Below are 72,089 nucleotides of genomic sequence, written 5' to 3' on the forward strand. Positions count from 1 at the left end.
AGAAGTTGGAAGAATTTAAGGAGCCAATAACAGCACCAGAGTGGCAGCAGGGATTTTGCATGGTGCTTATTTGCAGTACGGCAGTTGTTAGTCATTGCTTACCCATGGAGCTGCAAAGTGTTCCCATCAGGTTCGTTCACCTTACTGAGATGAAAGTTTCAGACCTGAGAGAAATTCTGCCAAATCCAGAATTTGTGTGAGAGACAGAAATACGAATATCAGAGGAAATTATTTTAATCAGCTCTATGTGTCAAAACTAGCTGATTCTCAGAGCCAAATTCTCAGAACAGTCTGGAGCCCTTTCTAGCCAGCCTGGATACTCCAGTACTGCTGAGATGGTGATGGTCTGACTTGCTTCAATACGTCCCAGCGTCAGTGGGAAGAGCAGAATATAAGTGACAACTCATTTACATCCAGCATGTCACAAGATCTTTTTCAAGCACTGATTAAATAAAGATCCTCTCTATCCTCTCTGTTCTGAAAGGCTCTTATAGATGCAAAAGCTCCTGAATAGATCTAGATATCATAGGAGTTAGAAACCCCAAAAACTCTTTAAAACAAAAAACCCCACACAACCATCTGTAAAAGGCAGTATGTGATGGAAGTACATGAGCAACTGGATTTGCTTGTAAATAAAATACCAATCCAAAAGTTCAGTTCTCTCAGTAGGTGTTGTATATTTGTGTAAGGGTGCCTTGCAGAATGTTTGGACAGCTGCTGCTATTAAAATTTTTGCCAAGTAAATTTTAAAAAGCCTCCTTCTAACCGCCATTTTCACAAATACATAAGGAAGTTTACAAGCACTTCAGTACCAAATTGAAACCTTCTTGGAGTTATTCTCAAAATACTTAAAACCTTTGAGTAGCATGTTTCTTTTTACCCTGTATATATGCCTCAAAGTAATACAGATGGTAAATATATTAGTAATATTTGGATTATGGTTGTGTATGTATATATATATATACACATATATATATATCCAAGAATGTTTTCTATCTTTGAGATTATATCCAAAAAATTTCACTTATTAGGGTTTTGTGGTTTGTTTTTTTTTTTTAGAATTTATGACAAAATTATAAATCTCAGAATTGCAAAGATAGATTAAGAACATTTGCTGCAAAATTTGGCACAGTGTGAGCTTAACTCTCTATGTTGAGCAGCACCAGCTGATTTGGGACATATTCATGGCTCAGAAAGATCTCTTCAAGATGTGTACTGCTTGTGCAACATGAAATGTAGACTTAATTCCATTGGAAGCCCAGGGGCCTTCGCACTGGGTGTGGAGGCAGATGGTGCAGGAAGACATGCCCCTGGGGCTTTTTTCCATTGTGTCACTCAAGTGATTTCCCAAGGGAACAACATTTATTCTTACAATTCCCAAATGTGAATAATATTGCCCTTCCTTTTTTCCTTTTGAATCTTCGTCACCAGTTACAGTTCCAGAATATAGGGCAGGGACCAGGAGTGGGAGGAGGTGAGCCTGAAGCTAGGCACATTTGAAAGTATATTGCTTTAACTCTTTGCATGCTGAAAAAGAGAAGGGATATCATCCTGTGTTTGTCTCTAGATTACAATGGACAAGGTTGCCCATCTTTGTGTTGGAAGGATTTTTCTGACTCTAACTTGAATATTTTTTTGCAACAAACATTTTTTTTTTCCTAGGTCCAACTGTGGTCCAACAATTCCCTCCCACAGGAAAGTAATTCAGCAGCTCAGAATAAGCCCAACCCCAAGCACTGTTTGAGACATTTTAACCCTGGAAAGACTCAGAGGTGGGATGGTTGCTACACACCATCCTGTACCAAACATCCAGCACTGAGGTGCTGTTCCAAGGCAGGAACATTGCAAGACCCTTGTTGATCATGTTCAAGCTGCTTTGGAGACCACCACTACGTTTGCTGAAGGGTTGTGTTCAAGCAATCCAAACATGGGAGCAGGCACCATGCAGTCCATGGACAGGCCCTTTCCAGCTTCTGGCACTCATCTCCTACTTACACTCTATCAAGTTATTTGCACAGTTTCTCCCCAGTTTCATCAGATGTAGAATTGCAATTGTGGTATGTGCTGACAACTGTAAGTTCTCTGTGGAGGGGCTGAGGTGTTTTGTTCAACCTCCTATGTGAAAAATGCCATGATCTGGAGGATAAAGAGCTGAAACATGTTTCTGAAATCAAACAATTAAGTTGACTTAGATCTGAATCTGAGGAGAAGCTTCTTCTGGCAGTAAATATTCTGCTTAGTCTATAAATAGTTCTTTAAATTACCAGATACTCTTCATAAGTTATACCCCTGATTTGGCCTGAGTAAGAAACGTAATATAGTCCTTAGAATGGAAAAGAATAAAATAAAATGTTCCCTCAATGGAACTGACATGACCTTGGACCCAGATGGTGATTTGTGCTTTATGACCCACCAAACAAGTTTACCATGTGGTCAAGATTGCATTAAACATTTCTGCAGTCTTGATGTGCACAGTGAGATGCTCTTCTTCCAAGGGAAGTAGCTCATCCTTTGGAGATGTTTGTGTTGCCATCACCACGGCAACCAGAAAAGGTGAAAGTCAGAATAGGAAGACAAAATCAAAACCGCTGGTTGAAGCATGGATGAGCAGTAAGATTGTAAAACCAGGCATGGGCTTTTAAAAGAAATGACTGTTCTGTATCACAGAAACCTGGCAGAATTACTCATGCCATAGTCTAAAAATAGCACTCGCAGCTTCATTAAGTGCTACGGTTCTCATAAACCCTGTTAGAGCAGATGTCAGGAATGGGGGATTCTCCCTCTGACTGGAGCTCCATCCTGCTTCACCTGGGAATGTGTCCTGCAGCCTACACTGCTCCCAAGCAAAACCTCTTGTGGTCCCACTTTTGACATGGATTTTATGAAGCAGAGCTGTGAGCAGCTGTGGCCCTCACTCTGCCTGAGCCATGAAGACTTTGACAAACTCTGAAATCTGGGCCCTTACACTGGATCCTACTCCCATAGACTTGGCTGAGAGCCATTGTTTAATTCTGTTTGAAAGCAACTCCTTGGTCAGCCACATCAGGATTTTGGTGTCATTCCCTATTGAAAGAACCTTTGCCCTAATGCCTAAATTGGGACAATGAACCCACAGAATTCCACAAGGATTATTTTCAGGGATAAACCTATATTTTCCACAGGATAGATGTCTGATTATTGAAAAGTTGCTAGAAAACCTACACATTTCCCACAGCTATATTCCATTTAGGCATGGTTTGGCCTTAGATTTAAACTATGAGAGCCTGTCTAAAATTAAACTAATTCTGGCTCAGAACAGTGCCTCCTCACTTGCTCCTGAGTTCTACCGCAGATGAGTCTGGCAGAAATGGTAATTTGAAGACAGCTCTCAAATCCATTTACAAACCCCAGGACAGACAAACATTACGTCTTTCACCATCATGTTAGAGGGAATAAGATTTGCTTAAATCAGTCTAAAATATTGCTTCATCTCATAAAGGGAAGGCTGTGCGGAATAGGCTGCTTTACTATGACACAGAAAATTCAGCAAGATCCTTCCAGGTCCTCCACTTATTTGTCATAGGCTAATAAAGAGAGTTTTTTTCTCTGGGAGAATTTAGGGATTAGATAAACAAAGCTCAACACCACTGAGTCAGATGAGGACGTGCTTGTTAAACATTAACAAGCACCCAGCCTTTTCAAGTGTCTGCTTACCAATACCTCTGCCACAGGCTCCAGGGTGGGTTTTTGCAAGGTTTTTGCACGCTACATTAAGCAAGCCTGGCTGTGAGCAATCACCAGGATTAGACTCCTTTGGCTCTCTCCTTCTGGTGCCTAATGGAAGGTAAGGCATCCAATTCATAAGAATAAGAAATGGCTTCTTCTATTTTGTTTTTCCTGAATGCATCCACCACAATGGGCAGGAAGAGTCACCCAGACTGCCACTTATCTTTACTGCCAGTTTATGTTACATGGGCCAGCAACACTTGCTGTGTAACCTGCTGGTGCCAGTGCTGCCTGCTGTGCCCAGCAGACAGGACACACAAACCTCTTGTGCCTCCGAGGTGGGGTGACCTGGTTTCAAATGCCAGGTGTTGACCAAGGGCCGCTCCAAACTCCCAGAGCCTTCCTAACACTGAGGCCAGCCCCACAGACCCGGTAACTGGTCCCAGACAAGAGGGTTTGTTTGAAATCCACCCAGAGGCACTGTTTGCACTGCTCCCCAAGGGGCTTTTCACGTGCGCGTCCTCCTGCCGTGTGGAAGCTTTGGGCTCCATGCACAGCCCGTAAAAACAGAGACGGTAAAAGAGAAACAAATTATGTCAGAGTAGCTGAAGGCTTAATGGGAGCGCAGCGAGGCAAAAGTCACTATGTTTGCATTTATTTTCATTAGTTCTGAGATTTACAGGAGATCCAGAGAAATGTAATTCGATAGTAAACCCAGTTAGTTACTGTATCCAAGCAGAGTGAAAATCCCCTCAAACTGGATGAAACTTGGTGCTGTCAGCATACCCCTGAATCCCCTCCAGTGTATTTCCAATCACATTTCTCCTTTACTCTGCTGAGTGACGCCCAAAGGATCAACACTAAATCAACTAAACTGCAATATACTTCTTTGTCTATAATGCATCTATAAATTTCATGGAACTATGGATTTCTTCTTATGAAATTTAATTTGAGTGATTTTGGGAAACATTTCCATATTGAAAGGAACTCTGGGCTTTCACTGTACTTATACTTTATACTTGCTCTCACTGAACTACAAATGCTTTGATTTAAAGGAACATAGCCAAGGTAAAGCTTGCCTGCATGAAAGTGATTGGGTCCATTTCCACTTGGCAGGAAAAACCAGGCAGCTGCTGAGCCAAGCAATCTCATCTCTGCCAGCCACTTGAGGATGGGCACAGAGAACGTGGGCTTGTGAATGATGCTGACTTCTCCTCCAAGATTGCCTCTGAGATTGCTGTGTCATGGGAAGGACAAAGCAAGAGCCTGGCTGTCATTTCCAGCAGGCTGAGTCATGGACAGAGCTGCTGCTGACTCTCTCCATCCCAAGGAGCACCGTGCTGACCTCTGCATTCCCATCCCTAGGTTTCTGTGAATGGGGCTTTTTGAAAATATGTGGGCCTGAGTGAAATGTGGGTGCACAGCATGAACTGGGGAACACCTTCACAGCACCAAAATTGATCAGAAAGAGCTTTTTTCCCTTCTTGTTTTTTTAAAAAAAAGACTGTTCTATATGATTACCAGGCTCCCTGGGCAACTTCTGACAACCTCTGCTCCCATAGTGTTTTGTTAGACACACAATCTCAGGTGCAAAAGCATTAAATTTTGCTGTTACTGGAACAGAGAGAAGACGGTACAGCAGCAGTTTCCAGCTTCTGGCTCATAAATTAGTGCTACACAGTCTGCAAAAGGTAGTGGACTGCAGTTCAGTATGCATAAATGCAACTCAGAATGTTAAGAGGGGAAAAAAATAGGAATTACTGAAAACATCAGAGTTGGAGATTGAAAAGGGAATACAAGGGAGGAAGTGGGACTGAGGTTTATATTTAGAAGTCAGTAAAAGAAAATAGATTCAGGAAAACCCCTCAGTTAGGCTTGGATATCAATCCAGTTTTCTATAAAGGAAGAAAAATGCACTATTAAGTGCTTAAACTAAATATGGACATAGATGTTTACTAAAACAACAGAAGAGGAAATTAGAAGTTTGTAATCGAAAGAACAGAATGAGGAAGACATAGTGGTTAGAAAACAGGTGTATCTCATTTGACTGACCAATGTGACCTCTTGCTGTGTCTGTCCTTACAGTGATCCATACTGTCCCTTCACATGGACATGTATCACCTCTCACAGGTGACATGCCAGGAGTTGTTTGAAGCACCCACTGATGTTGCTGCTGCTGTGGCACACCTATGACAAAGACTTCATGGAGCTTGTCACTGGTCTGGTCCCTGTTCCACAGGCAGAACCCCTGCACAGGACAGCAGGACATGATCATGATGTGAGCAGGACAGGAGACTTGAGTGTCTGTCCCTGCACAGAGGCCAAACCACCTGCACTCAGTGGCTCACAGATGCATGAGCACAGCCAGGAAATTGATGAAATCCAGGAAGAGTTGGTAGAGGAATCTTGATTTGAGTGCCCAGCCACACATTTTTATACAGCAAGTCCTGAGAAATAGGGCATCAGCAGGAAAGGCATTGGAAAGAAAAACACTAAAGCACTACACTGCTCACCTTCACTGGGTTTTCTAAGAACTGGTTAGAGACCAGTTCTTAGCAAAATCTCTCCCAGGAGATTTTTGGGTGAGTGTCATGAACAAGATAGTTACTGTGGTGTTTTATCCTCCTGTTATCACATAGACATTCCTGATTCACATCAAGGTGCCAGTGCCATTCTTTGTGGCTTCTCACCACCTTTCCTACACTCTTTCTATCTCTCATGTTGCCTATTTTTTCAGCATTGTCTTCAGCATGGCTTTTTTGCAACCATCTGTATGGATAGGTTTATCTCAAGAAATAGATGAGCTTCGTTCCTGAACATCCTAGACATGGTTTTATATATCCTCAGTGATACATGTCACACACACAGTTTAGGTGCACTCCAGCCAGAAAATTCTTGAGATCCCTCTCAGTGCTCCATATCCCCATTTCTGTGATATAATGGCATACATCCATATACCTGAAAGTATGTCCAGCTACTCATAAACTCCTTTTATTTTTCCAAGAAAGGCTTGAAAATTTTTATTTGTTCACATTTCCAATATTTTATTATTACTTTCTAAAAATCCAGTGTAAAAAGGAGAAATGTGGTTTCTGTGAAGCAGATACAGGATTGCCAGGGCAACCTTGGTTTGACACAGTTTTGGATATCTGGAATTATTTGCTAAGTAAAAAAGTTTTGTGTTATATGATACATTAAATATTCCCTTTAAGAATCAAAAGAAATTAAGAAACCCTTTAATCAAGGAAATGCATTGTCTCGGGGCAGAATTGGTTTATGGGCAAAATCATCATATATGTTAACTGGGATTTAAAGTGTCAAAGACTGAAACACAAAGAGCATCATTTAGAACTAGTAAAACTGGCTTACAGCTTTCTCTGGATCATAAATTATCCACCTACCTACCTACCTACCTACCTACCTACCTACCTACCTACCTACCATCTGCACATCTATGGCTTGCACACTGGTTAAATATTATTTGAAAGTATTTCAGCATAAATAAAATTAGCAATGGGTGAAATGGAATTACTTTAAATAGTCTTCTAAGTTTCAAATCTTAACAAGAGCTCCAAAGGATTTGAGAAATATGACTTGATAGAACCTCATTTCTCAGTCTTCTATAGAATGTTCTGTTTTCTCACAGGAGTGAGAACAATGGGTCATCCTCAAGTGAAGGGAAGCACTTAGCTAATTTGGGGCCCTCCCATTTCTGACTTAGTGTACATATCATCAGCAGAAGTGATGTTTGAAAAATGTCTCAAATGTGCCAAATGCAGTAATTAACATAATGCAAATTTGTGCACCTGGGTGATGGCAGAGGAGTCAGTCTTTTCTGCAACTCCCTCCTAAAGTTCCTGGGAACCTGGAGTTAGGAGCAGGTCAGGATCAAACCATAAACTCCCAGCAGTTTTTTTTATCTCACAGGAAGTCTGCTTCTAGACCATACGCAAGCAAGCCCTGGGGCTGTTTGTTTGTGTTCCTTTCCTTTCCACGGCATAAGTGGTTTCAGTGCACATGTTCCTGCCTGCTTTGGATGCAGGGGCATTGTGAGTGTGTTTACAAGTGGGTTTCTCTAGCACGCACGCTGCAGCACCCAGTACAACTCCCAGATTTTTGTAACGCAATAAAATCCCACACGTAGCTGGCTTCAGAGAAGTCCTGTCTGTCTTTCCACCTTGCAGCTCTGCCAGATGTGCAATGCAGACAGCTCTCACTGTGTGTGAAAAACAGACACACAAGATCAAGGGGCTGGGCAGCATTTCTCTCTGCCACTTCTGCCTTTCCACAGAGATTTTAGGCAGCTGTACCTCTGCCTGCACTTTCTGTGTGTGATGCTCCTATGTGCATTTTTGGTTAATGCTGGAGCACGATTGCGGACAATTGGGGAGGTGATCCCAGGGTCAGTGTCTCAGGGCTTGTCTCAGAGAACTTGGTTGGGAGGAGCCTCAGGAGACTGTCAAAGCAGGCTCAGCAGGGAATGCGAAGCAGAAATTAAACAACTTGATTCTTCTGACAATCATCACGAGAGCAGACCCGTCTCAGGCTTCCTGTCGTGGAAAGGAACGGCTGTACAAATGCTTGTGAGAAAGAGGTGGTGGGAAGGAGATATGGTCCATTTTAGGAAGAGAGATAAGAAAAATTTCAGGCAGCTGGGCCCAAAAGGCTGCAGGGAAGGAAGGAAGGGAACATAGAAATTAATCTTGAGATAAGAGTCATGGTTTCAGAAAACATAATTTCTTTCTATTTTTCAGAGCTTGAAGACTGAGAACAAAATGTGATCTATGGCTTAACTCTTCTCTAATTTTATGTTTAATTATGTTTAATTTCATTCAGTCATTTACACTTAGACCCAGCTGAATGAAGAAAAACTGTGCTGCTGCTTGAGTAATCTTGTACTTCTGCCCAGGATAGGTACAAATGGAAAGCACACCATGTACAAGAAATAAGAGGAGCCAGGGCACACTTACTCAGGTCTGTATAATACAAAATGGCCTTGAGGAAAATCACACACACAGATTAAACCTGGATAAGGATCAATTGCAATTTAGTCACCAGAAAAAAACCCACAAAACAAAAAAAACAAAAACACAAAAAACCCAAACAAAGAAAACAAAACAAAACTAAATAAACCCCCCAACCAACAAAACAGCAAAACAAACAAACAAACAAACAAAAACCACAAAAACAAACAAACAAAAACCCCAAACCCACAAAAAAACCCCCAAAACAGCACTCAACAAGAAAACCTCCAGATCCAGAAAAAGACATTCTGTCTTTCCTTGGGCTCCTTTCTTCAAACAAAAATTGCTGACTGCTTCTTTTGATCTCCAAAGTCACTAGATTTTATTCTACTCAGGCTTGATCATTCAGGATGCCAGCTGAGTTAATGTTCTCAGTAAAATCACTGAGAACAAAAAATTTCAAAAATATATTATTTTGAAAGGTCCGAAGCACTTGCAGAAGTACAAGTTGCCACTTGTACCTGCCCAGATCCAGCTTAGGGATATCATTAAAATAATTGCATCCCCTTTGATACAATTTTTATGCAAGTGTATGAGCATATAGTATCTCCAAAGATCAGGAACATTTTGTTGCCTGCTCCCTTTGAGTGATGCATCATTAGATCTGCCTGCCTTAGATTTGGCCTTCAGTGCTGATCTCACATAATGATTTACAATTGATAGTGCCCCAGTTTTATGTCCCCATACCTTTTTGAGTTAGACAGTGAAAATGAGGAACTGACTCTTCATCACCTCAGTAACCCCTGTTTAGTCTCATTTCAGTGAGAGTTATATGTGTCTACCAATGTGGGCCAAGGACCCTCAAGGTCAGGTCTTCAAAGCTCACTGGCACAGACAGGACTTGCTGGGATGCTCAAATGTTTCTGCATTGAGAAGGAACTTCAAGGGGATTTAAAGTGAGATTCAAGTGTCTTTGAGGATGCTCTCTGTTCCTTGCATGCCTGTAGAATCTGCTGTAGGGCAGTCTAAACAAACAAAGAACTTGAACTCTACCTACTCCCATTATTTCACTAATAAGAAGACCCTTTTCTTCCAGTTGTTCAAACCCCCATATGGTTTGCTGCAATAGCTCTCCCCTTTGGTTAAATGGGTGATTAGCAGTACATACAAATGAAGGTACATTTTGAAAATGCAGTGACATTTCTTTCAGTGTAATAAAAAATACACAGTTTCTGTTTCAATTTTTATCCCAAAAGTAAGTTGCTGGTGATTTTTTGCAATCTTTGTAACCAGTAGACAGAGTTCCATCAGCAAATAACTACCAGTTCTGCACAATTAAGTTTTTTACTTAATAGATACTGACAAAGAGTTCTGTGAACTGCCAGAAAAATAACTCCTGGGAGAATGGAAGTAGGAACATGGAAACACTCATACAGCATTTGAGAAGTCTCTAGCTGTGACTTACTTTTGGGTGGATGGATGGATAGATAAATCAATAGGCACATAAACAACAACAGACAGAGAAGATACACAGTTCACCGGAGTTTACAGTTCTCTGGAAATTTAAGTCTTGCATAACAGCTCTGGGTTTGCACACAGCAGCCCATGGCAGTGCTCTTTCCCATGCAGGTATACCAGTCCTGAGCACAGCAGAGCTTTGCAGCACATGAGCCACAAAATCAGAGGTCGCCATCCCAGCCAGCTCTTTCATCTGGTGGGGCAGCTGCTCAGCCGATTGCTGGCAACCATTCCCTGTTTGCCACAGCTAAAATGTTAACAATGACAGAGGCTTTCCAGGTGAATTTGGGAGTATTTTCTGTTTTCAGAGGTACAGAGTTTCCATGCAATGATTCCTCTGAGGCAGAGGCTTTTCAAGATAAAATAGAACTTCTGAAGCCTCAATAGCCCTATACCCTGGTCCTAGTGACCCTGTGCTAAAGGGATTATGCATTATCCCTGCTGCACAGAGAGATATTTTGCAATTTCGTTTTCTCTTTGGCAATTTCACTGCAAATGGACAGTGTCACAAGGAATGGTATGTTGGCTTGAAAGACCCTGAAGATTGCTCCTGTGGTCCTAGGTGCTTCCTTCTATTGGAATTCTACAGAATTACATCTGTAATTTCCAATGTTGCTTCAATTACAAATACTTTTCTAAATAGATAAAAATTCCCCACACTGATTTATGTAAGATAGTCCATCCATTAAAGAAGAAACAATTCTACAAGGTCACTCAGATTTTACTCAGTCAGAAAGAAAATCTAGTCTATGTTTAAATTGGCCAGTGGAATAGCATGGGGGATACTGTGGGATCACATTCCCTTGGAAGTGCAGATGAGAGACTTTTCAGACTGTCAGAGCTTTTGCCCAGCCCGCACACCCACTGGGGACACCAGAGCCTGGCGGGGGCGGGTGGCACACAGCCGTGCTTTATTTCAGCACAGAGTGGGAGCACACGCCTCAGGCATGCTCTCAGGTACCCCAGTATAAAAATACTGAATTCTTTACCAACATCATTCCTTGTCCTTCACACTCATTTCTGTCAGGAGTGACATCCCAGACTCAACAGAAATATATTTTGTTCTGGTTTGATTTTCTATTAAACAAAATATACGCTGTGGTGCTTGTCTGATTCCTACGGCTACAGCTCATGAGTTAATGTATAAGCAGCATATTCCTGAAGTATTTAAGTTGCTATTTCCCTTCACTTTGCCAAGGTAATGAGGTGTTTGATGAAGGGAATTCAGCTGCAGAACTGCAAATGTACACTCTGTAGGCTACAGAGAAACCACAACAGGCTCTGGCATTTAATATTCTGATAAATCTGGCATTTCTGCACCTGACATCAGACAGTGACACAATGCAGCCTTGTTAATCCACGTAGAAAGTGCTCCTTCAGTAATGAGTATAGGCCTGTTTTGGCAAAATTAGATTTGCATCACTAATTCAGAACACCAAAAAAATCCAAAGGATGCTCTGGAAATAGAGGTTTTCTGCTCATCTGTTCAGATAAGTGAAGCATAAAGCCTCGACAATGTGAGGAGGTAATGGAACAAGCTGCTGCCAGCATGCTGCAATGGTTAGTTAGATTAAAAGAGCATATCTATTGATGATTGTCTCCTGTTTTTGCTTTTTCTTGTTTTGTTTTGTTTTTTTCTAAGAAACTTATCAAGAAGTGTATTAAAACAGTTCAAAATCACTGATGGGTTTTGTTATCAGTTGCCTGGTGTTGAATTGCTGATAACTCCAAGACCTTCTTTCTTTTTCAAGACTTTGAACAATGTAATTAAGTTTTCTTGGAAATAAATCAATACTTGATATCACCTCTGAATAGCACGCTGGCCAGACAAGCTGCCTGCCTTACTGAGACATGGCTTAAAGTCTCTGGTGTCAGACTGTAAGCTCTCACCTTTTTCCTTGTGTGTTTTCTTTGTAGGGAAGGTTTTCTTGCTGCAGTTAAAGCTTCAAGCCTTCCCTCCACGAGGCACAGCTGCTGCATGGCAGAGCACAGGCACTCCAGAGGAGTGTTGTGATCCACTCTGATTTCATTAACCCTTGCTGTGGGTCTGCCTGGGAGGTGGGCTGTGCCAGACTGACTGCAGTTTTCCAGCCATCTTCAGGAGCAGTCCTTTGCACACTCTGCCTCTCCTTTGTCCTTTATTCCCCAGCAGCATACACAGAAAATGAGGATGCAGTAGACTTTCAAACAGGGTTAGTCACCTGGGAGGGGAATGGGCTCCATGGGGTGTCGAGGGACTACTACCCAAGGCTGTTATGGCTCTGCTTTTAGTTGGCCCCAGTAAACACCTCTCCAGGATGGGCAGTCATTTTAGTAGAGATTATTTACCTTTATCAAAGTCATTTTTTCAGAATTCTCTGGAGGCTTGAAACTGTTTAGCCTGAATTTTAAGGGAAACAAAATTGCTCTTCTGAGCAGTTAGGTCATAGGTAAACCCTAGGATTCTTACTCTGGCTTTGAAATGATGCTGAAGTAGGAGGATTTACTGAAGTCTGGTGGTTTAGTTCAAAAAACAAGAAAGCCCAGAGGCCTTGATACTGAGCTGCCTATGCTGCTTGGCTGTTTTCTGCAGCAAAGCACAAAAAAGGCCCAAACTGTCCATGCTTTCTATTTGAAGTTTCCTTGGGAGGAACCTCCAGTAAAGAAGCACCCAGCAGAGAGAAAAGATCATTGTGTGCTATGTGTGCAGACACAACCTGGCTACAAACCTCTCCAAGTTTAACTTCATCCTGCTCTACCATTTGGCCATCTCCATCTCCACATGCACCCAGGGATCTTCTCCTGGGAAGAGCAGGAAAGTCTCTGTCCCTCCATACTGCTTTTATGAAATCACACGGATATTTTCCCCACTATCAGCTGGTGATGTAGTTGAAGAGTTCTTTCTGGTAGAGGTAGAGGAAGATGGTACTTGGGAGGTTCCATTATGTTTGAAGACATAAAAAGAAAGAAAGGGTTCATTCAGATGCTCAGTGTCAAAATTAAACATTCAGTGTAATGAAATCTTCAGGCTCTTTTTTGCTAGATCAAGCTGAGCTGTTTCAGCTGGGACAGATTGGAACTGAAATGTGTCTTCAGGCAGAATGGGGGAAAAATAATTATCCTGATGACATAATTGAGGAAAATCAGGGTCACAAGCCTGGAGAGTGATCACTGCCAGACAGAGGTTACACATAATCTTTCTTGGCCAGATCCACTGGAGCGCTGCAGGAAATCAGTTTCCTCCCCTTGATGCACCCAGGGAACTATGCATTTAGGATTAAACATGTGTTTCATCCTGTGCTGTCCTACACATGGTCCTAAGAAGATACTCTTCAAAGAAGCAAGTCTGGTGAAATTCAGGTGTGATTTATGGAATCAGAATGCATCAGACTGCAACTGCTGTTCTTGTCCTTGGATGGTTTACCAATTTTATCGCCTGATCCAATGGCCTAAATTTGCCATGTCATTTAAAATCACAACGGCAGTGGAGAGTGAGAGACCTCCAGAAGGGCAACCTCCACTGAAATCTCCCACCAGTGACCACAGCAGGGACTGTGCTCCTTTGCCCACCTCTCATGTGCCACCACGCAGCAGCATTTGGACAGAAAAATCTGCACCTGGGTCTTTCCTCATCCTTGTCATTTTCTGTAGCACATTTGTAAGTAGAACCTGGCTAGTTTAAAGCCCTTATGGTGAAAAACACAATGTACTCTTGCTGCTATAGCACCTAACAGTGAATTTAACAGCTCAGCAGAAAGGTCTCAGCCTCCTGAAAAAAAGTGCACTTCTCCCCTTGTGGCAAAGGAGATTTGAAAAGCTGGTGAGCATAAACTGGAATTTTTCTGTTAAATGCAGCATCAAAGCCTTTCATTAGGAGCTAAATGGATAAAAACAGTGCATGAAATTGAAGTTGATAATTAGCTAGTCAGTCCCAGTGAGGAGCTCAAAACTGCTTTAACCTTCGAGCTTTGTGCAAGGGTCGAGAGGAGAAGCTCATCCCTCTAGCTGTGCAGCACAATGGAGCTCACATGGTTTTTACCTGAGGATATGGCAATGCAGTGAGCTAAGCCCCGGCAAGAGAAATAAAATTGCAGATCAAAGGTAATATATAGAAGAGATTGATCCTAAGCTTCCAGCCAGAAAATTAATGTGAAGAGCTAATTCCCTCAGAGATGCTCAGAGTCGTGTCAGCAGCGCCCCAGCATGCCACCCAGGATCTGTAAGGGTTGTTTGGGTGATGTGTCCTGAGTCTTTGTGGGTCAAAAACACAGCACTGATCTGTCTTTAAAAGTCTTAATTTCACTTTCCTGGAAACATAGACATTTCTTAGGCCACTACTGTTATTTGAGATTTCTCTAAAGAGAAGTATGTCGTTGCTGTGTTGTGGCCCTGGCCTACAACCCCTGAAACCAGTGGAAAGGCTTTCAGAGGACTTTTGGTCTATCATCTGGTGAGGGGTGGGAATCCTGAATGGGGAAAGGCCTTTGCTTCTTGATTCAAAGATTCACAGAATTTGGGATTTAGAAGAACCATTAGATTATGTAGTTGTGCCACCTGTGTACCATATATACCAGTTCATCCATATATGCTGGCAATGGGGTCAGGAATCTGTGCTTCTCTCAAATATCTCTTCCCATCTCATGTTGCAACTAGATAGAAGCATCTTTTACTGATCCCACATAATTGCCTACTCTAGTACAGTCACTTCCCAGCCCTTTCTTTGATAAAATTTCAACCTCACATTTGCAGGCATTTTTTCCCAGCCCATGAGTAATTTTTTATTGCCTTTCCTTATTGTCTCCTCCCTCATGAAACCGATGCTGAAGCTGTGACTACCAGCACCAGATATGCTTTCACAGGGGTGAACCATGTTCCTTACTTATCACCTGCCTGTTTATACAGGCAAGGCTTACTTTTTCAGCTCTCCTTATTTGCAGAGGTCATCACTGCTTCCAGAAGGCTCTGTTTCTCAGGTAGAGCCTGTGTTTTTGTAGGTAAATTTTGCTGAATTTTGCTCTTGACTTCTATTCTAATGCTTTTTGTTTTAAGAAGTCTGATGTACCAGAAAAGCCTGCAGATAAATCTGTCATTTGCACCAAAACTTGTGCCAGCCATTAATTTTTATCTGTAGTGATTTCATAGCTATTTCTGGTTTGATCTCAAGAGTCTCAATTTAAGGTTTAAAACCTGAAAACATCCTTTGTTTTTCTCTTCTGTGAAGTTACTCAGGAACAGCTAGCACAAATTCACACACTAACCTTGAGTAGCAAAGGTTTTAGGATGGTTTAATTACCCTGTATCATCAGGTCAAACAGTCTGCAAAGCCAGCCAAAGCAGATGTTTTTTCTTGCACTGCTGAATCAGGACATGGTGGGTGAGCAAGACAACAGTAGAAGGGCAAAAGCCTGAGTGGGAACCAGCCCAGCCCACTGCCATTACTGTGCCTCAGATGCACTGTAATCTGCACTCGCCCCCAAATGCCATGTGTAGGAGAGGCAGGGATGTTTTAAAAATAACTTTAATTGCAGTTACAGAGACGTGTGTCAGTCCAGAGTTCTGATTTACCATTTCCCAGAAAAGCCACGGTTGGTATCTGGGACATAAAATCATGTAGAAAGCAGAGGTGGTGGCACAAAGGTCACAGGCTTGTGCCAGGCAGTGCTGGCAGGACATGCTGGGATATGTGAAGGAGACACTCTGAGTCACATGAAGAAAACTGGAGTGAGAGAAACCGCCACTGGCTGAATAAACAAATCTAACATGCTCTAAAGCATCCTGGTCACCTGCTCTAACTAAGCTAAAAACACCACTACAAAAACCCTAACCAAATAAAACCTAGTTGTACCTAATTGGCATATTGCACCTAAAATTTCAAAATGTCTTCTAAAAGGGCATACTTGCTTTCCTGGGTTTGTTGGATATACTGATATGTTTAAGATTACATTTGTCTTTCTCATGGCTTGTTTGCTGCAGTTGCCTTCTAGTCAGCTGGCCTTTCAGTAATTTTCTTCAGAAAAGCTCTTTTGTTAATTGAACCTTGAATCACATCCTTTTTTATTCAGATGCTGATTTCTCTCTGCTTTAGCAAGAAATTCTTAAATCACCAGCCACATCAGAGAGAGAGCCTCCTTTATAATGCCTTGACTTTTAATGTTAAATTCATTTATGAACCAAGTTTTGCCAGTTCTCTGTAACATTTCTTCTGTTAATCCCCTTCTCCAACTCACCTAACAATTGCCTATGTATCCCCCTTTCATATGCTTCACTTAAGTGTAGACAGGCATGATTCACTTAATTTTCTTTGTCTCAGAAAATTAATTGTCCTACCAAGGAAAGGTCACTTAAGTCTAGTGTGCTGCATTTCTTCATTTGCCTGTAGTCCACATTCTTTTATTTCATTCTAAGGACTTCTGATTGGTTGAAATCAGATGAACAAGCCTGTGTTTTTCCATGTCACATTTTTCACATTTCTGAAACATGGATATTACCTTTGCTGTTCTCTATTTCTGTAATATCACCCCTAAACTATGAGTTTTATTTTAAAACTTTGCTACCAAACCTGGTGTTTGCTGGTTCTTTCAAAGCCAAGTGATGGAGGTTATCCATTCATGAATTCATGAACCCCTGAGCTCCATGTAGTTAACCTCATTTGCATTAACCACTGCCTTTCTCCCCAAGCACTTGAAAACAGAGGCAACACATTTACTTTGATTTTGGAAGCAAAGTGACAATATCTTTAATGTTCGCTCCATAATGCTCAACTTTCTTACTTCTCCATTTTTTGTATAACCAGTGAAGGTGTCATCCTTTCTCACAACCTTTGAAGTCTAAAGTTCACTTGGGGTTTGATTTTTCACTTCCTTTTACCTCTGTTAAGATAATGTAACTGTTAAGATAATTTCTTTGCTTTCATTTTCCTATTTTTCTCTCTCTGTTTCCTGGAAATTTGTTTCTAGGATTCTTCAGCTTGGATTATTCATCCAGTTAGGATAGTTGTCCTTCTCTGCTGGTTTTTTTCTCTTCTTTCTTGGAACAGAAGTTTAAGGTATTTTCTACAGTTGATTGAAACTCGCATGCACATTCAAATTGTGAGATTAGCTGTCTTTGATAATTAGCTCCTTCAGTCTGTCAAGGCTTCTTGCTTTTAAATAAATCATAAAAAAATCTTACTTAGCAGCTTTTCTTTGCTTATACTGCCTTTTAACAGAAAGGTCACTGACTCATAAGCCACCCCTCCACAAATATTTGCCATGGGCACCTGTTTTATAAGCCAAGATCCCATACAACTCCTTCATTCCTTTTTTTTTTACTGTCTTCCTCCTCTCCTCATTCACTCCTCCATAGAAATATGATCTCACTGGAAGCATCTGATTCCAGGAGGAGAAATTCCTTACCCAGTTAATGGATGCTCTGCACTGCCTCCTCAGAGCCCTGCAACCTGAGTTAAGCACAAACACTGACATCCAGCCAAGGGACAAGGTGTTTGGATGCATGCATGGGAACTGTGTGTCAGAGCTCCTGCCTCTGCCAGCAGCTCCTGTGGCTCATTAGCACCGGGCTCCACTGTCAGCAGAGTCTGCAGAGCTGCTTGGGAGTCAGGTGTGGGTGACTTGAGCAGCTCTGTGCTCCTTGCCCTGACTCTGCCAGCCAAGCACAGGCCCCCAGACGCCCCAGAAAGGTGTGGTGCTCTTGTGTTGTATCTCCAGGCTTAGTGAAGGTGTCTTAGATGACCTCTGGTGTCATAAATAGGATCAGACAGCTACACTTAAGCAATTGAATCAAGCTCTAACTTTCCAATAAATATATAGGGAGTTTTGTCACCTTTTGCTCATGAAGATAAATACATTCATACCCCTATATTTTTATGTCAGGAGTCTGGAGAAGACTGAAACAGGTTCAGGATGTCCTTAAAGTGTTTTCTGCATAAGAAAGTCTCTTTTGCTTGCCTTTGAATGTTGCTGCTGATAAGAAGAAATTTAAACTAAGAGGTGAAAGGGCAAGACTGAAAGTGTCTCTCCTATGCATCAATTTGTGCAGACTGCAAGAGGAGAGCAAAGCAGAGGAAGCTACAGTAATGGCATGTAAAGCAAGGCAAAGAAAGATGCAGCAATAGAGAAGGCAACGTCAGTGGTAGGACAAATTCCCAGATGAGATGAAAGGTACAAGTATTTATGAGAAAGTGGGTAAAGTACTTGGTGATATGAGTCTGCTGAGTCATGCTATAGACCTGAGTGCAATGAAAAGACTTTTCTGTAAAAAGGATCTAGGGGATTTATAGTGTGAAGTCTTGAAAGGGGATATAACTGATGTTCATGTATTTCAAACCAGGGAGGAGGAGGAAGGTCCAAGAACAAGAGAGAGAGAGAGAGAGAGAAAGGGACTGGAAATGAAAGAGATGTCCTTGTTTATTACTGGAAATGAAAGAGATGTCCTTGCTTATCTGTGAAGTTGAAAATGGTGGGTTCCAGAAAACCCTCCTGACTTTGCAAAACAGAACATGATCAGCTCAGGGAAGGTAATGTGGGATGTGATGGCAGAAGGCTTTCCTTTGGCAGCCATTAGGGTGCATTTATAAGCCCCCGCATCAGTCCCCACTCTAGGCAGCATGGAGGTAAAACAAAGCTTTTTGTCTTGCCTGCTCTGCACAGAGATGCAGCTCAGAGTCTGACCAAGCTGGCAAGCAATGGTGCTGCTGGCACCTCCCCTTTCATTGACAGAGGAAAAAAACTCATGTGAGCAGCATCACTGACGACACATCAGGCCACAGACTAATGTTTATTTGCCTTTTCCATTTACAGTACTCAATAAGGAACGTTAATGGAAAGTTGTTTAAGCTTAACAGGCAAAATTAAACTCCTATTCACAGGGTTTTGGAACACTTTGGTTTGAAACTTCCTTCTTGTTCCTCTCACCCCCTCCACCTCTCCCCTTCTTTCCTATTAAACTGAAGTCAATTTCCCTTAAAGTCCAAGGCTTTTAAACCCAGCCTAACGTTCATGATTGCTATCTTTCACTGAATAAACATAATACTTTATACCTTCTGTCAGAGGCACAGACTTCTTTTATTTGCAGGGGAAAGTGTAAGCAACATTTTAAACACTGCTTTGTGCACAACAGCTGATTAAAGCTGGAAACTGTGAGAACTGGGCTGCTCAATCCTCAGCCTTTATCAGGAACTGAGGACATAATGAAACCTGACATATCTGGCTTCTTTCCTTGATCAGCTCCTGATTTCAGAGCGGCACAAAGAGAAGCCAAACAAAGGCAAAATGGGACCTGTCCATAAACCCAGGGCCTGATCCTGCAAAACCTCAGGTAGCTCCCAGGTGCTTTATATAGAACCAGGTCCTAAGTGTCACTGGCAATAACCAAGAGATTACCCATTCAGATAGGGAGCCAGGAGCCCTGGGCAATGCACAAAACTTGTCCCATGAGTAGATATGGGAATGTGACTCTGACAGATAGAATATCCACAAAGCACTGCTGAGAAAGACAGACATTCCTCATTAGGTATTGCCCTGACATCAAATGCTCCCCTAGAGATGAACCCACTTTTCACAAGTCACTTGGAAATGTCCTAAAGGGAGGGGATGCTACCCGGGGCTGCCATTTGGGATGATTAACCAGAACAAAATAGTCCCTGTGAACCTATAAGCCCTGTGTTTGCTCTGACACTGATACACATTCCTGAAGCCCATTGAAGAAAACAGAGAAACACAAGGGAGCCAGAGCTCCTCATTGAAACGTCTCCTTTGTCCTGTTAAATCGAAATAAAACAGGGCAGAAAAAATGCACAGCAACTGAGATGCAGGAGTTTAGTATGCCCTTCTAGACACACATGTTTCCAATGTACTTTATAACAGCCGCAAGAAAATGCAATTACTCAGTGTGGGCAGGCAGGCCTCTGGATGGCTCAATAAAAGTCCAGACAGGCTGTGCAGAGCAGGGCTGGGGCAAGACCCTCTGTCTCCCTTACCACTTGCATGGGTGCTCCCTGCCCTTGTGTGTTGTTGCTGATACGGGGCTGGTGCAGGGAGGGGGTAAGAAGATGGAGAGACCTGGAGGTGATGGAGAGACCTGGAGGTGATGGAGAGCAGGTTATGCAGTTCCTTGCTTTCCCACCTGACACCTTCACCAGGTCACAGCTGGTGCTCTGCAGAGGCATGGCAAAGAGTAAAGAGCATTTGAGTTTTAGGGGTGAGGTGTGAGGGCTCAGCTGCATTATTGGGTCAGCCCAGTGAACAGTCTTCTCTCTCTTTCCCACATTAGGGAATGACCATTCACAGTGGAAACAAAGACCGCACTTAAATCTCTTGGGCATCAAGCAATTGGTCTGACAATCTCACCTTTATTTTTCAGTAAACTCAGCTTGTGAGTCCTGACCACTGCAGTAAAATCATGTTTTTGTCCAAAGGACTGGGAATGATGATGGGTTTGGAAAGGAATCTGAAGAAATCCTGTGAATTTCCATCTGTGGCTGAAGAAAGTAAATTATTTCCTTTCCTCTCTTCTGCATGTGATTCTTACTTCTAATCAAAGTGCAGATTAATTTAAATTAAGGGAGCACAGCATGCACCAGATTTTATTATATCTGCACACTATATTAGGGCGCACCTGCAATGTCAGACTCTGATATAGTACAGATCAGTACAGAATCCTATTTCCTAGAAAAATCAGATGCAATCCTAGGTCACGCTGACTTTCCAAGTGTTCACAAGTACAAAGATACAATGATGTGCAGTCCTGAATCATATTTTATGTACAGCTCTCATAAAAGGCAAACCCCTCAATGATCTTAAGATTAAAAACCCCTGCACCCCAGGATAAAAGCTCCATTCAGCCAGTATCTAATAAACTGATTTCCAAGGTCTGATTGTTGAAATTAGGCTTGTGGGACAGGACTTGAGTACGACACTGCTTTTCTTCTTGGCTTTACTTGAAGACTTGGGCACTGCCTTTTATTTCAATATTTAGGTGCTGCTTTTATAAATATGGCCTCCTGAGAAATTTTTTTAGTCAGTAAAATCTCTCGTATTTTTCTGCTAACTAGGCTCTGAAAATCCAGTTGCAGTCAGATGTTCACCTCTTAACAAGAGCTGTGTTTTTGAGTGATACTTGGTGTTGCACAGCCTCTGTGCACCTCTGCCTTTTTAAAAATTCATTTGGGTGCATTCTTCAGCATCTCAATTCCAGTCAGTTCTGGGTAATAATAATCATTCATTTCATCGATCTCTGCTGCATTTCCACTCAGGGTAAATAATAAGACAGCACTGTGTCATGGATTCAGACTGAGACTCCAGCTCTAACGATGATTGAAAGCCCCCACGGGGGTGTGGAGAAGTCAGAGACAACAGCACATCAATTATGAAGCCCTGCACTTTATCTACTGCTGGCAAAAGAAAAGGTTAATTATCTAAAAATAAAGCAACTGTATGCTGGTGTAGGAGGGTGAACTGGGAGGAGGGCTCTGGAACAAGCAAGATAAGGTTGTGATATACAGCATTAGAAAACTGAGGCTGAATAAGGAACTGTCCAGTATAACCTGTCACCCACAGGCAAATCAAATTGCATGGCTGAAAATCCTTGACTAAAATAAATGGACTACATCATGTCTGTTAATAAGCCTTTTCTGGTTCTGACAGTGAAACCAACAGGTGCCCAGGAGCCACAGACACTCTCACACCCACTTAGTCACTCCAAGGCTGTACATGTTACAATGGCTACTGCACCACAGCAAGGCAGACACCCGAGGAGTGAGTTCAGAGCTGAACTTCCTTAGTGTTTCTGCTGCCAGTTACTTTTTAGAGATATGAGTCTGAAACCATATCTCCAAAGCGCTGTTTAGTGTTTTTCTCTCCATGAGCACCCACAAATCACTAAAGCTCTAGGGAGTGCAAGAGGCACCAGAAAGTTTAGGGTGAATTTCACCACTGCAGATGCACAGGCAGAGGCAGCTGGCTGCTTTCAGTGCTTGCAAGGACTGCTGTACTGGAGAAAAAAATCAGGAACCACCAGTGGCTCTGCCATGGAAATACAAACAGGAAAGGCTACATAGGAAGGGTGAGAAAGAAGCCACACTCCTCCAGTTTGCCTGCCTTATTTTGAAGGCCTGCCAGGCAGCCAAGGACCTCACAAGCTCCAGTTACCTATTTATGGCAAAGAGAAAAGAGCAGAAACTCCTCCAGCCTGTGAATAATAACTGAAAGAGTATGAGGTATATGGAGTATGTGAAAAATAGCTGAAAGGGTATGAGGTATATGGAGTCAATCTCACTGAGTGAAAAGGAAAACCACCAATAATATCAATAGGAATTTACTGGAGTCTTTAATATTGGCCTTAAATACATCTTAGAGCCTGGGACATGCTCTCCTAAAGTTATTTTTTAATAAGTCCTTGCTTCCATTGGGACAAAATTTTGAGGCTCCATTAATAGTGTGGGGTTTATAGCAGCTGAAATAATTGAAGATCATTTCAGGTGTTTGCTGCATTCTATGCAACTCCCTCCACAGAAGGAGAGGGAAAATATCATCTCTTCATAAATAAAAGACCTGCGGCACTAAGGTGCTAAAATTACTCAGTTAATTGCACATCAGTCTATGGGGTTGGCAAATTTGTCATCTCTTATCTCTGAGCAGGTCCCTTAATCACATAACAATTCATCTGGTTTGAAGAAGCTGATATATAAAATGAAAAAATAAATCCAAAACAACATGTAAAACAATGATTAATTTGGATTGGGTTTTCAGGTCACTGTGCTAAATACTACCAATGACAGTATTAGATTTATATTGCTTCAGTTTAACTGAACTGAACATCAATTCCATTATGTTCTTCATATTTTTGGTCAGGGCAAATACACATGGGCATAGGTGGGTGCTCGAGAAGTCCCATGGGGTCACAAGAACAGGTCTGCAGGAGAGGATGGGTCCCACTCACATCATTCCTCTGGCAGCCTTACTAGCACAAGTGGGTACTCATCTTGTTGTCATGAGGAGAAGAAACCAGTGTGTAATACAATCCTATAGAGACAGTCTTGCTCCACTGAACACAGGATGGAAGTACTCTCTCCCTCATACATTTGTTTTAATTTTTAAAGAACTGTAAGTTGTCTTTCTGAACACAGACTTTTCCCAGTCACTCACGTGGGACTATGACAAAAAAACCACACTCAGTCATCTGGGACCAAATGTACCATAGCTGGTGTGGTGGGCTGACCTTGCCTGGATGCCAAATGCACACCCAGCTGCTCTCTCACTCCCCCTCCTCAGCGGGACACCAGGAGAAAATAAGATGAAAAAACTCATGGGGCAAGATAAAGGCAGTAAAAAAAAAAAAAAAAAAAAAAAAGGAAGCAAAACTTACATACAGAAGCAAAAGCAAAAGCAAAGGTCACATTTGCTCTACTTCCAATCATCAGGCAATGTCCAGACACTTCCTGGGAAGTAGGGATCCAGTGTGCAAAGTGGCTGCTTCAGAAGATAAATGCCTCAGCAATGAATCATCCCCCAAACCCATTTTCTGTTGCCTTTTATTGATAAGCACAATGCCATATGGTATGGAATATTCCTATGGAATATTCCTATGGAATTTCTACCGGCCCATGGGGGTGTTGGAAAGACAGCTTTGGTGCTGTGTGGGTGCTGCTTAACATGTGGTGTGTTACCAGCTCCCTCCTGGGTACAAGTGCAAGGCACAGCACTCCCAGGGGAATGTTAACCCCATCCCAGCCAGAGCCACCACCTGGGTGTCAGTGGTCACATCATGTGGGACACCTTCACCTGGTATGTGCTGATGTGTCCCTGACAAAAGAGCAGGAAAGGAACTAGGATTAGTTCGAAGTTTTGGCTGTCTGGGATCACTGTAACACTGTCCCGTGTGCATGGACAAACTCACAGTACGGGTATGAACAGCTGAATTTTTTCAGAGGCATTTCCCTGAGAGCTGCATGCACTCATGATGTCTGCAAATGAGAGCCCTTCACTTAGAGACATCCTTCCAGACGTGGGAAATCATGCCCACCTTAAAGATATTGACACACACGTGATGAGCTAAACCACGGCAACATGCAGGATTCTTGTAAGCAAAAATCCGATAGGGAAAGAAAATAATCTGATCCTAAACTTCTGCCAGTTTACTCATTTCATTGGAGTCCTGTTACTTGAAATGCAATATTTTTTGTTAACATGTGCCTGTTGCTAAAACCCTGGGGGTGTGAACACTCTCCTACTGTTTTGCTGGAGCATTATATCCTTTCCCAGCTAACACAGGTCGCTAGCAAAGTCCAGGTAGATCCTCCTCCTCGTTCCTAAATATACAACCCCACAGTTGTGTGGAGAACACCTCTTTTTGCAGCTAAATGCCCACAGAAATGAATTCAGCACACAGCTGGGGCACTGCGTATGGTTAAGGATTGCAACAGCCATGCAACAGGGAATAGCTTTGCTGTTTGCCAGGTGCCTCAGACACATTCTCCTCATCCTTAACACCAGTTTAATACATAGCAGACACTTGTGCTTATTTACAGAGCCTAAATGCAAACAACACCCTGAAAGGACCTGGAGACAGGGGAGGAAGACAAAAGCACAAGCACTTATTTGCTTATCAGCCAATCAGCCCCAAGAACTTCTTTCACTCTTACCTAATGAGCTGCATCTAAGGACCTACTTTTTACCTAAGATTCATGTCTTTAATACTCTTTCCTGACAGAAAACCTCAGTTCTTCTACTTCCCCTTCCTTGTGGACCCCAGGCTTCTCTTTAAGTCACTTCCACTCCCGGGATTATTGGTATTAATTTATTCGGGGAACATTTTCAACAGTGCTGCCCCAAGGCTAGTGTCTGCCTTCAGCTGTCTAAGGATGCTGATGGCTTTTTTGGTGGGCAGAGGCCATCCTTTCCCAGCTTGGCAGCAACCAGATATCACAGATAATGACCTGGCTGAACTGCCAGCAAGTCATTAACCTTTGTCAGGGTAAAATGCTTTCCCACCTGGGGAAGTCATACTCCAAGCTCATACTGCAATTTGCTCACTGAGTAAGTAATTTCCTGCAACACACATGCTGACAAGAATGCTTTATACAAAGAAATATAAACAGATTCAACAGATATTTCTCATTACCAGCACTAAACATGACAGTAATCACTATTTTTGGGTCTTAATGGTGATACCATTCTCAACTATGATGAGACTGGTCTCATCTAGGTCAGGAAATTTATGGGATTTTTAAGTTTGACCCTTCTCCCTGTTGGAAGTCATTAGCATCTGCCTGTGTGCTGGCCAGGGATCTGCTGACAAGGGAGCTGTTTGTTCCTAAAAGAGTTTTTTCTTTAAGGAAGCTGTTGATTTAGAAGCCAATGACACCCCATCAGGAACTTTCTGAGTGATGTCTGACCTTCACTTCAGAGGCACAGCTGCTGATTCAATACTCTAGCTGGAGGTGAGAGTAAATCCACGACATCTTGGGGCCACTTGAGCTACTTGTATGTAGTGATATTTGTGGTGTTTGCAGTCATGCTGGAGAGGGGTGGTGACACAAGGAAAAATATCCCTTTTTTACTCTGTATATTTTAACGAGACCTGCCTTATTAGGTGCATAGTGAGTACTGAACTTATAAACACAACAGTCCATATGCTTCAGCCATGTGAACTAAATGTTTGTGTACAATGGAGGGTGGGTTCCTCTCACTGAAATATGGTCAGTTAACGTCAGGTGTTGGCTCTGCCATATTCCCCCCGAAGACAGGGCCCTGTAGAGATTGGTTCACTCTGCTGCTGCTAGACACTATGATGAGGAGGGGTGAACTGCCTTTTGGGGGATCCCTGTGAGCTGTAGAAGGGGTCTCACTTGACAAGGTTAGAGGGACAAATGTTTACAGAGCTGTGTGCCTTTTGCCTCCTTTGTGGGGTACCAACAGGAATGATCACAACCCAACATTTCATGCCTGCTAAAATGGCCAGGATTTTCTTTACAGAGGATTTCATCAGACATATGCCTCCTTTTCATTATTATTTTTTCCTAATTGCTAAGATCAATGGCCTTAATCACAGATTTGCCAGGAAAATAGCAGGTCCCTGAAGCAGCCTCTCTGCTGTGGGACAAAGCATTTGCAAAGAGAAATGTCCCATGAGTGTGCCCCCTCCCAGCTGTTCCGGCGCCCGCCCGTTGGCAATGCCAGCTGCTCAGGCTTGCATGCTAATGCTACTGAGAGCAGCAAGGCAGGGATTTTCCAGAGAGCTACCCAGGAATTAAGTGTCTGGATTCCTTTCACATTCCACAGGTGCTAGCCCAATGAGTTGTGCCTCCAGGTTCACTTTCCAGTTCAGCTCTGGTACTGGAAAATCGCTCCATTGAGAGGAATATACCCACTTGCCAGGTGGTCAGAGGGTGCCAAGAGCAGCTTCAGCAGGGTTTATCAGACAGACAGACAGCCAGGGCACTGGCACAGAGCTATCTCAGGAATCTCAGCACTCTCACCACAAACCTATCTTGAGTTCTGATTTTGAAAATATGCTCTTCTTACACAGAAGAAACATGAGATAAATTGTGCAGTCCTGCCTCTCCCAGGAGTGAGCCAACAGCTACAATAGCTGAAGGTACCTCTTGGCTAAGTTTTTCACATTTCAGCATGGTAACAGCTGAACACTCAAGTGCACAACTGAAAAGAGCTGGGGAATTAAATGAAAATGCCTCCTGATGGTCTGTTGAGTTGCAAGCCCTGTCCTTGGCATGGCTAAGGTAGGAATTCAGTGGCACCAGATGCACCATTTGGTAGCTGAGACACAACATATTAGGAGGCTCCTAAGGTGCCATGGCTCTCCTTGCCTCTGAGGAGCCCTGCTAGCCTGGTGGGGCTCCATCCAGCAGAAAACAGGATTCAGGACACTTACAGGCTCTTGTCCTGCCTGATGCATGAGAGATGGAATCAGACAACCTCTCAAGCAAAAATACTCCAAACAATACAGGCAGCAGCGGCCACACAACTCATCTCCTCTGCATTGGAAGGAAGGTACTTGCAGCATCCACCCTGCTGTGTTTTACACTTGTAATGCAGGGAACAAGACATATTGAGAGCAAGGGGATGGGAATGCAGGCAGGACAGGATGAACCAAAGCACTGCAGATGTACCTGTGTTTCCTCACTAACTCTAAGAAAACTCACTGGTGGCCCCAGACACCAGAAATCATGTAATTTCTACTCCAGCTGTTCATGGGCAATGAGATACATAAGCAAAGCTCAGCTTGAAGCTGGTCATTGAAAACTGATGATTCAAAATTAGTGGGAAACCAGGGATAAAGAGGAGTCAGGCTCTTCACAATTTTTGGCATGATCTCATAGAAGTATTGTATGGTTAGGTACACTGTAGGTACAAAGTCTTTAAATATGCTCTGCATTAACTCTGTTTCCTCCTGGGGATAACTTGCAATTCAAGACAGATGGGAAGGCTTCAGTACTAGGCTATGGTCATTTCAGAAGGGATACAGGAAATGAGCTTAACCTTTTGGTGTTGGAATGCAAGGTGCTACAGGGTTGATAATCAACCACGAATGAAAAAAAAGGTCAATTTAATGAGTAGTGAATTTACCACGCTTTCTAATAGAATGAATCACAAAATGGTTTTGGTTGGAAGGGACCTTTTAAAGGTCTTCTAGTCCAATGTCCCTGCAATGAGACTCTTCCAGTAGGCCAGGTTGCTCAGAGCTCCATCCAACCTGACCTTGAATGTTTCCAGGAATGGGAATAAATAGAGTCAAGTAAATACATTAACCAATTCCATCAAGCTTTTGCTCAAATTTTATCAGGCCTGTAGTTAGGTCATGCCCATACTCTGCTCTGTTTGCCATTCCATGTTCTTCTTTCTCAGAAGCTAAAGAGAGAAAACCAATTTAAATTTTTTTTTCATAGAGTTTAACTGAAAAAGCCAGGATAAAAATTGCCTAGGATCTTATGACATTATCTAAGCTGTATGGGCAATGGTAGCAATTGAATGGTAGGAAATTGGAAACGGCTGCTATGAGATACACTCACATAATTCATATACATGCACCTAACTCATATTCTAATTAAATAAGAACTTAAAACCCCTGTAGGTGCTGTGCTCAAAGCTCATCTTTCCCTGAGCTATGCAACAAATAATTTCTTTGCAAATCAATGGGAGACACTAACTTCTAGAATGTAAGGGGTATTATTCAGTCATAGTTTATTTACACTCTGAACATGTTATAATATTTTCACTACAGAATAATTTGTATTCTAAATAAAAAATAGTTTTGCACAAAAAACTTCACAAAATTAGAATATATTAAAAACCTCATGAAAGAATCTATAATTAAGTTATTAGAGATACAATTAAATTCACTTGGGAATCCAGTCAATCAATTAGGGAATTTTCAAATGCATATTCAAAACTTTCCTATAGTACATACTTCTCCAGTCAGGGGCACATCTTTAGTGGTTTGGGATAGGGAGTTTTTTGTGACATATTTACAAAAAACCAATATTTTACTGAATCAGAACAACGAAAAAAAAGTTAAAATGTGCATTCCCCCTAGGACTGGAAATCTCAGCTCTGGAGAAGGAGGGAGGTTGAAAAAGACTTTATGTAATAGTTCTTATTGGATTATTTAGTGCCTGTCTTTGGGGAGAGCTGGTATTTGTCCTTGCTTTGCACTCTGTGTGTGGGCAACGTTTGTGTACCTCCTGTATTAAGTCTACAGAAATGTAAACACAACTAAAGTCCACACACCAGCTCTGTGGACTGCAGATCCTACTAGTAAAGACCATGTAACCCAATCCCCTTAAATTTTGGGGATGGGGGTGGGAATCAGTCTGGAAATTTGATTTTTCTCAAATCAGCCATAAAGCATGAAAAACGCAAGCTTCTTAATTTACACATTCTCAAAACTGCAGGCATTTCTAACATCATTTCTGTCCTTTATTCAATGGTGACAAGTCCTGAGGGGGTGAAGCAGTAGGATGAAGCAGTGACTCTTGGTGCTCTCTCTGGCCTCATTATCACTTAATCAACCCTAGCAATGTCAAAAAAGAAACACAGAAATGTCAATCCATTTTCAGCTCGTCTCCCTTGTGCCTCAGAAAGCTCCTTTGTTTTAAAAATTTAAAAAAACAATTTTCGTGAGACTGAGATTTTTCTTATTACTATTTTTCATCTCTTTCTACTACTACCACTACTACTACTACTACTACTACTACTAGTTTTTGTCCTTCAAAACTTCTTGTACACATTCCAGAGAACAACCTGTTAAACCTCAGTGCTGCTTCTGAGAAATTTCCCAGTCTGTGTGTCTCCTGATTGGGGCAAAATAGGAATATTAAGCATGATGAGCAATGAAGATAATTGAGCAAGCAAACAAATCTTTATTTCTTTTGAGAGAAAGAAGGGAGAAAATAGACTTGGACCTACTTGGACCTTAGCACACAGAACAGCTTTTTTAAATCCAGTTACTGGATCATAAGAGAGATGAAGAAAACAGAAAGCTATGATGGAACTCCATCACAGCCTCAAATCCTCTGGCTTTGCAGAAGTTAATACTTCCTGATGAACTTTGCTTTTTTGCTGGACTACAACAGCAGGTTCTAGCCAAATCCTGACTTCTCTGGGAAGACTCTCCTGGTTTCTATTCCTCACACCTGCAGTGCTGAGTCATCATGTTTAAGATGTGTAGCTAGCATGCCTTGTGGCTCCCTTGCTGTGACTGTCAGAGAGAAGTCTCTGCACTTGGAGGCAGCAAGGACTTGGTGTGCAAAGGAAGCTGCAGCACTGTCACACCTTCAATGGCACAGGCAGGCACAGAAGGCTGAGAGACTAACCACACTTCTCTTGGATGGTGCTGAGGGAAGGGGAGAGGACAAAAGGAGTACTCACATTGATTTTGGCCAGAATGTCTCAGGAGAACCTGGTAAAAAAGGTTTGTAAGCAGAGGTGGTGAACAGCAGGAGCCAGGCATTAACATGATGATTCTGTAAAGTAAAATTAAAGACTGCCCTGCCACTTGCCAGCCTTTCAACGCCTGTAGGTGTTACTGTGCATCATGCTACAGTGAATTAAAGGTTACACTGGGTGAGTTGAATGTGGGCTAGTAGGGTGCTCACATTGTGATATGGAGACTACAGAGCAGTTGTGAACAGTGCCACAGGGCGTTCCTTCAACCTCTCATCACCCTCCATCACTGCTCTGGAGGCTCCAGGGTCCTTCAAGGCCTCACACAAAGCCCTTGCACATACATGTACATCACTTCAACACGAGTTGAAGGGTTAAAATGTTATCTAGCTTTGAAACAGACACTATGAAAACCAAGATCCTGTTGATACTTGTTTGGATGCGGCCGACACTCCTGGCTGCTGCTGCCAGGAGACTTCTTGGCAGGAACACAAGGAGATAGTGCTGGATGCCATTCAGCACAGAGCTGTGAAGTTGGGGAACAGTGCCTGCCTGGCCTGCTCTGAGCCTCCAGTATGAATTATTCTGCCATTTTATGACCCTATGAAGTGCTGAGGTCCAGTTAGGTCCAGATTCAGGACAGAAACTGGAGCTGCAAGGCAGCTGCATAGATTTGACAATATTTCCAGGATGTATTTGTTTCTGTGCTGAAGTCTGTTCTCCTCAGACACAAAGTGGAGCCTGAGAACCTCTGTCTTAACCATAAAGGAGCAATAATAATTGCAGCAGTAGCAATTTATTTTCAAATGCTCAGCCACAGCACTTCATCCCAGGACCCATGGCCATGGGCCCTGTAGTCAAAGCCACCCTAAACAGCTTTCCAGACAGGTTTCCATCCAGGTGCAATTACAGAATATGATCTGCTAACAGCCCCACCTGCAGTAAGGTTTCCATGTGCTGTAAGAGGGGACGCAGTGCTTCAACATGATTTTCGAAAACTAATTTCAACTAGCACATTCCAGAGCCTCAAAGTAGCAGGAAGCACCAGGTTCTTCCCCCAGAAAGCCTGGTGTGTGTTTTCCATGTCTGTCACCTCCACATTGGGAAGACAGAATTCAGCTTCTTTTTACCAGCATTACCTGGTAAAAAGGCTGGTTAACATTTGAGTCCCAGACTCATTACTAAAAAGGCTGCAGAGTCTTAGGAGAGTTGAATTTTGCTCTGACTTCAACTTCTGTGATTTCTACAGATGTGAGAATCTCAGCTGAGGCAGTTTTTCTGTGTTTGACTCTCAACACTTTTGGGTATTACCCATATAGGAGCCTCAAGTTTCCAGGAGGTGGGAATTTTTCTTTCTGTGGCTGTTGCTGAAGCTTAAGCATGCAGTCATCACTTTAAATCACCAAAATGAAACCTTTGTTTAATTCCAACTATCCCAGTGCTTGGGAAGGGCTAGGATGAAGCACAGTTCCTGGTCAGACACTGTCTTCCTACCCTGAGACTTATAAACAGCTGGTCAGGTCTCCTGCAAGCATCAGAGTGGAAGATGTGGCTGTCCTGCCCTGCCTAAATCCCAGTGTTTCCCAAAGAAGTAATGACAGGATGTGGCTGCTGACTCTCTCCATCCTCATTAGACCCTGAATCAAGCACTCCTTAAACCCTAGTTCCTGTAAATAAATGGAATTAGAACTGCAAATCCTAATTACCAAAAAAGCTAAGAATCCAGAACTTCAGTGGGTTATTGAAGACCTAGATAAACAGCCAAACAAGCCAGCAAAGCTTTAAAATGAGATGGCAAATAAAGCCATAAGGCTTACTCAGAACAAAACCCTCTACTAAGTCTTTTCATTTACTTTGTAGTTATGTCTCATGGGTGTTTGAGTGATTGGAACAGCACCCACCAGATCCATTAATTGCATCAAATCCAGGTGCTTGCTTGAAGCCAACATTTAACTATGCAAATCAACATTTTTGTGTTCAAGGTAAATTCCAGCAGCTGCTCACGTGTACCAGCAGCTGCAGCTACTCTTTGTTTTCACCCAAACAAGTTTTTGCATGTGCATCCGTTGTGCCTGTTTATGAAAATGTTATTTATAAATATTCATTTTGTATTTTAATAACTTCTATTTACACTGCTCAAGAAGACTAAATTACCACTGCAGTAACTGTCTCAACACTGACAAATACTTAGGGTGAGATAGAACAGATCCTTCTCTGCAGTGAATGCCAGCTTAAACTATTCCTACCCCCTGCTTCTTCTAGAAGTATCTGCGTCAATACTATAATCTTATAATTTCTCTTTCTTCTGTAGCCAAGTAAACATCTTTAATTAGACTCAATTAATGTGGATTGTACCTTACATGGAGGCCTGAATTTGGATCACATCCCAGCAACTTCAATTTTCCTATCATTGTATCATAATTATCATTAATGCCTGGATCTGTAAATTGGTGTTGCTAAAGCTTAGATGATTTCTCAGATTCATGCAACAAGGATAAAAAAATAAAATTGCTACCTCCATCACTTTAAAAAAAACCCCACCTTTCTGAAGTTATATCCAAGAGTAATGGCCTCAGCACTCCCACCACTGACCCAGAGGCTATTTTGTTGTTTTGTTAGCCAAGATGCCCTTAGTTTGTCAATCTTTCCTGATAGATCAGTGAAACACAGAGGGATCCACATTTTCCTGGGGTTTATTTCAGAGTAACAAATGGCTAGGGCCAGCTCCAGCTATGCCAGATGGTGCTATACATGAACATCCCTCTCTCACTGCTTATCTGCAGGGACCCTGCTACCCTGCACAGCCCTGCCCACTGTTCAGGTCAGTCTGAAGCAATTACAGGTTGACATGCTGTTTGTTGAGACCTGCCACAGGGTTCAGTTTCACCCCACGGGCTGCTGCACACATTTCCCTCAGTGTTCAGGTGGGAACCATTCAAAGCACTCAGCGCTTTATTTTCTGTAGCCATGACTGCCCACATTCAATGGGCTCTGGGTTTGTGAAGTGAACTCCAGTGAAGACCTTGCTGAGGAGAGCAGCAAGGGTGACAGATTTACACAAAACATGTAGGTTTCACTCTACTGATAGCAGCTCCCATCTCCAAATCACACGGGCTTTTGTGGTGACTCATTTCAGTCAACTGCACAGAGTTACTTTTGGGAGCTTCTAGGGCACAGCCTGTTGTCATCTTCCCAGAAGCCAATTTTTCTTCCAGCTCATGGTGGGTTAAAGGCTTTCCAACTAGATTAATTTTTAGCCTGAAGATGCTGTATCTGCAAGCTCCCCTTAGCATAGAGAAAACTTTTAATGCTGGAAGTAACCAGAGATTTTTGGTCTTTGGAAATTCTACAAGGGTGGCTCTTCATTGAAACAGGTTGATGTACGAAACTGAAGGTTATTTGAAAGGTTTGAGTATGGCTGTTTTGTTGTGTTTGAGAGCAGATATCCCTAAGATTCTTCTCCTGGTTTGGTTTGGTTGTTCTGCTGTTTTAAATAGCACCAGTGACTCCCTGGGGAGAGGATGGACTTAGTTCTCCCTGTTAATAATTGCCACTAATAAATACCCAAACAGCAGCTAGACTGGAGGATGCCTTGCCCTCCTGCAGACTGGGATACTCCCCAGAGATGCCACCACTGCCCACTAAAGCAGAAATATGAATCATTGCTGAAAGACAAAGTTCCAGCTGTCCTGGACTTCCCCACATAAATGTAGAGCAGCTGGACCAAGAGCAGTGGGCTCCTAGCAGTGAGCCTGTGAAGGAGGGAAGGCTGGTGGAGATATTGAGAAGTCACCAAAGTCCAGTTGGGTGCTGGGGTTTCACAGCCAGAAGAGAGTGCAGGGCTGTGCACTGCACTGGATAAACAGAAATAAGCTGGTCTGTAAGGAATGCATGTCAATACAGTGAGTTAGATTAGTTCCTAAAAAGAAAATAAGGCAAAAATCTATTTTTTTATGCCTCCTTAATTAGGTGGCTTTTGCATTGCAGAAGGCAATGCATCCAGTTCTGGGAAAAGCTCTTCTGATGTCTCCACAAGAAATCAGAGTGAACAAGGCAAGCTGCCCTCTCCCCTGCCTCTCTGCAGGGTCTCAGCGTTGCTCCCCTGATGTTGGAAAGAAAAACAACACCTGTAGGAGCTGAGCTGCCTGGAGACACCCTCGACTCTGCCTGATTTGTTTGCTGGCTCTCAGTCAATCTGGCACAGCCCGTCCACCTGCCAGACTGCAGGGGCTCCTTGTGCCCTGCCAGCAGAGACCTGCCAGCACACCCCTGCTGCTGGCCCAGCAGAGCAGCCCCTGGCGTGGATGTGCTGCAGCCTCCACTGCCCACACTGCTGAGGCTCTCCATAGCAGCCAGAAGTGTGAGCTGCCCTAATTTCCCTGCTGGTGAGCTCAGGGGTGGCACTGCTTGTCTGGTGAACGTGGAAATTAAAAGAACAAAGACAGGTACTCTGCTTCACACTTCCTTCCAGCCCCCTCTGCAGATTCCCCATCTCCAGGAGATAACATCACTCTGGGAGCTGTCAGGGAATGACCAGGGACAGGTGTGTTTGCCTCTGAGCACATGCCAGTGCTGGACACTTTCCTTGCTCCAAACTCAAGTGCCAGCTCCAGCTGGGTTTGTGGAAGTCCCTCAGGTAGCAAGTGGGAGCACCAAAAGATCAAGATCAAATTATTAATATAAATATTATTTTGCCTAATTTATTAATTGCTCTTATCTCCACAGGTGAAGCTGAAGGAGCAGCCTCAGTTGCTTTGCAGCTGCTGCTGCAGCCTGGTTCTTCAGCAGCTTCTTCACAGTGAGTCAGTATCTTGAGTGGTGTGGGATTTCAGCTCACAGATGAGCAGCCAATTGATCACCCATGGAGAAAAGGGAAGAAAGACAGAGAGAATTTGGTCATTTCAGCAAATCAGATTGATATCTGCCTCAGCTTTTGGGCTCCTCTGCAGAACACCATCACCTGGAAATCTCACACTGGGACTATCTGAGCAAAACCTTGTTTGACAGGGAATTTGATAAGGAAATTGAAATATTTCAGAGTCTCTGAAAGGCAGAATGTGAAGTTTTGTAGCCTTCTGATACAGACTGTGGAATACAAAATGTATTTGAAAGCAATTTAAAATTCACCAAACTTCAGAACCACTGGCAACACAAAAGCTTAAAGTTTCTGACCTGTCTCTGGTCAGACAACCAGTGGATGTTGGCTCCAAAAGCAAGATTCCTCCCCACTGCCTTGACACTAGGCAGCTTTGGGAGACCTGAATTCCCTCTCTCTGCCTCCCTCCTCCCCCAGGCACATTTTGTCTCATCTCTCTTGACTCTCTGTGTTCCCCAGGGCAGAGGTGCTCTCTCACCCATCTTAACACAGCCTCCAAAACTGCGCTGATTGCAGCTTCTTGGTACTGCTTATTGAAAACAAGTCAGAGAAAACAGGCCTGGAAGAGACCTTGAGAGGTCACCAGGTCCATCTGCCTGTTCCAGCAGAGTCAGATACTGATCTAATCTGTGTGCTGAACTTTTGCCACCTCCTGCTCTGGCAGCTTGATGAAAGCTACACAATCTTCTTTAATAAACTGCTCCATGGCTGCACTGTCATCTTTACCATGAGAAAGCTTTCCCTGGTACCCAAGCAAGATTTCTGTATTGATAATTTCAGCCCCTTCCATTTTGCCTTATTGTCCAAGGACATGGAGAGCATGCCCTTTTCCTAGTTTGCAATATTTACCCTATTTGAAAACTGATACAAAACTGGTATTTCTTCTGTAGACTAAACAATCCCAGAGACTTCCCTCACATGTATCAGTGCCAAAAGCAGCAAAGTCTTGACAATAATTTTAGTCTCACTAAAGGGAACTTCTGAATACAAGCAGACAGTGAATTTTTCAACAGTGGAATACCCAACCTGGCAAGCAGAAGTGACGAGACACATCCCTTCTGCACACTTGCTGATGCCCACCACTGTCTGGCTCCACATCAGCCTGGAACTCAAAGTGAAACTCAGCCACTCAGACCTCACAGAAAGTTTGCACAGATGTATGCAAATCTGCTGGCTTTGTGCTGCCCTGCTTAGCTGCAGTTGGATGTGGGTGTGACGGCTGGCGAGGAAAGGTGAGGGAACAGCAGCCACATTGCCCCTGGACAGGGAGAAACTATCTGCCCCAAAACTCTTGTGTGACTTGCGTGGGACCAGTTGGCAGGGATGAGGTGGGATGGGGTGGGTAGAGGAAGGTCTGAAGGGCAAGAAGTAGCAACGTGAGGAGGAACATAAAACTGGAAAACCAAGAGCTGCGAGATGTCTGTGCAGGCCTCAGATTGGGAAGGAAAGTGGGCACTGTTGTCTAACTCAGCTGTGGTGCTTGGCTGAACAAAGCACCCTGTTTCACTGCTTCCTCTGGTGCATGTGCTGCTTGTGCTGCCTTTTTACTCCTGCTCCGAAGTGGTGATGGAGCCAAGGTGCAGCATGCCAAGGACTATGACAATTCTCTATGATTTCCCTCTCCTACCTTCCTTGACAGCCCAGACTCAGCGCCTGGTAAAGGCTTGCAAGAAAACAGGAATAAAGCAAAACAACCCTGCTGCCAAGTCAGGGGAAATGAAGCCAAAGACTGATGTAACATTCAAAGAGTACATAAATGACACCATTAAAATGCCCTTCTACACCTTATCTGAAGATCCAGAAGCTGCAAGATATTGTATGGAATTTGAGGAAAACATTTTAAAGCAAGACTGGCGGTGACTAATAGCATATTAATTCACAATTACAGAGGGATGTCAGACCCAGTGAACAGCAAGCTTTGAAAGGGCCAGGTAATCCCCTGAACACCAACTGCATCCAAAGGGATCATGCGTCTCAGGACACATGGCAAACTAGCTACAGGAATGTCTCCCTGCCACTATAGATGGTTTCAGGACAGTCTTAGGAAAAGGCCAACAGCAAATAAAAAACAAATGTTCTGTGTTGATGCGCAAGGCACACTCCTTTTTCCTGGAATTTACTCTTCTTTTTACCCTGAGTACACCAGGGTAAATCCTGAGATGTCCTTAGTGTGTTCACCACAACTTTGAATAGAAAATCCTTTTACTCTCTGTGCTTTGTGGCTCTTATCTAAGCATTATATCTATCACAGCTGGAACAAAACTGCCCTGTGGAAATCATGCGCTAAGCAGAAGTCCTTGCTGATGAGCAGCTTGCAAACACCCAGTTTCTTTCATGGCCATAACCACTTCTGACCTTTTCTCCATGTGACTTTAGGTTACTCTGGGCTCTCAGGTTAAAAGCCCTGTACCAGCAGAGAAACTCCAGATGGAAGACTGTTTGTTTTCACCTTCCTCTGAATGTCCTGTCAAGCAATTTGCTGCTATTAAAAAATCCAGGCAAACAAGAAAACTGCACACACAAATCCTGTTTGTGCTGTTGGGCTTCTTTACTCTAAATACTGCTGGGTGGAGGAGCCCTGACCAATTATACTGTAGAGTCCTCTGCTTATCTGCACCACAGCCTTGGCATCTGCAAAGGCAATGAGCCATTTTCCCTGAGTTGTTTAACCAGACACAAATTTTAGGGATATAAAACTGAGCAAAGAGTCAAAAACATTACTTGTGCTTCTCTTGCACAAGTACTCCACAGAGAGGGTGCATCCCATCTACTCTGGACACCTTTTTAGGGATGGTGGTGACTCTCATCTTAGTGACATTTTTAGACCTGGCTGCTCCTGCTGTGGCAGGGAGACTTTCCATCTCTTGTTGGCTGAAGGCTGATGGAACCATGCTCTTTCACTGCAAATTCTCATCTCACTCACTCCATTTTAAACCTGGAAGCTTTCCACAAAAATTAAAGGCTCAATTTCATAAGGCTCTTCCAGCTGCTCAACACAAGCCCTCTGTCAACTGGCTAGTGAGGATGGGTTTACAACAGCCTGGTAAAGTCATGAATACTAATGTGGCTTTGACTGAGCGGACCAAATTATTTTTTTTTCCATAATAACACAAAATGTTCCCTTAGGAAGCTCATTCTCCTGGTGTGTCAAGAAGTCTGGATATGAGCATGTGCTGGCTTTGACATCACTGACTCAACCCCTCAATAGAGACCAATAGTGAGGGAGAGGTTTGGGTGGGTTTTTGTTGGGTGGGGTTGTTTTTTTGGTTGGTTGGTTTGGAGTTTGCTTCTCATTTCTTTGTTTTTCACTTGCATTCTATACTTTGACTCCATCCCAGCAAGGGGAAAGCCAGCCAGAGGTGTCTGAATTTTCAAGTCTCTCTGTGTGTCCTCCAGAGAAGCTCAAATCCCAAAGCCACACAAACAGACCAGCAGTGCAAGAATGGAGATCCTGTTCAGGTCCCAGTGAGGCTCATTCTGCCATGTCCTCTCCGCTAGATCTTAGCAGGGTTTGTCACAATCACCAGATTTTTGTCTTTTAACAAACATGACGTATCTTGGCTCCATTTCCTCCCTTGCTTATCACTATTTTGTTAGCTTGAAGATAACTTCCAGGAGATCTGCTCTCACCTTAAAGTCTGATCAAAGCAAATTCCCGGGGCTTTTTAAAAGAAGTTATAGGGGAAGAGGGTGGGTGTCTTTCTGTCTGGTAACAGTTTATTTTAATCTGCCTGTTTTCTCCTTTTGTAATCCATAAGCACTCATGTGTTTAGAAGGCCTGCCAGTTATGATAGGTTTCCTTGACGTTACTGTAAGAGGCAAGGCTAAACACAGCTGTCTGGTGCCTGGAATCCTTAGGAGTCCTGCAGGACCTGAGCTGGAAAAAATAAACTGAACTTTAGACATGCTCAAACTAAAGGGCTTTTTCAACCAACTCCTTTGTAAATAGTCAAAAATTCTAAGTAGATATGGTGGGACAAATTTCTGTCTGGGGTCACTTCAGTAGCTGTTCTGGCAGTCTGCTCAGAATTCATTTGCTGCAGTTCATCCTCTACAAAAATCCTTGTGCTAGGAACAGGCAGTACATAAATCAGAAACCAAGACTCAACTTTGCAACTTTTATGTTCATGGAAATGAATAGAGAAGAACTACTAATAGAGAAGGCATGCATCTAAATGTCAATATAATACTGCATTTGATGAGTTTTCATTAACTGCCAGAGCTGAAACAAACATTTCAGGATAATAAGTGCCAAAACACTTTGAAATATTCAGAGAGCATATGAAGATGCATGCTGTGAAGAGGAGATAGATGCCATCCTGCATCATCTTTGATTTTCAGTCTAGATTTTGATTGTTCATCCAAGTTTTAGAGTAGACCGATAGGCTTCTGAGTCATAGTCTGGAAGGGCAAACCAGACATTGATTATTATCCCAGAATAACACCAGTAGAAAGCGTGTCCAAACCTCCTGCAAGCCAAAATGCCCTACTTCTACCCATAGGTATTTTGTGGTGGGTTGCTATTTTTTAAATCCAACTTCTAAGCTTAATTTGCAGTGCAGAAGGAGAGACTTTCCCGCAGATGGATATTCAGAAGAGGAGCTGAATTCAGACACTCTACAGTGGTACCTATCTTACTGCACCTGAGCACAATTCCAAGCTCCTCATCTGGAGGCATGTGCCAGGCATGTCCTAGTCCAGGTGCTCACCAGACCCTGAGCTTTTCTGTCACACAGCTTTCCACAGAGAGGCAACCCGAACCAGGTGGTGAGAACCAGGTGGTGGTCCCCAGTGAGGGAGGTGGGGGCTCAAATTGATTGAGTGGACAAGATTGGCCTCTGTGCTGGTCTCTGGAATAGCCTCTGCTCCTCCTCCCATAGGAGAGGGGATCCTGAGGACACTCTGCTCCTGTGTGCTGATGGCAGCTGATGCAAATACTCCCTCTGTGCATCCCCTTGGCACAAGTGTAATTGGCCATCTGAAACCCTGCAAGGGGCCTGGGATGCAATGTGTCGCTTAAACCCTGCATGAACAGCTGCAGAAAAGTGTTGCAACACAATGACAAATCAGGGAATGAACTCAGAGGCATTAAAGTAGGGCAAATAATGAATTGGGAAAGCTTTCAGAATTCTTCCAAGCACCAAACTTCTGTTTTATTTTCAAATGTACCACATCATAGGAAAGAGACATAAGTCTCTAATGTTTCTCCTGGAGAAACTGGAATTATATGTTATTTTTAGGAATAGTATGTGCAGGTGTTCACCAGATATTAACAAATGTTTAAGTATTAATTACATAAGAGGTAATTTCTTTAGCAAACAATATTCTAATTCATACAGCACCTCTCTTGCTGCGCCTCTACCTTTTAAAATATGGGTATGTCAGTAATGCCAAAACCATACTATGCAACTTACATAAATGGAATTCTTCAAAAATAGCAGCACCTGTTGCACATGTGCTTCTCCCAAAAGTCCCTAAATGACTTGGGTGAGTCCTCAGCAGGGAGTAGACATGTAACCATGAGGTTTAGATGATGAATACAGGTCCTAATTTGTAAATCAGTGAATACTCAAAGCAATAATCATAGTAAAAACTATGAGAAATCTGCAGGTTCAGTCACCCTGAACATCACAAAGAGGACTGGCTAAATTAATCAGAAACTGGTCCCTGTGTACAGCTTTCAGCAACCTCTCATATGAAACAGCAGACCACGTTGATGTCAGACCTACAAATGCACAAACACACACAGACATTCACATAAATGCTTCCTTCTCACAAATGGAAGTCACATTCATAATAAATATCAGGATTTTGGGAGGTTTTGTACCTACCTTCAGTACTACTGTGTTACCTTTTAGAGCCAGGTGAAAATTCAGCAGAAAATACTGCGTCAATATTTTGAAGTGCCATACTGTGTTTTTGAAAAAGCACTTCATTAAAAATGCATTAAAACCCACTGAAATCTGAGGTACGTATCAATATTACAGAAGGCACTTGAGGTTTACTTTCCTTAGATTGATCTTGCTCCTGTGTAAAGTCTGCCTCAGTAAACGCCAGCTGTTTGGTTTTGTTGTTTTCTTTGAAATTGCTGTGCCCACAATGAAAAAATCTGCTAAAGAATATCACAGAAAAAGCAACACTCTTCTGCAGGAACTGGTGTATTTCCTAGCATGTAGAAAAAAAAAATCAAAGCTAAACATTACTCTTCCATGTTCAAAGACATGCCTTTAATCAATAAATTTATCTGATTCACTGCTATTTTGGCACCACTGAAACAGTAGAGGTGTTGCACGTTCTTGTGTTTGACTTGAATTTGTTCCTAAGCATAAATAGGAATAAGCAGAGCATCTGCAGCTACTCTGGATCCACTGAAATGACAAGGACTATCAATCCTCATGCTTCAGGGTACATAATCTGATAACCAGCTGAGGTCAGGGAGAAATATCCCCCACTGGTATAATATTGACTAATTGGATTCATTGTAAGCCTTTTATGTCTTTCTCTAAAAAACCTTACATTAGCCACTAGATGGACCAGTGGCCTGTTCTGGCATGGCAATTCCTGCATATCTAATCCACAAAAACAGTTGGCAAAGGGTGCTGCTCCTGTAATCACTGAATTACCAGCACACCAGCTGGAAGGGATTCAGCCTGCATCCCCTCAGTGGCATGGAGCACTCCAGATGAGGTCTTAGTCAGGAGGTGGGAAAGAAGAGGAGGCTTTTTGCCATGGTGGGCACATTTATGGAGTACCTGATTTACAGACATCTGATATAGCTGATGTACAGCATCTAAGTATGCGTCACCTGACCTGGAATCCAGACAAGGGCAAGAAAATTAGAGTAGAATAGAATAGAATAGAATAGAATAGAACAGAACAGAATAACGCAGCGTGGCATAGCAGAACAGAGCAGAGCATAGCATAGCATAGCACTGAACACATCTGCAGGTTGCACACAGGAACAAGAATCCTAGAACTGGAGGTGAGCCAGTGCTTGTCTGTGAAGCCCTAGCTAATCAGATGCCAACCTACTTCTTTACTTCCACTGCAGAGAAGGAGAACAGATGGGTGGGCTGGAATGAAATACAAAATAAAAGCAGGCGCCTATGGTCAACTTTACACAAAGGATGATAAACCCCCTCATTATATAACAGAAAGCCAAAGTATGTTAATACTACCTTAATGGCACTTCCCACAGACACAAAATCTGCATCTGCTTGTTAGCCACAAGGTGCTTGGGTGATTATCAGTGAAAGGGAGCAGAAGGCTGTATGTGATGCAATTAGGAAGGCTGCTCAGAGAGCAATTTCACTGCTGAGATGAGGTCCATGCTATCAGCAACAGAGATTCTCCCAGACTGTAAAAATTAGAAGATAGAGCGAGACGTTTCTGTTATCCAGTTAGGTGAGTCATAGGTCAAGGTATATTTTCCATCCAAGGACATTCTTTCTAATATGTCACACTTCAATAACACTTGAGACTGAAAATGGAGCAATCTTTTTTGTCTGGCTGCTTGCCAGGGTGGCTGGAGACTTCTGGGCTGTGCACTGACAATGCTTTACTCAGCTAAATGCAACTATACTCTCTGTCCTCAGGAGGAAAGCAGGTTACAAAACAGCATCCTCATGTCCCTTTATGTGAAACACACTGCTCAAAAAGGAAAAAAAAAATAGTGCACTTGGTTTCCCTTTACATTTATCATCACCAGCGAATGAATCAGTTGGAATGAGTTTCCAGCTTCTCAAAGAAGCTCTCAGTAGATAAGCTTATCTGTCATGAATCACATACACAGGCTGCCCCACAACCTACAAAATAAACATTGCCATAGCTGTCTCTAAGGAACAACCCTGTAGACAGTTGTCTTGCCATTGCAGTGCACTGCAATATTCAGGTAGCTGAATAAGTAGCCCCAGGAGGTTGGAGTTTTTCTAAAACTTTGTGTTTTCCTCATTTGACCTATTTGCTCATATTTGGAGAAGTTTTGAGGAAATTCTTCTAGAAAATGGGACTCTGGTCTTGTTTAAACTAAAATCTATTTCTTATCTGCTGGAAGATGGTCAGCAGGTGAGGGTGGCTCACAGGCAGCTCACAGGCAGCTCAGACCTCCTTTCTGAGCTGAGCACATTACACATAAATATCTCCATCCTGTGATGGTGCAGGGCTGCTGGGTCTTCTGCATCTCTCACGGTCAAGAAAATGAGCCAGAAAATCCAGCATCTCTGTCTCTTATCTGCAAAACCCCAATGTGTCGAAAAGCAAATGGAACATCTATCTCTCTCTTCCTGTTGACTCTTCAGGAGATGTATGTGGTGATCTGTGGCTCTTGGTCACTTGGGAGAATTCCGGTATTCCAACCATAGGAAGGTAAAGCATCCTCAATACACTGGCTGGGGTAAACTGGCCTTTGTATATCTTTGACTCAGATCATAAGCAATGTTTTTTGATTTTTTGCTGGCATAGGCTTTGAACATCAGAGGAGAATCGGGGGACAACGACCTGGCCTTTCACTCACAACACAATTTTTGAAACTGCCCTTGCAATCTGCTTTCCTTCAGGTCAGCCTCAAGATACACCTGAGCACTCACGACCTCTGGGCAATGTCAGCAACATGTTGTGGACAGAAGGGACAGTTGCAGCACTGATCCCCAGATCTGTGAGGGTGGACTGTGAAGCACCTACAGTGGTTGTGACCATCAGCAGATGTGAAAGGGCCACACAGCAGGTCTCCAGCACTGCAGGGGATTCCCTGACCCCTGGCCTAGGGCAAAGGAGGTGACACAGAGACAGTAGCAGGCATGTGGGTAATGTTGACAGGGATGAGTAATTACTGACTCACCACTTTTCATTGTTTTTCAGTTTCGTTTTAGCAGGGTGTTTGACTGCCAGGTGGAGAGCATGGGAGATTCAAATCCCACTTTTCTGTATGGGTGCTGGCATATTTAGTTTCACTCCTGAAGTCATCTACCCAAACTGAAAGGGACCACCAAGAGAGAACCAGGGTTCACAATTTCCAAGGTGTCAAAGCTGACGCTACTGCATTTCACCCCATTTCTGATTGAAGGGGGGATTCTGTTTCAAAAAAACCTTTGTTCTCACGCACAAGAAAGTGACATTTGAGGCTTTCTAAAAATAAATATGTAGTTAAAATGAATCTGGTACAATTAGTGTCTTAGCTCTGGAGACCACGTAGAAGAGGGGGACGAAAGGAGAGGACAATAAATTTATAATCTGGCTTTTAGCAAAGTGTAAATTTACCACCCAGACTCACACCCAGTACACCACAGACAGGAAACCAGCTGGTGGAGGGTGCAGTGAATTTGTTGTTCCTCCTTGCACAATGACTATGTGTGTTATTGATTTCACAGGCCTAACCATGACTGGTATATTTTTTAGATCTTGCCTGGTGCCTTTTTATGTTTTCAGATCAGCTATGCATTTCATCAGCCTCCTGCCCACCAGCAATCATAAAATACGAGCCTTTGTGGGAAAGCAGAGACGTAGAAAGAGTTTCTTATGAAACGGTGGCTGGGATTGTTCCAGACACCTCCAGCCAGCTGCTCTCCAGGCAGCAGCTTCGTGATACAAGAGACAGTAAACATCAGCTTTGGAAAGTCAGACGGTTGGGCCCTTTGGCTGCAGGCCCACTGAACAAGTTCTCCTGACTACTGAGGCATGGCTCCAAAAATAAAAGGGCTCTTTAGTGCTGATATCCCTGGACGCCACTGTGCAGTATAGCTGGGATCAGTCCAGGGCATTCCTACCTGCTTTGCATCTTAGGCTATAAAACAAATCCAAACGCATCAGTGCTTTCCTGGGGCTTGGTTTTCACTAAAGTATCTCCTGCTGTTGATCCTGCCCAGTCCAGCCTTGGGCAATGCAATGTCACTGGGCTGCTGCATGGCCAGTGGGAACCAGAAATAGATGATAGAACTGGTGGAGTGACATTATCTCTTTACCAGTGTGCAGTGTAGTACTGCTTTGCATAAATTCTACCTGCAGAAATTCTGCAGCCTGTGCTTTCCTCCTCACTGTCTGTAATATTAGCCATGTTAGAAGGCAGCACTCCTGTGAAAAGCACTTTTTACAGATGAGGCAGGACCCTCTCATATTCTTGAGGGCCTTATAGTAGCACTACAGGAAAGGCATAGGGGGAGACCAGAGGGTGACCAGCTTACCCTGTGTATGGGGAAAGTAAATAGGCTGGGATTCTCCAGCAGGGAAAAGAAAATTACATGGAATGTAAAATCCTGCAGCTTTCCAGATAGGTCAGAAAGTGTGTAATTGCTCACTGCAGGGGAGGAGCAGAGGAATACTGAATTAAATGATCAGGGAGAACATTTCAAAGAAACTAAAAGGAACACTCTTTCACACAAAATATAATTCAGGAAGGAGAGTCACTGCCATAAATTTTTCACTGCCATAAATTCACCATCATTAACTTTTGGAATACCAAAAGTACTAACAGGTCAATAAAAGAGTGTGAACATTGGTCCTGAAAGGGTAAGGTGGAGAATAGGTCTGGAAGTCCCTAATGCATGGATTTTATTAGAGGTTAGGTAGGTCCCCTTTCTCTGACCTCTTTCTTTTATTCTTTTTCAGTAGCTGCTACCAATAACCGTTAAAGACATGATATTGTCTTGATGGGCTTTTGATTTGACTCAGTGCAGACACTCTTAGGAGGTTTAATGGACCGGCTCCTCTTTGGAACAACTCCAATGTCTTCAATGAATAAGAAGCAGAAATGATTTCCTACATGTCTGACAATTCCTGCTTTGTTTCCATTTCAGCATTTCCTAAGGCTTAAAAACAACTCTTAGCCTCTGAACTTTTCATTTGAGTTCCTGTCTTGGTTCTCTTAGTTATGCTCAGCATTACATTAAGACAAGCATTAGAAAAAATAAAAATACAGTATTGTTTTATTAAATTGTCACAACAAATAGTGCCAAACGAGGGGCTGAAACTCCCATCTGTCCTGGTGATTGGATGGGGATGTACTACATTACTGCCACTGTGGACCTGAGCAGTTTGAAGCGCTTGGCAGGAGGGGGCAGATCCCTGGAGAAGACGTGGGAAGCCCCTTGGAGCACTGGTACAAGGCTGGGCACAGCTGAGTGACCACGGCCAGCTGGGTCAGGCCCCAGCCCCTGAGACAGCTCCCTCAGCCCCCAGCTGCTTCTGTAGAGGAGGGAGGACCTGGAAAGTCAGGCCAGGTGTGTACATACATGTGTACTCATATGCACAACCTCCCAATTAATATCATGGTTCTGTTTCGGTACATTACAGAACACAGGCAGTGTTTCAAACCTTAAAAGTTGCAGACAAATGGTATAGCCTGTTGTGGAACTAATTGATTCTAAGAGTTTTGGTTTAGTCATAGGATGACTCCATTTTAAGATAGCACTAAAATAAATTAAACATTTATACTATTTTTTTTTTTTGCTTTTAAATTTTATTTATTTGCTCTTCTTTTAATTTCAGGGCTTCAGAATATATTCACCACCTCCTGGGACCCTTTTGTGGGCTGTCAGTTCTGCATTTTTTTTAGGTTACAAATCAGTTTGCTTTGCAGGTTTGTAGCTTGAACCAGAACTGCTACTGGGAAATGCAAATGAATGAAATGAGAGACCCTCCAGGCACCACATGAATTCATAGCACAGATTGCCAGTGCCACCTAGAAAACAGAATGAGATCAAACACTAATTCATCCATGTCTGCAGGATGCTCTAGAATCCAGCATGGCTAAAATTGCACACATCATCCTTTTTAAAATTTGAGTTACAGTTCTCCTAAACAGAAGGATATAGACCGGCCATCTCAAGGCATTATGAGACTTGTACATATGCTTGCATATACTTACTGCATATGTGTATTTCTGTAGGCAGATTTTGTTGTTAATGCAAATTGCTTTAAAATTTTCTCAGCCTACATTTATTAACAGATATTCCTGTGCAATGCAATTCTGTGTGTGCGACCCATTTGGTGACCTTCCTTTGCAAACCAAGATGCAATAAATGTGGTGAAATCTGTACACTTTTCTATGACCCCGGTCAGTAGATTTATGATTTAATAATCAGGAAAAAATCAGTTAAAGAAAATCCTCTGGCTCTGTCAACCTGCTAAGAGCACCTGATTGCTCCAGAGCTCAGTGAGAAGTCACAGTTTAACAAACCCCACCTGGTGCTGCCTCACCAATGCTGCTTTGTACCTCCCTAGTGCCCAGGAAGTCTGAGGTTGGTTTTATTGTTCTGAGCCTTCTGATTATGCTCAAGCTAAAATGAGGGATTGCACATTCAAATTGTGGTGACCCTGTCTTGTGAAAGGGCGTTGCTATGAGCAAGAATAGAAATGAGGCTTGTGACCCTATGTTTTAAATCACTTATTGTCACTACAGTGTATAGTCTTGATTTTGCAGAGCTTCTCTACCTGCACTCTTAAAGGTATGCTTAAGACAATTTGTTTTCTCCAAATAGAGCTATGTATTTAATCTACGCATAGGAGCTTGGCTCAATGAAGTTGTAAAGCAAAATGGGATAACTGAGGTTTCACAGCAAGCCAGAATGAAGCTGTGACACAGTCCTAAACAGCATGCAAATGATGACACGCATCACAGCTAAAGTCATAGGAGGAAACGAACATTTCTGGCACAAGGAAAGGATTGACACTGACAGCTAGTGGGGGGAAAATACAAAAATCAGAAATCACACCAACAGCACACACAAAAGTTGAAGCTGTCACCATGCTAAGATCTCTAGAAAATAAACTAAGACACTCTCAGTCTGTCTAGCCAGCATCAGAAAATGAGGCAAAAGCATGAAACCAAAGAGGAGTATAAAGTCAGTCCAGTTGCTCCCAGATGCCCCAAGCAGGGAAGGGGGAGAGATTAAATCAGCTCTTTTGAAAGAGAGGGAATCCAGTGCATCCAAAGCAGAGCAGAAAAAAAGTAAATTGAAGCCCACATTAGTGCTACTGAAAAATGGACAGTCTTTTTTTAAGGAGAACATGATCTGAGTACAAGTAAAATGAGTTCTCTGTTAGATTTGATTTAAGAGAAAGAAAAAAGTTCATGGACAGACCACAGGAACTAAAATCCTGATTTAATTGTAACACACTACAGTGAATGATGCAGAGGGAACAGAGAGAGGGAGCTAAGTGGATGAGAGGTTAGTGTAGATTTCAGAAAAAATAACGTTTTCAGTAATTTTATTATACCTAACATAGCACCTGCTACTGCTTGAGCCATTTGCTTTCTCCTCTTTGTGAGCTTCGTATTTATTCTTTGATGATACTAAGTTTTGTGTATACAGATGCTACAGGATCTGAAAGAATTAGGAGAAATGTGTCAGAAGTCATCATTTGTTTCTTCAGCCAAAAGTATCCAAAGAAATGCTGGATATCCTATTTCTTCAAATGTTTACTACCCCAGACACAGAACAGACAGCTGTGTATGAGCTTGTCCTGGCAAGGGTAACCTCATCTACCCTTTCAGCCTCTGAGCTTTGATGATTCATATTTTGCAAGAGCAGCTTTGCTTATAAATAAGAGCAGGTTTAGCAAGTGAAACCGGTTAGCCTTCAAGCAATTAATGCATGCTTCCTAACAGAAGGCAGAGCTTGAACCCAAAGAGCGAACTGCTCTTGCTGTGAATGCTTTCCAGAGTTTAATTTCACATGTAGGACCAGTAGCACTCACAGCAGGAAGGTGGAATGAGTCATGTGGGGATGTTAGGAACTGGGATGAGAAAGCATTGCAAAAGCACTCGTAACATAAATTGCTTATCACTCTGTGCTTTGTTCTTCAAACAGAGATGATTTTGACACTGTATCCTGTTTCAAGGAAAGAGGTGAACCAGGAGAGTGCTAGACCGAAAGCTAATCCCAGCAGCATTCTTACCATCCTGAATGGCAGCACAATTGTTTCTCATGCAATGCTGTAAGAGAAGAGAAAACTAAAAAAAATAACAAAATTAGATTTACAAAGTGGGACTGTGTATTTGTTGCCCTGTTACTGTATGGACAGATTTGTTTCAGAAAGGAGGAAAGAGCAAAAAATATCATTCTGGCTTGACAGAGTTCCTATCTGTTTTCAGAGTCCTTTAGACTATTTTATATGATAAAGTGTGGGGCAAAGGATGTTCACATATCCTGGTAGTTACAGAAACTAAGGAAGTCTCCATCCAGTTTATCTCCAGCTTGGTACTCCCTTATCAGTTGTATCATGGCCAGTTCAACTGAGATAAAGAGAGCCTTCTTCTGAGGAAGAAAGGATTTTGCCCATTTCAGGGCAAGAGTACACATCCTCAAATCAGTTTATGCTGGCTGCCATTTTCCAGGGGCTTTTACTCCTGAGAACCACCTGCCCAAGTGACTCCACTTCACCAGCTTTGGAGGAAAAAAAAAATTATATTCTTCCCATCACATTTCTCTGGATTGGATGGTTGAAATGATGCCTTTGGGAAATAGCAGAATAGTCATGCTTAAGAAATAGGTACAAGGATCAATTCCAGTTACTTTCTTTTTTTTTTTTGGTGCATGTTCCTCCCAATGGATTTTGTGATATCCTTCTTTTTCTTGCTCTATTTTTTTTCCTGTTTGGGGGTAGATGAAAATGTAGACAGCAGTATGTTTCCTAAAAAATGCCTGTTTTAAACAAGGCACTATGCTGATTCACAAATCAAAGTCCAACATTCCTCTCCTGTCCCATCTCAGCACAGATCCTGACACGTATACCATAGTATCAGATTTACTTCTTCAGGGAAAGAGAAAGTGATTTTCTTACTGATGTGATAGGTAATTCATCCTGTTGTGAATCAGTGAAATCAGGGCAATCCAATCTATACTGGCAGAGCTTATCCTGCTCCTTCGATAAGGTGTTTTCCTTGTCTGCCATTGCTGCATCCCGTGAAGCAATTATGCTTGGCCAAAATCTTCCCTGATTCAGACTAAACAGCATATTGCCAAACTTTGGGAAATATGGAGGTGTCTCATTGAGGTGGAGGTCAGTCATTTAACTTTGTATATGTGAGAATAGTCCAGTGCTTTGTTCCTCTGGCAGAGAGCAAGAGACAGTGGCAGGAGCAGTGCAAAAGCTCAAGGGCTTTTTCTCCCCCTCTCAACCCCTGTGGCAATCATTCACCCCAGGACAAAATGGGGTAGAGACATTTCTGCCACGATTCAGTAACGTTTAACATCAGTTTGTGCGGGGATGAGTGGATTGCCTCCATGGGGACCTGGGAACTGAGGCCAACAGAAAACCCTTGGCATATGTGTACAAATAGACCCTATCCTGGCCCTGAGATATACAAACAACCCAGACTTCTATGACACTTGGTTTTTTCATTTAGTTTGAGTATTTCACAATGGGTGCCATGAACCTGTTTTCCTTGATGCCTTTTCCACTGTGGCATGGGAGTAGTAGCCTCGTGGCATTTCCCTTTGCTTTTGCCTGTCCACAGCAAGTTCTTGAGGAACAGAGCAAAACAAGAATTTTGCCTGGCTGGCTTGGGGCTGAGCGAGTCACTTGCTTGGGAAATGTGACTGTCACATGTGGGGACTTTCTGCTTTCACAGATCACAGATAAGGAAGAAGAGCAGATCACTGGTGCAGTGCTCCATGGCAGCCTGGGGAATCCAGAGATGGAGAAATAAAGGGATATGGATCTCTAATTCAGAGCAGATTGAAAAAACAATGTTGGAAAAGGATCTGTATTTATACTCATAATACAGAACACAAGGATCACTTCATTCAGCAGCTGGAGACACAGGCAACATCCATATCCTAGATTTAGGTTTGCTTATTGTGCTTTGAGTATGGGATTTAGCTTATCAACTTCTGGCATACATATGTGAGCCAAACAGATTCTGCTTCCTAAATTATAGTCAATGGAAGGAAAGAGGCACTTCCAAGCCATTGTTCACCTTATCTATTGTAAAAGACTTCTGCAGGCTGAGACAAATTGAACTTGTAGTGTCTTTCACCTGCAGTAATTGTTCTCTAATCCTTGCAAGGTAAAGCATATCACAGACCCATAGTGAACCTCCAATAAATACAATCTGCTAGAAGTATCCCAGTAAAGGTAATTTTTTACTTCATTGGACAGCTTCTTTCACCAAGCAGCACCTTCTATATTATCCCCTGAACATCATTTATCCCACACCACAAATTAGCCACTAAAGGAGCCTGCTGGCAGGGTCATGTGTCTATGAATGAGATTCACACTCAGATATCCTGCCCAAACCCCCATCTCCATTGCTATCACTGTCCACAAGCACTGCAGGGGCAGTGAACTCTGCCTACCAAAGTGCCTAAATGTGCTTGTCCATCAACTTGCCACCCAATCCCACCTCAAAGTGTGACTTGTCATATATCTGAATTTCAGAAAGCTGAGAAGGCATCACAGCCCATCTCCTCCTGCTAGCACAGGATGATGAGGAGCTCCAAATGCTCCTGGGGATCACATGCACCCTAGGAGGGCTCCTTTGAGGAGGGAACAATGGGGACACTGCACAGTGCCTGGGCAAGCTGCCTTTCCTAGTCCAGCTGCCAGGAGATCAGAGGATCCCATGAGCAGCGATATCGATACTGGTGTGGCACATCCCGGGGTGGCAGAGACACCACCACTCTGCATTGGAAATGCATGAAGCAAAGGTGGGTAGTGAGGGAGCCAGGTGGGAGCTTCATGCTAAAACACACAGGACCTGGCAGGTCTGAGGACTGCGGCTGATGGTTTCAGGGAGGGGCTGTGCTTAACAATTCTGAGCTGGAAGGACAGGTTAGTCATGCACATGGCCTAAAGCAAGGAAGGCAAAGAAATGAAAGCTGGGGAATCCCAAAGAGATGAGAGGTGCAGCTACACACACTGCAGTAAAGAAAACCCCAAACCTCATTTTGGGAAGGGCAGCTTGCTCCAGTATAAGAAGAAGCACACAACCTTGAGTGCTTGTCCAAGTGAGCATCTGTGAATGGTGTGTTTACATTCTTCCCCATATTAACAGTGGACATGTTTTTGTCTTCTGCTTAACCAGGTGAGCAGCTACTTACATCTGATGCAGCCTGATGCAGGGGTGAGCTTCGCTATGGCAAACAGCCTTTGCTCTGTTACTCTCAATGCTCTAGTATTTGTGCATGTGTGTGCGAGGCACATCCCACAGACTTTTGTCCTAAAAGGTTAGAGGTGATGGCTCACAAACAGAGCAGATTGAAATAGTAAATATTATTTATCTTCTTAGTGTATGGGGCACAGATCCACAGATCCAAAGCTTGAAGGTTACTGGCAATCTGCTGGTCCAAACCTTTAGAAGCCATTCCTCGAGGAGTCCTCTCTAGGTGACCATTGGAGAAATTATCATTTTGCAAGAGAAAAAGCAAGACTATCACCACCCAAGTAGCCTGAAATGAGGTGAACTCAACCAAGTCAAAGCAGAGCTCTGTCTGTAATCTATGCCTAGTCATGTAAGTTAATATTAACTTCCATTACATATGTACAAACAAGGAGGTGGCACTATCACCTGTGGTACTCTTCTGGGTGCCTTCTCTTACCCATAACTGCACACAAGACTGTCTCAGACCAAGAAATTGCTGATTGTGTCTTGGAGTAACTGAGGCACACCCTGACACACGGCAGTAAATACTGGGCAGCTCATACACAATAATATGTTGTTTAGAAAAAACTTATTTGTCAGCCTACGTCACTACATTGTAGCAAAGTTTTGGTTTCTACATGCTAGGTAGACAAGAAGAGATGGAGAATTTGGGCTGGTTCTGCAGTAAAGATCTGTCCTGCTCATGCAGAAACACTATCCAAATCACAGAGGATCAGGAAAATCAACTACAGGCTCCCTGAATTTCTATATGAAGCAATCACAGTTACACAACTCATAATTGAGTTCACTGCACTTGACTCTGTGTTCTTTATTACAGTGTTGACTAATGAAGTCTTACTTTAGAATAAAACCCCGCTTCTGGTAACATTGTGGTGCTAATATAATTATTCATTGTCTGTGTGTTGTGCTTGTGCCAGTGCTGAGGAGCAGATGTTACAAGTGAAATCTGAAGATTTTATTATAACCAAAAATAATTAGCTTCCTGTTCTGTAGGAACAAGTCTCTTGTCCACCAGACTAATTAGAACTCCAGTCAGTCTTGTGTCATGTTGCAACTAAATCTCTGAAATGTTATTTTTTTAAGGTTCAAAGACTTGACAGTGAGGTAACTCATCTGGATATCATATGAAAAGGCTGACTACTTTCATTTATCTCTGTATCACCTTATTCACTGAAGTGTCATTATACAGCTAAGAGGCTTCTATAATTATTTTTGTCCTTGTTTCTGTTATATAATTATAACAAAATTCCTTTTTATTTCTGTAGGGTCTACAAGTTCCTGTGTGCATAGGTAAAAAAAAAAATTCTAAAATCCAGGGAAACTCAAAGGTGAAGTCAAAAGCAACAAAAGCAGAGAGAGTCCACTTTGGGAAAGATGTTAATCAATTCTAGAGCCATCAAGTAGACCAACGAGAATGATCAAACATCTGTGAAGGGACAGGGTAACCTTTTTCAAGCACATGAAAGATTGCTCCAAACAAAGGAATTAATCTTCCCTCCAGTATTTGTGTTAGATAGGACAGGAATTAACCTGCAGCAATGAAGATTTCACTGAAACATGAGGAAAAAGCCCTCTAATTCCAAGGACAGTGAAACAGTGCAATAGACTCTAAAAAGAGTACAGATAATAATTTCTTCAAGGACATTAGACATGTACCATCACTATGCATTCTGCTGTGGGATAAGATTAGATGACCCTTGGAGATTCCTTCTGCTTTGTGACTGTATGGGATAGCTGGGCAGGCTGTCAAGGCAGAGAAGTAGGCATATCCTGAGCCAGGTGCGGGTCAGAACAACAGCAGAGCTGTCTGGGGTCACTAGGATAGGCACTGGAAGGAGGTTTAGTCATGACATGTCAGGACAGGAGCTGCTTTAGTACCAAATGTGGGACTTGTGGGGTCTAAAACACAGTTTTTAAGAATTGGTGTTGTAAAAGAATTTGAGTCCACATGCAATGTTCGAAAAGCATATCTGACTATGGTGCCATGCAAGCACAAAAAAAGGAAGATAGTCACTGCCAGAGAAAGGTCCACATACAAATTTGACAGCACCAGCATGTTGAGAGCCAATCAGCTTCATACAAAGCTTTATCTGCAAAGCATAATGATTAGTAGATAATGGTGACTTATTTTTCTAAGCAGGTTCCTGCTCACCACAGTTCACAAGTAAAAACTCAGCCTAAAATCCTGAGGGTAGGATCCATCACTGCAAGATGTCCTGTACTCTGTGTGAAGGAGGGGAGTGTAGTCAGGTAACCAGATATTTTGAGGTGTAGTCTTCTCTCCAGAGAGCTGCAGGTGTTAGACTGAGATATCACCATATCTTTTACTATATCTGCTCATAAAGGCAGGCCAAAAGTGCTGGGATCAGTTCATATGAATCTCTCCTCAGGTCTCTGTTGTGCAACGCTGGTTTCTGTTCCTCTTCTTGCAATAATAAGCTGCAACTGCTGCTTCAGGGATTCTACAAAGGATGCAGCTTATGTAATATCCATTTAGAAATGACAAAGCTTTCTTTTTTGGGCCTTTCATGTAGTAGTCCACCTACATGCAGGCGGTGCACACAAATGACGTATCACCCGGGGGCTGAGACTTGCTGCAGAAATTGATAGTAAGCTGTTGTTATTCTAATTATGTGTCTGTCTTCCTTAATTAAAGCTATGCCACAGGTCATTTACCCTGGTGCAGAGTCCATGAACATTAATCCTGGCAGTGTTTTGGAATCAGAGAGTTCTCATTAGCATAGGATTGGCTGTGAGGGAAGTATAATCATTTGAAACCCTTTACAAAGGAATGTAAATTAGCATCCATGCCTCCCATGTACTATTGACATAGTGAATTATTTTGCTGGCTAGAAATGAAAATGAGCACAGAGCAACGGCTCTCATAACTGCAGCTCAGGCTGCACTGTGTTTGCAGTGGGGATTTGTGTGTTTGTGTGTGTTTCTGCAGCCAGAAACTCCAATTATCATTTCTGATGGCTCACCAGCTCTTGAAGCTCACACTCCTCCCCATGCAAAGCACTGCAATCTGTTTACACTGAAGTAATAACTGAGAATATAAAATAGACTTTAGAATGCCTTATTAATCTTGGTGTTCTTCACTCAGAAGCATGGAGCCCCATATTAGGAGTGGATTTAGGTTTGGGAGCGGCTTCTGAACCATGTCGGAATAACAGGAATAATTCTTCAACTTGTCTAATCAAGCAGTGTTCGCACTTTTTTTGGTCACAAATCACACTGCAAGACAGATCTTTAGTTTTGCAAAGATTGAAACAGGACCCAGGTAGAGAAAAAAAAGGGATGCATTTTATCAAGCACTGATTCCACAGATCAGCAAGAACATCACCCACAGCTAATCAAAAACCACCCCTCCAAGGAGACAAGCAAACAGCCATTGCCCATGCTAGAGCTGAAGGGACGGATGCCACATCCAGGGAGAGAAACCAGAAGTTCTGACCGCTGGTTCCCTACTCCATCTATCCCACACAATCCCTTTTGCATTATGTGATTATTGCATGGTAGAAATAATAGACACACTTCTACAATAGGAATTGTTCTTCTACAGAGTAAAGTTCTTTACTTGGAATAATTACTTCCCTGGCACACTTCCCATCCTGCTCAAAAGCCAAGCAATGGCTATGGCTAATAGCCAACTATGGCCAACAGTACTGTAGCTACAATTTTGGAAATTCATTTTCAAAACAAAGCATTATGCTCCTGATAGTAAAGTATAGTCAGGACATTGAGCTGTGATATAAAACAATATAATATTTCACTGGCATGTGTTAAAATTCTGTATTATCCTACATGGATAGTAGGATAATACAGCACATCCTACAGGATAGTCTCAGAGTAGTTCTTACAGTGAAAAAAAGTTAGGAAGTGGCAGGATAAGTCCCATTTTCCTCAAAGTTAAAGAAGCCAGTTCTAAGGTGTGACATTTCTGGCCATAGTTACCGGAAGGAAAAAACCACCCTAAAAATTGGAAATAGTGCATTAAAAATAAGCAAAAATACCTACTGATCTTAAGGGTTGCATTTAGACAGTGGTAAAGCAGTCTGGAGTAAAGCAATTCCATTTCTATTTAATTTATGCTATGATATTGATACGATTACCAGTAGCACAGTATCCAGGTAGTTTACAACACAGAGGTGCTATTACCAACATCATAAGTTAATAGGTGAAGAAATTAAAGTCCAAATTCTCAAAGCTATTAAAGTTTATGGATAAGATCTCTTGACAAAGTGACTTGCCCTATGGTCCGTTGGGAAATCAAGTTCACGTTTCTCAGTCCCTCAGCAGCACTCACATAACTGGCTCAAGGTTTGCTTTCTGTGGGATGGTTTTGCTTTTGTTACAATATAAAATAATTTTAACCAAGACCATATGGTGTTACTGAGTCCTATTCTGTGAATTTAAGAACTGTTCAACCTCACTTGTACTCTGAGGAAAGTAGCATGTATTTTTTTGAATGTTCAAAGTAGTCTTGTGTGTGTATGTGTTTGTTAACAACTCACAACAGATTGATTTTCCCAAGCATATCTCTGCTTTTAGCAGCCATTTGCTCCTGGTATCCAGTCATCATCACAGCGTAATTTGAAGCCAGCCTACTGTCATCAGAATTATTTGATCTTCAGGGTGAGAGGACAGTGATGGTTGTGGGCACTTTGACAGAGAACCTGAATGTCACAACAGAAAGTGGGGAGCTGACAAAGAGGCTCCTTACTCAAACAGAGGTTCAACGTTCTGAGACATTTAATTTTTTCCTCTGTGTTTTGCTAGGGGTAAAAAAAAAGTAAGAGCATCAGTTAACAAAAATGGAGACGGCCATAGAGCAGTTTTGGGAAGGGAAAATTCAAACAATCTCAACTACTGTCTTCAATCAAACTTTTGCTCCTGATAGATATCTAAAATGTTTGGAGTGGGGGGTAGGCAGCACTTTCTGGTTTTATTCTATGGCATTAATGAATGTGGCAAAGTTGGGGCAGCAGTACCTTTGACAAAGGTGATCACCTAAATCAATCAGCCATGCATAAGTCTATAGGACAAGATGTGATTAATAATATGGGGCTCAGAGAGGTGGTGAATGTTACTGCAAGTGCAATCCCCGTCATCCTTGAGAGGCTGCAGTAATCAGTCAAGATTCCCAATGACTGAAAAAGGCCAAAGTCACAAATGTGTTCTTGAAGAAAACCAAAAAGGAGGAGACTTCTTGAGGAGGCAAGACCTTGAGAGGTGAGACCTTCTGCCCTACAAGTCAATGCCTCTCACCTTTCAGTCCCTGTAAAGGCCACAGAGAACATTTCCAGGCACGCAAAGGACAATAGGGTGATCTGAATCAGCCAGCATGGATTTTCTGAGGACAGATCATGTCTCACTTACCTGGTTTTCCTCTATGATCAGGTGATCAGCTCAGGGGACAATGGGAGAAGAGATGATGTTGATTTTGAAAGATCTTGGACTCAGTCTCCAAAAGTTAGTTCCAGCTAGTTGTTCAGGCATTGACTGCATAAGTGACAGTAATTTGCAGTAAAATTTGGCTGGACCTTTGGGTTCAAAGGCCTGTTATGAGCAGCAGGAAATATGGGCTGCATCCAGGTCATGGAGCAATGGTGCCCATCTGTTCAATGTCTTCATCCATGACTTTAATGATAGGACAGAACTCATTCAGCAAATTCATAGATGACACCAAATTAGAGAGAACAGTTGATAAGCGGGAGAGTTGAAATATTGTTTGGAAAGAAAACAGCAGGCTGGAGATATGAGCTGACAAGAACCATGAACTTCAGAAAAGGCAAAGTGCTGCATCTGGGACAGAGTCATTCCATGCCCCAGTATGGGCTGGGTTGTCAGCTGGATAGAAAGCAACTTTGCAGGGAAGGATTGGGGCGATACCGCGGAGAGCAGGTTTAATATGAGCCAACAGTGTGCCATTTCCACAAAGAGGGATGGCTGCATACTGGGATCTGTCAACAAAAGCATAGCCAGCGGGTCAGCTGCACTACCCTTTGCTCACACACTGGTTAAACTACACCTACATTAGTATCTCAAATTTGGGATGTACAAGGGGGAGTCCAGAGAAGGGCAACCAAGGTGGTCAGGGGGCTGGAGCACTCAGCATATGAGAAAAGGCTGAGATTTGTTGAGGGGAAATTACTGCTACAGTTGACTACAACCACTTGAAGAGAAAGGTATAGAGAGGAGTTCCTTCTCAAAGCTGCAGAATACTAGGAAGAAGGCATGCTGCAACATGCTGGTTCTGATTATGTGTCAGGAAAAAAAGATGACTCTGCAGGTGGTAGAATATTGGCATAGAACCCCAGAGAAGCTGTCTCCAAAGGTATCACATTTGGAGATACTCAGAACTTGACTGGACACAGCTTTGAGCAAGCTGGTGTAGCTTGGTGCTGCTTTGAGAAACAGGCAGGACTAGATGACCTGGTGAGGTCACTTTCAGCCAAAATTATCATGATTTTGCAATTCCAGGTGAGCACAATGACTTGCATTTGTATTTTGAGAAGATAGCAAGTCCTAACCCGAAAATTTAAGACAGAAAAACATTTCTGCTATTACAGCTGGGTTTCAGCCACAGTGACAGAAATGAGCTCTTCCTCCCCTCTCAAATTGCCTTCTCAGTTGTGATCTCTGAAAGAAAAAATGACTGCACAGAAATCAAAAATAACCAAGTTTTACTTAATTTACATAACACCCCTGCCAAATGATCATTTCAGTATGCTTTATTAGATACGCTGTCTAGGCTCTCATCAATTCGCATCACTTGTCATTACCTCTTGGGAGGGTCCTCAGGACATATCCAACTTTTTCATGAAGTGCTGGCATAGTCCCTAATACAGCCTCAAGTGGCCCCTCCAGTGATCATAGAAACACAAATGCAAAGATATCCTAAAAAAACACAGTACACACAAAGGACTTTTATTCTCCCAAGTAATTTTGGACAGACAGCTAGGTCATTCCCTCACCCTCTATTTTTGTCTGGGAAGAAGCCCTTAAAATGCTGACTATGAGGTCAGAAGGGATGGACACAATTCACAGAAAGCTGCTTGGTTGTGGGAGGTGAGCCCTCAGTTTCCCTGTAGAGAGCTGGAACATGAGGAGGGCAGGGAGCCTTGGGGTGAACATAGCTGGCTGTCCCTCCCCAACTCTTGCACTGGGGTGCAAGTAAAGTGAAACTTCTGCAGCCAGTTGCTGTTGTCATACCTGCACCACAGCATGCAACAGAGTTGGTCCTTGTGTTTATATGGCTCAGCCCACACAGGGAAAAAGGCAGCTGTTCCCCTAAAATAAGTGTTGTGGAGCTACATCTATGCTGCTCAACAGATCCTTTTGACTTTTCTTTCCCTGCCTTCATTCTCCACCCAGCAATTCACAGCAGATGAGTGTTGTTGATAGGCACAGTGCTGTGTCAGAGACAGTGTGATGCATCACAGGGGGACGTCCCCACTCAGAGGTCAAGTTCAAGGCTGATCAAAGTTAGACCAGGCTGCATTTGGCTTTTCTGACAGTGGACTGACTGCAGCTGGGTCTGTTCCTGCCACAGAAAGGGGTGGTAGGGGATGGCTGCTCCTTCATGCTCCATGGGGCATGAAGGGCCATGGGAGGAGAGGCTGCCTCTTCTTCCAGGTGCAAAAACAGCCCTCATCACCTCAGCCTTGGCCTTGGCTGCCATGGGCCACCTGGCTCTGCAACCTGCACAAAGACGTGACGGGACATTTTGCAGGGCCCTCAGTAGCTCCCCTCGGCAGCTGCTTTGTTTACCTGTGCTTTGTTTACTGTGGAAGAAAATGCCTGGGACCAAGGCAAGCATCCAAACCCAAGCTGACAGCTCATTTAGGCTTGGCAGGGAGTAGCTCTTCTGGATTCAAAGCCAATGAAATGATGGCACTGGCAAAAGAACACTTTGCTGCCTGTATTTCTTTAGAAAAGCTTTGTTTGTTGTGCTACGAGTCTTGGGAAAAGGGCCTTTGAGAGAAGAAGGGTAGAACTACAAGAATTTGACTCTGATCTTGAGAAGAGAGGGAAAGCAGACCACATTCTATTTGTGTGGGTTTGTTTGGGTTTTTTCTTAAAACACCAAAGACAGAGGAAACAATGGACATTATTGTACAGCAGGGATGCACAGACATGGACTCCCACACATGTCCATGGGGTGTCCTTTCAGCTCTTTACTTCTGGGGCCAGCCTGGCCTGGTCTACCTCGAACTTGCTGAAACAGACAGCAAAGACAATAAAAATATTGCAATTGCACTTCATGCACGGTCCACACAGATAACACAGGGACACTGACTAGAGTGGGATTGAGGTATCCTGTGTAACTTTGAGAAACTGGACTTGAGAGTCTCCCCAGATGCAGAGTCCCTCCTCCAGGCATGGTGTCAATGGTGTCTGACTTTAGGCTCTTGATTACTGGTTCTGTGTATGTGTGTGTGTAAGATATATTAAGTCATCTGACAAAGAAAAACTAAACATTCCACAGGTTGTCAACTACAGAAGCATCTTCTCTAAATGCATGTAAACTAAACCAATTTCATTATCAAAATGCTGGCAAACCCTCTGTCTTGCTTGAAGCTCTTAGAGTCCTTTGTTTCCAAATGCACTAGTGGTAAGCTGCAGGAGCAAGCCTGATCTCCAAAATGGCAAAAAGTCATGTCCAAATGACTACTCCAAAATACACAGATAAGTAAAGACAGAAATTTCAGTTCTGGGCTGGGAAACGTGAACAAGGGAAGTGGCCCTGCCGGGCAAAGCAGACAGACTGGCCACACAGAAATTGGTAAGTGTCGGAGATTCCCAGTTCCTGAAGTAGGACTCATATATCATGACCAGGGTGAGATGGTAGAGCACCCCTAAAGTCATTCCTTGTCACCTCAGTCTCCTCCAGAAAGGAGATGTGGCATCCTGCATGTGTCCCTAGTCTGCATGATGTGGAGGCTGGGACTCGTGGCAGAGCTTCCTACATAGCCCCAGGTAGCCCCACATCAGCCACAACAGTGCTCAAATTAGGACTGGGAGAACTACTGGGATGATGTGCGGTCAAAACCTGAAGGAACTGAATTAATGGAAAGTGCAGAACTGATTTCTGTTTGACATGATTTGAAATGTTTCTTTTTTTGCCTGTTTATTTTTATATCCTCCTTAAGACTTATTAAATTGGCTTAAAAATAACATCTAATCATTAAATATCCAGATTTCCAGGTTAAAAAAAAATTCATTATTTTCAGAAAGTGAAAATAGACATGATTTAGATATTGACCTGCATAACACCACTTGCTAGGAACATTGTTCATAGCATGGCAAACACAGACACTGGATTAATTTAAAGTTGAAAAATTTTCCTGCTAAGTTCCATAAAAACAAAGAAGGAAAAAAAAAAGAAAAACATTGGTCAAACTTTTTAATATTGCATCATTTGAGCATCTGGAAGCACAAATGTAATCTCAAAACCGAAAGCAAGACAGGAGGGGAAAACCAAAGCAAACAAGCCCTTCCTACCAATCCAAATGCTGTAAATGATGAAAAACTCCTTGCTGTGTTTGGATGCAACCCTGGATGGTTTAACAGCGTTTTGAGTTACCAACTCACCCTTCACAGAAACCCGTGATGCAAGCACTGCTGTTTGATAGACTTGTGCGGGTAACCCCGAGATTTGGGGGCTGAGATTTCGCAGAAATGCTCTTTTTTGGCAGCCTACGTGCCCGGCCGAGGCAGGGGAGGCGCCTTCCTCCCTTTGAGAGCAGCCCTGCGGCTGTTCCCGGCAGGTCGCGGTGCGGATCCCGGCCGGACGCGCTCCGGATTGCCCGGGCGGTCGCGCCCCCGTGTCCGGGCGGACGGTGCCGCTGCGCGGTGCGGGGCCGGCACTGCAGCACTGCAGGCACTGCAGGCTCCTGGGGCTGCCCCGGCACTGCAGCACTGCAGGCTCCTGGGGCTGCCCCGGCACTGCAGCGCTGCAGACACTGCAGGCTCCTGGGGCTGCCCCGGCACTGCAGCACTGCAGGCTCCTGGGCCTGCCCCGGCACTGCAGCGCTGCAGACACTGCAGGCTCCTGGGGCTCTCCCGGCACTGCAGCACTGCAGGCTCCTGGGGCTGACCCAGGCACTGCAGCACTGCAGGCACCGCGGGGCTGCCCCGGCACTGCAGCACTGCAGGCACCGCACAAAGGGAACGGGAAAGGAAGGCTGGGGGACAATGACAGGTGCTAGCTAGGGCCGGGAGTTCCAGCGCGGCTGGGCTCCAAGGATGCTCCTGACCTCAGTCGCCCGAGCTGCCAAGAGCTGGCCGGCCGGGAGTGGGCTGCGTTTCTTAGAACACGGGCTCAGCGTGATGGGGCTTGAGCTCAGCCTAAAAGGGTTTGTTGCAGGTACCAAGGAGTCAACAAAAAAATATTCTCCTGAGCAGTGAAGACCCCATGTTACACAGAATACAGATCGGCTAAGAACCAAGTGAAATGAAGGGAAAATTCCTCTTTTTGTTTTTTTTTTTTTGGGGGGGGGGGGGGGGGGAGGGCTTTTTTTTTGTTTTCTTTCTTTGTTTGGGGTTCTTTTGTTTTTTTGGATTTTTTTTTTTTTTAATTTGTCCAGATCACACAAGCATTCAGGATGAGGATGTTTATATGTTTTCTAAGTCAGGGACTTGCAGACCCTTGTGTTGTGCTGCAGCTGCTATTTACAGTGGATACTTGAGGAGGTATTTCAGTAAGAGAGCAAGAGGAGCCAGAAACAGGAAAATGAAGTTCAAGGCCCTGTTCCCAGCCTGCCAGGAGGATTGTGACAGATAGCCCCTCTCCAGCTCCCCACCTGCCTCTGTTTTGCCCCTCTGCTGTTCCTGACACAGTGAAACAGTGCCTAGCACAGGGGGACATCCATCCAGGAGCTGCCATCACGCAGATGACATCAGGAATAACGCTAACAGATGGCAGGTCTGAGGAGGAGCCGCTGCCACCAATGCGGGCTGGCAGGCAAACATTCCTGCTCTGGCAGCTGGAACAACGGCAGCGCAAATGAAACATGAACAATTTCCTCCCCGCCAGCAAAGAAAATAGCTCCAGGGAGAACCCAGGGAGAATAATTGTCAGCCTCCTCTAGGTATCATGGGAACACAGGCCATTCAGCAATCCCCTAGTAAACAACTGCATCTTATTTTTAATACAGAATAAAACCCCAAGAATCTAAGAGCTGGTACTGCACAATTGCTGAATTAGCTGCACCAGTGCCTCCCTCCTTCTGACCTTTCACTGAAAATCATTGAAGTGAGGCCTGCAGGAGTTCTACTGTATCCAAAAAGGGCTCCTAACAGAGGGTGAATCTCCTGTCACAGAACAATGCAGAGAGGACAAATACTTAACATTCTTCTTGCTCCTGTCTTTGAAGAAGATGCTGATCATTAGACCAGTGAAATTCCTCCTCCTCTTGGGACTCAGCCAGGTCTGTCTGTTTTCAGATGCCTTTTTCCTATTTTTCTTTTTATTTTTTATTTTCCTTTAGTCATGGTTAAAATATGCTGCAGCCTCACAGCATGTACTGCAAGCTGGCTGGTGTGCCCCCAGCAACTTTCAGTAGCAGCAAGCAGAGACAGGGTTGATGGCTGGCATTCACAATGAGCATGGCTTATCTTCACTGATATTCAAGGAGTTACAACAATGCAGAAATCCTGTAAGCCTCAATAAAGTCAAAATCCTGTAAATACTTGCTGGTAATTCACAATAATGTGTTAATAACAGGTGCTATTTGGCTCAATGGGACTACTCCTCACAGAGGCAACTGTGTCAGACTCCCAGAATATCTGCACTCTTGCTTTCCAGCATCAGTTAGTTATGGATACAAAGGGAAGAATAAAAGAATTAGGTGGACATACCTCCCTGATGTGTCTTCCCAGTTTCCGGTAACTTCCTATGCCACTGGCACAGTATCTGACTTTTGAACTCCTATTATAGGGAATGTTCTTCTATCTCCTGTGAAGTTCAGCACACATATTTGTTGTCATCCCAGCAGGTACCAGGAGTCCCTCCAAACAGGGGTCTCAACTATGATCATTTTATGCCATGGGGTCCACTTATATTAGCCTGTTTAGGAGATTTCTCTGGAATAAAGGACTTGTGTAAGGATAATGCAGTATATATATGACTACCAGCTTTTCCTATTTGCAGAAGCCCACTCAGCAACACACCACCGGCTCTGGTATAAGAAAACTGATGAATACAAAACTGCCATGAACACACATTGTAATGAGCACAGCTGCTGTTTAAAAAAGTAAAATGGCAAGTTATTTCTATATCCAGGGCTTGGAGAGCAATCACTCTTCATACCCTGCAGCCTGGCACAGGCACAGATCAAGAAAAGATAACGAGAGGCCTGCTCAGTCTTTATCACAATTTTTCTTTTGCTTTCTTTTCCTTGGTCCTCACTCCCCCTTGCCTTCACTGGTAAAATCCTGCTTTCATTTCCTCAGATATGGATGCATCAGAAATAACATGGGTAGGAAGCATGTTTTCCTCTGCTAGATTACTGGCACCCCAGAGCCCACTCCAAAATTAATTCTCCAGCCAGTATCTCTCATCCAGCCTCAGGAGTGGAAAAAGCCATGGAGACAGACATGAATCACAGGTGATGCCTCTAAACCTTTTTTTATCCTCCCTTCCATCTGAGTCAAGGGGGGAGCAAAACACCTCAGCACATTCCTGTAGTGGCAAATAATAACTAGATAACTAGAAAGCCTCTGGCATTTCTCAGAGAAAGACCTGAATATATTTTGCCAGGACGGTTGGTTGAACACCACTGCAGCTCCATAACCCTTCATTTCTGTACACAAAGCCTCAAAACCGTTAGGATCTTAGGAGAGAGCAAAGAGGTGGGAAATGGGGGGGTCTGGCTTATGATGTGAGCAGCAGCCAGGCTGCCCAGGACTTTGGCACATCTCCTCCCCATGATGGGGAGGATTTGGTTTCCATAGCAGCAACGGCGTGACTTCCCCCACTCTTCCTCTCCGGGACTTGTATTCCACAAATACATGGGAGTGATATTTCCCCCCAAGGCTTTCATTTTCCTGCTGCATGGCTTTGTCGTGCTCCAGCAGGTTCTCCCTTTTTCTGCCTTTTTCTGCCTTTTTCTGACACTGGTTTGGGGAGCGAGGGGGGGCCATGGGGATGCCGTGCAAGCATCACTGTCGCTCCCCTCTCCCTCTTAGCGCCACTCCACAAAAGATGCAGTGTTCCCTGTCCCCAACTGACTCATCTTCGCTGAGATCCCCCTTTTCCTTGCCTGTCTCCAGTGATCAGCTCACGCATGCCTGGCTTTCCATAACAGAGCAGAGCTGTGTGCAAGTGCCAGGCGCCTGCACAAAGCTGGAGCACTGCCTGCAGAGGAAATGTCAATACAGGAACACCAGGCTATTTACAAAACCCCTCTTTATCGTGTGACAGAGATGCATGCATCTCTAAAACAGTCATACCTGCTGTTTTGATTTTACTCACATGAAGCATATGAAGACTCTTGTTTCTCCTGATGAAGAGGACTTTTTTTATTTCAGTACAAAAGAGAGGAAAACATGCTCAGAAATAGGATGGCGTAACTGCAAACCACACCAAGTATTCTGGGGACTCGTAGGAGGATATGAAAAGCAAAGCCAATTCATTTTTTTTTGCAGCTGATCTGCCTTCAAAGCAAGTGCTCCTTTAGTTGTGCACATTTGACATTTGTCTGCCTCAGGACCAAGGAACTTAGCTGTGTTCTTATTAGTACCACAAAATGTTCTCTTCTTCAGTGTGGAGTCAATACAGAGGAGAGGCCAAATTCTCCCTGATTTTAGCAGGCTGCCCAAGATATGGGTGCACTGTATGTTGTGCATGTGTGCCAGTATTTCCTGTGCTCTGGAACATCCCAACCCACACATCCAGGGCAAATGCACACCAGGGAGCCCTACTGGCAGCTGGGATGGGGGAGCTGGGGCTCAGCACTGGGCAGAAGCAATCCCCAGCTTTTAGATCACAGCTGGCACTGGTCCTACCAACACAGAGGCTGCCAGGCTGAGCCTGTTTTTGGTGCAGGCTCACCATCTAGGGCGAAAACGTTACAGAGCCCAGCACAGCTTGGTGCCTTGACCTCTCATGGAGCTCTCAGCCCATCCACCAGTGGGAAGTGCATGGCTTGGCATCCATCCACTCTCAAATACTAGTCAAGACTGTTCCCATTGCTCCCACCAGATTGTTCCCACGCTTTGGGCAAGTTGATGTCTCTTCATCTAGGAGAAAGAGGGTTCACTTATTGGCATAAATATGTTTTTTCACTACCCAGTTGTTATTTATAGTCACTAATGTTTCTAAGCACCTTGAAAGTGGTTTTGTCATTGCTTTATTGCTTTTAGTAATATCATCGGACTTTTGTGGTGAAAGAGCCCCAAAGACTGCACTCAGGAATCAAGACCTCCTTGTGGAAAACAATGCTGAGATAAATTTGACCACAAAATTCCCATTAATTTCCATATGTCACTGAATTCTCCAGTCATCTTGGAAGAGCCTTTTGCTGGAGAGCAACATCTGTTCTGGCTCAGAAAGATGGTAGTAAACATCACATCTTAATTAAAACTCTGTGTACAGTTTCGGGAGACATATTAGTACCTCCTAGGAAAAAAACCAAACTTAATGGCTTTGCTCCCATGTGCTGACAAAAAATGCTTGTTACTGTCCTTGTTTTGGCAAATGCCAAGTCCCCATTTGTCAGAGTAAGAATGGAGTTTGGAGGAAAGGCAGCAAAAGGACTCTGACTCCTCTTGGCACATTATCCCTTGGCTGAGAAAATTGCTTTACTTTTCACAACCACATTGATAAGAAAGCCCCTCTAGAGGAGCTTCCAGAGCTTAGAGTTGTAGGTCACAGGTTTGGCATGGGATTTGTTAGGTACACTCTACTTTTTCTTCCACTACACTTAAATATATCTCCAAATGTGTTTTTTTCAACCAGCACAATGCAGGGTGATCCTGATGCACTACCTATTACTTCATCAGTCAGGTTCACAAATGGACTATGATGCAAATATTTCTTATTCTCAATTTCCCTTTCTTGCATATGTGCAACAGGACTAGTGTAGCTATATTCTCATTCAATATGAATAAAAGAGCTTCAAAAACCTGTTTTCAGCATTCAACTCTTATTTGGAACCTGCAAGTTTCCAAATAAAATAAAATTTATTATAAAATTTAAAGTAAAAATGAGAACTCTGTTCTAAAGCTTCTTTTGTTTGAATAAGACTGGAATAAAACTGGAAATTCCCCAAAGGATGCACCAGCACACACAAATTGTTAGAACATTTATTTTAGTTGAATTCATTCAATAAAAGGACCATTGCAGAGACCTTCAAGATTTATCATGATATAGAAATAAAAATATTTGGAATATATAAGTGAGAATATGGGTTTCACCAAGCATCTGCTGAAGCCTTCCATGGTTCCCACATCCCATCAAGTTCCTCGGAGGTCAAGCAGCCTGTGAGTTCTGGATGCCCACTGCCCAAACATCTCCACAGAAGATAAAATCTGGTCTTATCTAGATGCCATGTAGGTGCACAAACCTGAGCTAGGTAAACCTTTTGTAGTCAGTGTTGCAACCTGTCAGACCTAGATAGCATAGTATGAAAATGAATCACACCCAGCTTTTCTCTCCTGACTATAAAGGAGGTCTTGGTGACTAAATCAAGTGCAAATATCAGTATTTCATCTGTCTGAAGTCAAAGAGCGACAGAATGATTTAATGTAGTCTGGAGGTCCAAAGCCCTACTCAGAGCAGGGCTGACTTCAAAGCAAGATCTGAAGCTGAAGTCCTTGTCTAGCTGAGATTTAAAATTTCCATGGCTGCAGATATCATTGCCTTGCTGAGTAATGACCTCAATGGGAAGGAAAAAAACCCAACTTCCACGCAATCAGAATTTCCCTTGGCATAGCTACTAACTGCTCCTTTTTCCATCACTCTGCAGCATGAGATCCTTTCACTCAGGGTTAGTGTAATTCTGACTTTCTCTAAAATCCTCCATTAAAGAGGGCTATTAGGGTGTGAGCAAATCCCATCCTTGGTTCCCCAGTCACGGGGCAACAATCAGTTATGTCTTCTTTCAAAATGGAGGAAACCCTAAAACGTTTCAGATTGCAAAGTGCATGCTCAAATGCTAGGATTTCCCAGAAAAGCTTTTTTGGCCATCAGAATTTTTATCCAGCACTAGTGCTGAAGTGGGAAGATTTATGCTAGGCCACTAATTTATTTTCTATTTTGGGTTCATCCTTCCTTTGATAGCTGATCTGGATTTACACCTCTTGGCATAATCTGATGTTGGTACAAACATGCATTTTGCTTTTGGAGGCATGGCACAAAGGCTGCTCCACAATCCAGGCTATAACTCTTTCCCTGTAGGCCTTTTAATCTATATAAAGCACAGCGTAGCTGAGGAAAAAGCAGATAGAAAGAGCACATAGGTCACGACTGCATGACTGTGACTGTGCAATGAATCCTGTGAGTGTACTTTGATTGAAAGTTGCAGTCTGTTTTGATTAGTTACATTTCTTCTTTTTTCTTTAGCAATGACCTGCCTGTTGTTTCAAAGAAAATTAATAAACAAATCACACCAATCCAAAATCTATCCTAATGTATTTCTGTTTCTGTTAAGCAACATAGTACGATAATACAGTAAGTCAGCCCGACATCTTAAATATAAAAAAGCTGATATTCACCAATTTTTGTTTTGTTATGGATGGTGTTGACATAAATGCTGACCACAATTAAGAGCTTATTCTTGATCTGCTCTGCTTTTGCTGAAAACAAATGAATGACTGCATAGCCTCACTTTCAGGAATGTCTCAAATTGCAAAAATAAAAAAATCACAAGCTTAGCGATTTGTGTCCTTGGGAAAGCCTAGGCAGATCATTTAATAGATCTTTATTTTACAAAGAAAATAGGAGCTGCATAAATATGTAAATGAGCCATCCAAGAATGAGCAAGCAGGAGAAATATTATTGCTATTTGACTTGCTGGCATGAGATATATATATTAACAAAAACATGCTCAGAGTCATACATGGCTCTTGTGTGCATTTTTAAACACAGATGCATAGCTGAAACTCTGTGCCTATGCATGCAAATAAGTGATAAAAATATGGATGGGAGCATATGCATTCAAATGAGTTGGCACCTCTATTCAAACAGCAGAGAAATCTGTATGTGTCATGATTTCCTCTAATTCCAAGAATCTTTCTTCCTGGACTTGTCTGCATGTTCTCAAGCACAAAACAGTCTCTTCTGAGATACTGGAGACCTTCAACTTCATTGCTATGTTTCACATTTTCTGCCAATAATTCTGTGATCACAGTAAAAATATTTTCCATGTAAGACTTTCATATATTGATCCTACCACCATATTCTTTTGCAGAAGTACTCATGCTTGTTTTCATTCAGGAGTAATTTCTTTATTAATCAGTATGGAGTAGAGTTTGGCCTCTTTTAAGATGTCCCTCTACAGACTGATGAAACCATAGGTTTTCCATGTGCAGCTCACAGAGAATTCTTCAAAATCCAGCCCTAGTTCCCAGTGTGGTAGGCTTGAACAGTTCTGTCATCATCACCACTGGAAAATAGTATCATCTCAGTTTATTTCCAATATGATGAAAAAAATTAAAAGTTAATACTAGATAGTGGACAACGAAGACTGCAATGCACATCATTAAACAAATAACGAGAGGCCATGACAGATTGGCTTTTGGCTAAGAAAAGCTATTTTTGGCTACTCCATTCTCCTCCTTTTTTTAATGGGAGATATTGTGCTTTCTATAAACAAAGTAAAATTTCCACTCCAAACTATCTGGGATTGTTCACTTCAGTATTTAAGCACACTCTCTTTGGTAGTGATTTTACAGTTCATATTCTTGTTTTCACAAGTTTTATTCATTTTTTGCTGGCACTTATTCTCCCATCATGAGGACTTTGAACTTGTGTCCATAAAACACAATTTCAGTTCCCAAGCAGCTATACGTGTGGGAAGGTAATTCACACTCCTCCAGCCAAAGGACTAATCAGATTAATCACAGCTGATCAGTAATTTAAAACACAAACCACAACATCCACCAAAACATTTGCTCATTATCAATCTTCAGAGCTGAACATTTTAAATCCCCTCTAACTCAAACCACACCTATGAAATCTGCAATCTGCAAACAAAAGTAAAAATGCTACAGCAATTTCAAATCGTTACCTCTGCTCTCTACAAAATAAATAAGAATTAAAATACTGCTTCCCACAATGAACAAGGCAGGAAGCAGGAAACAGTTCAAATTTTACTGAGCTGGTTTGTAGAAACTGCATATTCAGAATTTGAGAATTCTACTATCACCATCCCTATCCCTTAGAAAAGCATTCACTTTCGCATAGTGGGCCTTCTAACAGCATCCACAGCCAGTCTAAAACTCTGGTAGAGCATCACAGCATCCAAGGTAGACTTTTGAGAGGCATGAGGGTCACAAGCTTTTACAGCACAGCACCAAAACCAACACTGTCTCTCAAAACTCATGAAAAGGTTCTGTTTTTTCATTGTAGATGCTGTGCATTTGGGGTGCTCTGCGACAAATGCAAACTGCTGCAGTTGCCCCCTAAACACATAGTAGGAAAAGCCATGGGATTTCCATTCTTTGGCCATCTCCTAGAAATCTCTCCTTCCTCAGATTTGAGACCCTCTGGTACGTGTCTCATGGCTCTGAAATTTTGGGATGGTGCTTTCAGGCCTTGAAGTTTGACACAATACCTCTTGGTGTGTAGATCTGAAACATCTAGACCCTTCAGATCTCTGTGCATTGTCTGCAGAGTTGCTGAATCTGGTAGTGGCATTACCCAGGAAGAAGAGTAAAACCACCATAAATACACAGATTACAAGTTTCTCCTTAATGTTTTCTTATCAGAAGTGTGGAATATGTATTAAACTGACCACTCAAAATCTTGAATCTACTACTACCAATTTGGTTGAGGTAAGACAGGATCAAGAACATCAGAAATGTCTATTGCTTCAAAACCAGTCTAGTGCTATTGTCTATTGCTCAAGGCGCTTGGTAACTTTGTACTGCACAAACTGGAGAAAAATATACAGCGGATAGGGTACAAAAAAATCTACCTTGCCCATTCTTGTGTTTCTATCAGAACGCAAGATAACTGGGTTATTTCTCTTCATGATCTACATTTTCTCAGCACTGAAGCCTTTTCTGGAGTCTTAGGTGGCTGACATGTAAGTAAGGAGTAGTTTCACAATATTTATCCCCCTTGTCCTCTCTGCCCTTCTAGGACTGATCAGGAGGTCGATCTGCCTTGTCCATTGTGAAATAACTTCTGTCACAGTAATTGGTACAGCTGAGATTAGAAATGTTAGCAATTATTCACACAGGAGAGAACTTGCCCCCTATACTCAAGATGTTCAGATGGGACCTCATATCAGCAGGGTGCCTGGACTTCCAAGCAATAAGTTTGGGATTTGTTCCATAACAAACAAGAAAAGATTCTTCAAAATTTAGACTCTCATCTCTTGAGCCAAACATACATTATGCCATTTATTCTTACAGCTCACTTCAGAGAAATATTATGATGGAAAATCTTCCAAGTCTGCTGAATTGGGCTGTTAGCCAAGCTGAGTGAAATTTCAAAAAGCAGCTTCTCTTTCACATTTTCAGTCCAGAAATACTGCTGCAGCAGGCAAAGGCAGATTTGCCCTTCATCGTGATTATTCTGGCTCCAGCAAGGTCCCAGAGTCCTGCATGCAGGTATCATTACAGTTATCATTGTCTGCCTCCCACAATTAACTGTGGTCCTCTCCCTGCCTTCATGGATTGGAAGCTTGTGAGTGCATGGTATGCCTGTAGCAAGGTTTGAATCAGGGATGAAGAAAAAGGAGAACTGAGATAAGTCCATAAGAATTCAATACTCCAATCCTTCCAGGTTCTGGGGAAGAATCATGACCACACAAAGAAGACTCGATAGCTTTAGCAACTGTGGCAAAGAGCTGCACACAGGAAGATGCTTGGCA

This window comes from Melozone crissalis, unplaced genomic scaffold (assembly GCF_028551555.1).
Source record: "Melozone crissalis strain CALT ecotype California unplaced genomic scaffold, PUWL_Pcris_2 ptg000013l_1, whole genome shotgun sequence".
NCBI classification, from domain to species: Eukaryota; Metazoa; Chordata; class Aves; order Passeriformes; family Passerellidae; genus Melozone; species Melozone crissalis.